This window comes from Apodemus sylvaticus, chromosome 1, assembly GCF_947179515.1.
Source record: "Apodemus sylvaticus chromosome 1, mApoSyl1.1, whole genome shotgun sequence".
Classification (NCBI taxonomy): Eukaryota; Metazoa; Chordata; class Mammalia; order Rodentia; family Muridae; genus Apodemus; species Apodemus sylvaticus.
In genome coordinates, this window is record NC_067472.1 from 65,287,480 (window position 1) to 65,345,947 (window position 58,468).

The 58,468-nt window shown below is 46.6% G+C and overlaps 4 protein-coding genes across 4 annotated transcripts; 2 read left to right on the forward strand and 2 right to left on the reverse strand.

Annotated features, from left to right (window-relative positions):
- The first annotated feature begins 15,065 nt into the window (after positions 1-15,065).
- LOC127678869 (olfactory receptor 226-like) lies at positions 15,066-16,004 on the forward strand. Its single transcript, XM_052174183.1, has one exon. The coding sequence runs from the start codon at positions 15,066-15,068 to the stop codon at positions 16,002-16,004; it is 939 nt and encodes a 312-aa protein (XP_052030143.1).
- An 8,886-nt stretch (positions 16,005-24,890) lies between these two features.
- Positions 24,891-26,579, forward strand: Sprn (shadow of prion protein). Its single transcript, XM_052196079.1, has one exon. The coding sequence runs from the start codon at positions 24,900-24,902 to the stop codon at positions 25,341-25,343; it is 444 nt and encodes a 147-aa protein (XP_052052039.1). The 5' UTR covers positions 24,891-24,899; the 3' UTR covers positions 25,344-26,579.
- A 391-nt stretch (positions 26,580-26,970) lies between these two features.
- Mtg1 (mitochondrial ribosome associated GTPase 1) lies at positions 26,971-40,205 on the reverse strand. The gene is made up of 11 exons (XM_052196067.1): positions 40,034-40,205; positions 39,442-39,508; positions 38,201-38,303; positions 34,394-34,474; positions 33,797-33,853; positions 33,450-33,540; positions 32,156-32,217; positions 31,655-31,751; positions 31,232-31,313; positions 28,726-28,838; positions 26,971-28,412 (listed from the first exon to the last, which is right to left on the reverse strand). The coding sequence occupies exons 1-11, from the start codon at positions 40,140-40,142 to the stop codon at positions 28,294-28,296; spliced, it is 981 nt and encodes a 326-aa protein (XP_052052027.1). The 5' UTR covers positions 40,143-40,205; the 3' UTR covers positions 26,971-28,293.
- Positions 40,206-43,444: 3,239 nt separating this feature from the next.
- Positions 43,445-52,179, reverse strand: Paox (polyamine oxidase). Its single transcript, XM_052196090.1, has 7 exons — positions 51,966-52,179; positions 51,042-51,528; positions 50,157-50,356; positions 48,570-48,822; positions 45,872-45,984; positions 45,121-45,278; positions 43,445-43,762 (listed from the first exon to the last, which is right to left on the reverse strand). Exons 1-7 carry the CDS (start codon positions 52,120-52,122, stop codon positions 43,619-43,621), a joined length of 1,512 nt encoding a protein of 503 aa, XP_052052050.1. The 5' UTR covers positions 52,123-52,179; the 3' UTR covers positions 43,445-43,618.
- Between the last annotated feature and the right edge of the window lie 6,289 nt (positions 52,180-58,468).

Consider the following 58,468-nt stretch of genomic DNA (forward strand, 5'->3'; position numbering starts at 1 on the left):
TACTTAACAGTACAGATAAATGCCCTTTAAGGGTGTGTGTGAGAGAAATGGTGGGGGAGGGGGAAGGAGCTAGGGAACAAATACATCTGCTGCATGCATTAGAACAAGGCCCGTTCTGAACCCATCCCAACTTCTACAATAAGGTGGCAGAAATACATCCATGTTAGAGTTAAGAACCGTGTCTGTGAGCCATAGGCCTACCACCCAGCTGCCAATGGCTCCTGAGTGATAGCCTCAGGGGAGGAGTCAGCCAGCTTGCAAAATTTCATGTAATGGTTGGGGATCACCACAGCCGGAGGAACTGTATCAAAGGTTCACAGCATTAGGAACATTGAGAACCACTGCCCTGCAGGAAGAGCCTCACTTCTGATCTGACATCCAGACTACATAAAACCCAGTGACACAAATAGGAACAACTCATCCTAAAAATGAGCGAAAGACTTAAAAGCAGGCACCCCTCCTGAAGGAGGACACAGTGGGAGGGAGGCCGTTCAGCTCTGTGGAAGGAAGGGCAGGGCCTGGCCAGCCTCTCTCTGGCACTGTACCCTGTGTCCCACTCTGCTTCCTAATGATAAACAGCATGACCGTAAGCAGCTTGGGGAAGAAAGGCTTTATTTGACTCAGAGGCCACAGTTCATCACCCAGGGAAGCTAAGGCAGAAACCTGCAGGCCGGAACTGAAGCAGAAGCCATGGAGGAACCCTGCTTACTGGCTTCCTTTTGGGCCCACCTCCAGCTAGCTTACCTTTTTCTTATATTTTTATTTGTTCTTTGACAGTTCCATATATATGTACATGAGGATGTGTATTATAAAAATATTAATATGTATGAATATGTGCATATATATAGGTATATGTTGTATATGTATATGTGTATTATATATGATGTATATGTATAATGTATCTTGATCATATCCATCTTCAAGTCACTCTCCCAGCATGCACTTCTTCCACCTTTATTGCCTTTTCCGTTTCTCACTCCTTATTGGTCCTTTGAGAATCTCAAACACTATATTTTAGTCATATTTACTTCCTGCCTCTTCTTTTCCAGAGTCATCCTCCCTTCCCTCTCCACCTACTTATATGCCCTCTTTTATTCCTTTTCAGCCCTTCATGTAGAGCTGGTGCTACCCATATGCTCTTCTCTGTGCGGGCTTCCACTGGTCAACCGTTCAGAGGCCACATCCTTAAAGAAAGCTGATTCTTCCTCTCCCGGCAGAAGCCAAATGCCAATAGCTTCTTAGCTAGGGGTGGCATTTCATGTTCACCTCCTTTTTTCATGCTGAGGTTTGACCTGGTTTGAGCTTCCTGAGTCTTGCACATCCTGTCACCACTACTATGAATTCGTATGTGCAACGACCCTGATATGTCTTGAAGACACTGCTTCCTTGTAGCTTTCTACCACCTCTGATTCTTATAATAGCTCTTTCTCTTCTGAAATGATGACTAAACTTTTGGAGGAAGGGGTGTGTGGTGATTTAAATGAGAATGGCCTCATAGACTTCTGTGTTTGAAGCCTTGATCTTCAGTTGATGGAACTGTTTGGCCAGGATTAAGAAGTGTGGCTTTAGCCGGGTGGTGGTGGCGCACGCCTGTAATCCTAGCACTCTGGGAGGCAGAGGCAGGCAGATTTCTGAGTTGGAGGCCAGCCTGGTCTACAGAGTGAGTTCCAGGACAGCCAGGGCTACACAGAGAAACCCAGTCTCGATAAAACCAAATCCAAAAATGAAGTGTGGCTTTGGTCCCAACACCGGGAGTTACTGGGACCAGCGGGACCTAGGCAAGCAGGAATTCCACCAGAGCAGTGGCATGGGTTCCTTCCAGTCTGTCTGGGCTGGTGCCCTGAGCAGACCTTGGACACAAACTCCACAGCCAATCTGGAATCTTTACAAGCCCAGGATCACAGGGTCACAGGATCACAGGATCACAGGAACTTGGTCACACTAGTATCTCAATGTCCCAGAGGCAGCTTGACTCCCAGGAGCTCAGACACACCCAGGATCTCAGGATCACAGGATCACAGAATCACAGGATTACAGAGACAGCTTGACTCTGAGGAGTTCTGAGACAACCAGGATAACAGGAAGGACAGGCTCCAGTCAGATATAGTGAGGGCAGGTAGCACTAGAGACAACCAGATGGTGGGAGGCAAGTGTAAGAACATAAGTAACAGTTTGACTTCTTCCTTTCCAATTTGTATCCCTTTGACCTCCTTATGCTATCTAATTGCTCTAGCTAGAACTTCAAGTACTATATTGAAAAGATATGGAGAGAGGGGGCAGCCTTGTCTAGTCCCTGATTTTAGTGGGATTACTTCAATACTCTCTCCATTTAGTTTGATGTTGGCTACCGGTTTACTGTATATTGCTTTTACTATGTTTAGGTATGGGTCTTGAATTCCTGTTCTTTCCAGGACTTTTAGCATGAAAAGATGCTGAATTTTGTCAAATGCTTTTTCAGCATCTAATGAAATGACCATGATTTTTTCCCTTTGAATTTGTTTATGTCATAGATTGCATTGATGGATTTCCATATACTGAACCATCTCTGCATTCCTGGGCTGAAACCTACTTGATCATGGTGAATGATCATTTTGATGTGTTCTTGGATTTATTTGGCAAGAATTTTATTGAGTATTTTTGCATCAATATTCATAGGGGAAATTGGTCTGAAGTTCTCTTTCTTTGTTGGATCTTGGTGTAGTTTTGGTATCAGTGTAATTGTGGCTTCAGAGAATGAGTTGGGTAGTGTTCCTTCTGTTTCTATTTTGTGGAATAGTTTGAAGAATATTGGTGTTAAGTCTTCTTTGAAGATCTGATAGAATTCTGCACTAAAACCATCTGGTCCTGTGCTTTTTTTTGTTTGTTTGTTTTTTGTTTTTTGTTTTTTGTTTTGGTTGAAAGACTTTAGCAGCCTTATTTATAATAGCCAGAAGCTGGAAAGAACCCAGATGTCCCTCAATGAAGGAATGGATACAGAAAATGTGGTATATTTACACAATGGAATACTACTCAGCAATTAAAAACAATGAATTCATGAAATAAGTAAATGGTTGGAACTGGAAAATATCATCCTAAGTGAGATAACGCATTCACAAAAGAACATACATGGAATGCAGTCACTGATAAGTAGATATTAGCCCAGAAGCTCTGAATACCCAAGACACAACTCACATATCAAATCATTCCCAAGAAGAAGGAAGGACCCTGGTCCTGGAAAGGCTTGATGCAGCATTGTAGGGGATTACAAGGACAGAGAAGTGGGAGGGGGTTCATTGAGGAACAGGCGGAGGGAAGAAGGCTTATGGAACTTATGGGGAGAGGGGGACCGGGAAAGGGGAAATCATTTGGAATGTAAACAAAGAATATAGAAAATAAAAAAGATTTTTAAAAAGAGCATAAGTAACAGAAACCAAGGTCACTTGTCATCATCAGAACCCAATTCTTCCACCATAGCAAGTCCTGGATACACCATCACACCAGAAAAGCAAGATTCAGATCTAAAATCACTTCTCATTATGATGATGGAGGACTTTAAGAAGCACAAAAATAACTCCCTTAAACAAATACAAGAGAACACAGGTAAACATCTGTAAGCCCTTAAAGAGGAAACACAAAACTCCCTTAAAGAATTATAGGAAAACTCAATCAAACAGGCAAAGGGAATGAACAAAACCATCCAAGATCTAAAAATGGAACTAGAAACAATAAAGAAATCACAAAGGGAGACAACCCTGGGGCTACAAAACCTCGGAAAGAGTTCAGAAATCATAGATGCAAGCATCAGCAACAGAATACAAGAGATAGAAGAATCTCAGGTGCAGAAGATACCATAGGAAACATTGACACACTAGTTAAATAAAACACAAAAAGCAAAAAGTTCCTAACTCAAAACAACCAGGAAATCCAGGACACAATGAGAAGACTAAACCTAAGGATAATAGGTATAGAAGAGAGTGAAGATTCCCAACTTAAAGGGCCAGTAAATATCTTCAACAAAATTATAGAAGAAAACTTCCATAACCTAAAGAAAGAGATGCCCATGAATATACAAGAAGCCTGCAGAACTCCAAATAGACTGGACCAAAAAAAAAAAAAAATTCCTCCCATCACATAATAGTCAAAACACCAAATGCACTAAACGAAGAAAGAATATTCAAAGCAGCAAGAAAAAAAGGTAAAGTAACATGTAAAGGCAGGCCTCTCAGAATTACACTAGACTTCTCACCAGAGACTATGAAAGCCAGAAGAGCCTGAGCAGCCCTCATATAGACTTTAAGAGAACACAATTGCAAATCTCTCAATTACAATAGATGGAGAAAACAATATATTCCATGACAAAACCAAATTTATACAGTATCTTTCCACAAATCCAGCCCTACAAAGGATAATAGATGGAAAACACCAACACAAGGATGGAAACTACACCCTAGAAAAAGCAAGAAAGTACTCTTTCAACAAACCCACACAAACATAACTCCACTTCTAACAACAGAAATAACAAGAAGTAACAATCACTTTTCCTTAATATCTCTTAATATGAAAATTAGTATTACCAACATATCCTAATCGATGGGAATTTAAAAATATGAGGAATCAGAAATTTGTTGGCTCTCACCCAGTAGTCTCTCTAATCTGGTAATTGGAGAGATATGTCCAATATCGTGCAATCCACATTGACTTTCTGCTTGTTTGTATGTGACAATGTCTTTCTGTGTACCACATAATGGTCTTGAAATCATGCTTTTATCTCAGCCTTTCTATTAGTAGGATTGTTTATTTGATGTTTTTACACTATCCTTTGGTTTTCAGAACAGCTTATATATTTCAAAATTATTTATACAGCCAAAAGAAACTTACACAATTTGGAAGGTGGCTTGTAAGATAACAACAAAGAGTGAGACTGAATGTTTTGCTTGATACTTACAATTATTGTATCAGTTTTGAAGAATATGACCTTATAAGTTACTCTTTTTCTGAGATGACTGCTTTTCAAAACCATCGCAGCCAATGAACCAGAATCTTACCCTCACCTAATGTCTGTGCCACCCTCCAAGCAGAACCATTGTTCATTGAAACGATTGATGAGTTCATGGATAGACCATCTTAATACACACAACATTTCGTATATGAATGTAACCTGTTCCCTGTGGGCTAAGAATGATGATAATCACTCAAGTGGAATAGCTTTAACAATAGCAGGAAACCTGTGTCCAAATAATTGTGCCTACAATTCATTCCTTGGCACAGCAGAACTGTCGACCCTTAGCTTAGCTATATGAAGGTAAAATCCTTTGGTGATATGAGGGACATTGAATTACAGCCTTACTGCAATGAACTCCAGTGTCTAAACATTTTTCTTATTTTGGGTTTCTGCCACAGTAAGAACCAAGATTTTAAGTTCTACTAAAAATAAAATGAACAAACAAACAAAAAGACTTTATTTTTTTGTTTGTTTGTTTGTTTGTTTTTTGTTCTTTGGTTTTTTTTTTTTTTTTTTCGAGACAGGGTTTCTCTGTGTAGCCCTGGCTGTCCTGGAACTCATTCTGTAGACCAGGCTGGCCTCGAACTCAGAAATCTGCCTGCCTCTGCCTCCCAAGTGCTGGGATTACAGGCATGTGCCACCACTGCCCGCCTTCAAGACTTTATCTTTTTATGTTCACTTAATAACTTGTCCATTATTTTTATGATTGATATAAAAAATATATATTGTGTTGAATATAATAAAAATTAAATTTAAAATTAAAGGTAAAAAAAGAGGTATGGACTTGTTAGAGGGGATGAGTCGCTAGGTTGGGCTTTGAAGTTTCAAAGGCCCACACCATTCCCAGTTAACGCTCTCTGACTCTTACTTACTTACTTACTTACTTACTTCTCCAGCACTGTGTCTGCCTGCCTGCCGCCATGGTGCCATCCATGATGGGCAAAACCCCTCTGAACAGCAAATCCCCATCAAACTCTTTCAGTTGCCTTGGTCATGATGCCTCTTTACAGCAACAGGAAAGTAAGACAGGGTATGTATGATGTAGATGCTCATTTAGGGCTGAACATTCCACAGTCTCATTATTCTCTGAACCTTAACAGTGATGGGTCTCTGTGTGTTATCTATTTCAAAAAGAAGCTTCCCTCATGAATGCTGAAAGATGCATTAATGTATGGGTATAAAGATAAATCATCAGGAGTCAGTTTAATACTATGCACATTTACCAGAATAAAGCAGTAGGTTCTCCACAAGGCCCACAACTTGTTTACCCAAAGGTTCTTGGATACAGACCAGACCCACAGGGAGCTGGGCCATCCTACATCAATCATACCACATCAATCATTAATCAGGAAAATGCTCCCACAGGCCATCTAACTTAGGCAATTCTTCAGTTGACAAGGTTGTCAAGGTGACAAGTAAAGCTTTTACCCCTTGTGAGTGGCAATTCTCCAGGCAGAGTGTGTGTATAGAAAGCATCCAGACGGCTTGAATTCCACTGAAATTGTAGACAAATGGCATGTCACGGTTAAAAAAAAAAAAAAACCACTGTGACACTGGTCATTCTTTGTCCTTTTTGACAGACACTTATTACTGGCCTCTGTCTGGTAAGTATTCTTTGTATTCTTTTAACTACTATATAAGGAGCTAAAAGGAATCTAAGGTTGATGGTTAACTCTGGCAGTGGCTAGTTCAGTGACCTATAAGAAGATGAAGAAAGAAATGAAGTTGGTACAGAATGTGAATGAGAAAGTCACATGGATGAGAATTGCAGCAAGGAAAGGAAGAATCTGAAAAACAGCAACAAAAAAATCAGGTTCCGAATGGCACTACACGCTTGGATCCCAGCACTCGGGAGGCAGAGGCAAGTGAGTCTCTGTGATTTCAGTCCAGATTGGTCTACACAACAAGTTCCAGGACAGACAGGGTTCTGGAATCTAACAAATGTCAGAATGATGAAAAGCCCCAGTAAGTCAGTGTGGAAAGCAACACCAGTAGACCATATCAAGCAAAATAACAAGCATTGGAGACTGAGAGGAAAGGCAAAGATATATTATACTCAGATGAATGACAAAGAAAAGCATGCATCAGTGAAATGGCTCAGAAGTTAAGGGTGTTTATCACCAAGCCAGAATACCTGAGTTCAATTCCAGGAGAAGAACAGACTCCCACAAGTCGTCCTCTGACCTCCACAAGTGCTGTGATACACGCACACACACACACACAATTAAAATGCAATCTACTTTTTTGAAGAGATAAATAAGCATAACCCTAACTTTCAGGAGCTTTAAGACATGCTCAAGAGACCAAACCTAAAACTTCATGGCTCTTGAGGAAGTAAAATAAAAACTGTGACCTGGGAATGTAACTCAGTGATCAGAGTGCTTTCCTAGCGTGTACAAAGCCCGGGTCCACCCTCCAGCCCCACATGAAGCAGACCTAATGACCCTTGCCTGTAACACCTGGCTCGGGAGATAGAAGCAGGAGGAAAAGTTCAAGGTCATTTTTCACAAATAGTGAGAGTTCAAGACCAGTGTGGGAATCATGAGACCATGTCGAGAAGAAGGAGGAGAAAGAAAAAGGAAGAAGAGGAAGAAGAGGAGGAAGAAAAAGTAATAGAAAGGGAAGGAAGAAAGAAAAGGAAAAGAGGAAGAGGAAGAAAAAGAAGGAGCAGCAGCAGCAGCAGCAGCAGCAGCAGCCAGGTGGTGTTGGCACACACCTTCACTCCCAGCACTCAGAAGGTAGAGGCAAGAGGATCTTTGTGAGTTCAAGCCCAGCCTGGTCTACAAAGTGAGTTCTAAGACAGCCGAGGCAGTTACACAGAGAAACTCTGTCTTGAAAAAACTATAATAATAATAATAATAATAATAATAATAATAATAGGCATAGAAACTTAGTGAAATTATAGGAGAAATTTTCCAAAATTAAGGGTACAATACAGATATTCAAATATAGGAGCCATTTTGAACCCCAAATAAATATGACTAAGAGCTCTCTATGTCATAGTTAAAATGCTGACTACTAAACAAAGAAACAGTATGAAAAACTTCAAGAAAATGCCAACTCACAAAGGCAAGCCTATCAGAAAGATATCAGACCCTGCAACAGAAGTTCTAAAAGTCAAGGGAGATTGGATAGATAAAACTCAAGCCCTGAGTGTTAGTGCCTGCTAACACGAACTACACTGTTCAGCAACGTTAGTGGTTTGTTTGTTTGTTTGTTTGTTGAGACAGGGTCTCACTTTGTACGTCTGGCTGTCCTAGAACTCTGTAGATCAGGATGACCTTGAACTCACAGAGATCTGACTGCCTCTGCCTGTCAAATGCTGGGATTAAAGGTGTGCCCCACCTCCACCCAGTAAATGATCATTTTTAAGAAATGTAGAAGTAAAGACTTTCTAATAAAAGCATGGGCTAAAACAATTCATGACCAATATGTTGCTGAGAAGAATGAATATTCATAGCTGATGGGTGGAATATTCTCTAGATGTCTGTTATGGCCTTCTATTCTGTGGTGCAGTTTAATTATGTGTTTTCTTTCTTTATTGATATTTTCCCCAAGAGATTATCAATTGATCGTGGACTATTTTGTCCCTTTAGGTACAATAAGACTCATTTTATAAAACTATGAGCACTGGGTGTTCCAATTGTTCAGGGAGCAATATTTGCTTTATCTTCTTGAAGGATTTCTCCATTTATTAATATGTAGTAGTGTTCTTTATCTCTGAGCTTTCCCTGAATTCTATTTTTACAGGCTTGAACACAGCTGCTTCAGCTTATTTTGGGCTCTTGGTTTCTTGGCAGATAATTCTCCATCCCTTCGTATTCATTCTATGATCTTTGCCAATGAGAATGAAATCTACCCCACTTCCTCCCCATTTCCTCTCCTATTCCCCCACCACTTTTCCCTCCCTACTTCATGTGCTTTTTTAATGCCCACTGAGTCCATCTGATGCTATCTGTGTGCACATGGCTGAAGGACAGTCACTGGAGCATAGGTAGTCCTTCCAAGCCTGCAGCACAGAAGAAAATTGACTCTCTTTCCCCCAGCAGCAATCAACTGCCAGTAGTTCCTGAGATAGGGGTGAACTTCATGAGCCTCTCCCCCATCTTTGCTGAGATTTTTATGAGGATATTGTGTGAAAAACTTTTCCTTGGGAGACACAACACCTATGTCTACTTTCTTGAGAAAGTGAACCCAGTAGAGACCAAAGTCTAACTTGGTGAGCCAATGGATTTTATTGAAATAACTTATAGGAATATGGGTGAATAGTTACTTACAGGAACAGAAATTACTCAAGGACAGGTACGTCACCTAAGTTCATCACAGCATTGGTGACAGTTCACAAAATACTGGGAGTGTGGATCACACTGTACAAGCAGCTCAACAGGCTGGAAAATGTCCTTTTCAAGTAGCCCACTTGGTCTGAACCTCTTCCAGGCAGACTGGCTAGTTTTTCTTTCTTTTAGGCAGTTCAGCTGGTCTCTGCTGCTTTCATATTGTTCTACTGGTTTCTACTTCTAGGCTGCCTGGCTTGTCTAACAATCTTCAGTTTGGTTTGTCTGAATCTCTCAGCAGTCTTTTCTCTTTCTATAATCTTGGGGAAGGAGGGCAATAGAAAAATCTGGTCAGTTTCAGGGACTTCCTGAGGCTACTTGAGTTATTCACTTCCTGTCTTAATGAGTTTGATTGTAGGTGAAATGTAGGTTTCAACAGACCCTTCCTCAACTATGCTGTGATTTTTGGCTGGCTTGATCTTATGCAGGTCTTATGCATACAGTCCCAGACACTGTAAATCTATGCATACAACCACACTGTCATGTCTAGCAAATACTGTTCCCCTACAGTGATCTACTATCGCTAGCTTTTGCAATGTTTTCTACTTCCTCTTCCTGCATGATCCTTGAGATTGGGAGGAAGGGTATGATATAGATATTCCATTTACAGCTAAGCATGCCAGTCTCTTGTTCTCTGAACAACAACCAATCATGAGTCTCCTCAGTGTTTGCCATCATGGCAAACCCCTCTTTTGGCTGGCTGCTCTCCCTCCCCTTAGAGACAACCTGGTAGTTCATACCCTAAATAAGTAAAGCTTTGCCTTTTTGGCCTCAGCTCAGCTCACATGATCTTGGCCTCTTGTTAGGCTTCACCCTGTGCATATACACACCCAAAAGTGCATACACCAATAATAACAATGGTAACAATAAAGTAAATCACAATGAACAGAAGACTGGGTAGTTCTGTTCTCATCACTTGCCAGAGTAAACATAACTGAAGCCCAAGGCAGAAGCAGTGTCCTGGAAGTAAAGAGTCAAGGCCTAACTGGGAAAGGGTGTGTAGGACACGTCTGCAGTGAAGGAGCTTGGTTGTGAATTCCATCATATACCTCTTTATCAATACTCAATTCCAAGGCAATGTTAATCTCCCTTGTCATAAACATTATGGCTGTTTTCAATGTGAGCTTGACACAAATTAGAATCATCTGAGTACGGAGCATTGCTTCAGAAGGTGTCCACTCCAAAGGTGAGTGCCACATTCTGGCAGCAGCCCAGATAAAAAGGGTGGGGGTAGAAGAAGATCACCCTGTCTGTCACTTGCTCCTTCTTCCCTCTTGTCACAAGTTGATTTGCCCTGTTGCTGCTACTGCAGATTCCTTGAGTGAGAGCAGAGCCAGTGTGTCCAATCTGTCATCATGAGTAAGGACCATGGGCTCTGTGGGAAACTTTTGAGCTTCCAGCACCAAATTAAGACTACTAAGGCACCCTGCCTTGTAGTACAACTAACTATTGGTTTACACACACACACACACACACACACACACACACACACGAGTGTGCACACACGAGTGTGCACACACGCATGCTCGCACATATGCACACACACACATGCGCACACAAACACGAACACAGTGAGAGACAGCTAATGCAGGACTACTCTGAGTGCTGAGGACTACCAGCCTCAAGGATTGAGAAACCAATTTCTCAGCTTTCAAGTGTGATTCAATTATTGTCACTATTTTTAAGTTGATTTATTGAGTTCTGACATATAAATATATGTGCATTCACTCTTTAGTTCTGTTTCTCTAGAGAACTTTGACTAAGCAGTCAACTTTGTTTAGAATCACCTAGAAGACAAGCCTCTAAGTGTGTTTTCGTCTTTCCAAGGAGGTTTAACTGAGATGGGAAGACCCACCCCCCCACCCCCAGTGTAGGCAGTGCCATTCCATGGGCTCTGGCCACAAACAGGAGAAAGCCAGAGAACTTCCTTGCCCACGCCAATGTCCAAGCTGTTTCTGCCTTCGCAACCCTCCCTCCCTAACAGACTACATCCCCATGAACAGCCAGAATAAACTCTTCCCTCCTTAAGTTTTGTTTTGCCAGATATTTGGTCACGGAGACAAGAAAACTAAACTAATACACTTTAAAGAGGAACTTTGAAAGCATGAAAAGCACGCTTACAAGTTAGTGACTAATGGATGACACACAGCATTGGAGCAAAGATAAGATGGAGCATCCTATAGACGCCAAAAACATGATGTTTTACAGATCACCGCAATGAGACACGTTTTAAAAAACATTTGGTGGAGCCGGGCGGTGGTGACACACACCTGTAATCCCAGCACTCTGGGAGGCAGAGGCAGGTGGATCTCTGAGTTTGAGGCCAGCCTGGTCTACAGAGTGAGTTCCAGGACAGCCAGGGCTACACAGAGAAACCCTGTCTCAAAAAAAAACAAAAACAAAAACAAAAACAAAAACAAAAAAAAAACATTTGGTGGGGCGTGTGGGGATAATCCTGGTGGAGGAAAAGGGACGGAGAGCAATGCACCACAGGCTCCTCGGACTCCTCGGAGAGTCCACTGTACACGGAGTATGATCTGGCGTGGCTCCTTGCATGCCTGTGAGACAATACAAAGAACTGAAGGCCAGGGTGGTGGCTGCTTCCTCTGTCTTCACGGAAATCTCCCCAGGGTATTGGACCCTCCCCTGCAGCTTCATAGACAGGCTCATGGACAGGAGAGTCAGATTCTGCTAAACAATGCGAGTTGTACCCTGATTTGCCTTTGGATGCATAAAGAAATCCTAATTGACTAAAAAACTTATAAAATAAACAATAATGTTAGATCTGCACTCTGATGTTGGTCTCTGGAGTCTAAATCCCTGACATTTTCTTGGGCTCTATCTCCAATCCCCCCCCCCCCCACTTTCCGGTTTCTGTTCCCACAACATTTTTTAGATTTATTGCGTATATTTTACATATAGGAGCCTATTTTCTGCAAGTATGTATATACACCACATGTTAGCCTGGTGCCTGGGAGAGTGGGTCAGTTATGGCATTTGATCTCCTGGAACTGGAGTTACAGTTGTCAGTCACTATATGGGTGCTAGGAACAAAACCCAGGTCCTCTACAAGAGTAACAAGTGCTCTTAACCATTGAGCCAGCTCTCCAGCCCCAAAAACAATGCGATACTTGACACCCACTGACTTGGCAAAGATTCGGAATTTGGCCATGCCATGTGGGCAAAGACCAATAGTAGATGTGTAATTGATGTGATCATTCTGAGAAAAGACTCTAATATCTTCTTGCAAAACTTCGAAGTCCAACTCCAATATCCTCTTTCTCAGGTCTGGATCCAAGAGCAACATTCAGACTGCAAACAGGATCTATGGGCTAAAATGTCACCTAGCACTCTCCCCAATGGTCAAAAGTTGGAAACAGCCCAAGTGTGCTATGGTCACGCCTGGGACAGCACACAAGGTCAAGTGGAGTGAGTGGCCCAGAAGGAGAGGTATCTTGGTAACAAAAAGCAAGAACTGAAGGACAACACAGTAACACCCTCTGCCCTAACCTTCAGTGCACACAAAGCTAAGCCAAGTGCTTGGGGGCAGGTCAATCATGCCAATCAGTGAGCGCACCTCTGAGAGGAAGGGGACTAGGGTGGGGAGCTGGGGTCACTTTGCATTTTTCTCCTCTTGTGTTGATTGTTCTTCCTGGGAGAAAAGTGAAAGGGGCTCTGAAATCTGATGGAAGTGCTTCCTGATTCTCAGCCAACTCTGGAATTGAGGACGCTGTGGGAAGCCTGGGGCTGAGGGGAAGAAAGGAGGCTCCCCAGCTGAGCACAATTCCCCTTGGGCCTGCAGGAACCTCCACAGAACTCCACAAATTGTCCTGAGAACAATCGAGGTCCTCAGGACTGGGAAGAGCTAGGCCGCTAAGGAGCCCATAAAGACCATGGAGGCCCAGAGCAACAAACAGGTCCTGAGAGATGAGGAGCCCTCCCCCAGACCTGCAGTTGGAGACAGACAGAGACCTGCAGGGACACTGCCTGGCTTGCTGAGAACTTGAAACAAAGGATTCAGGGAAAGCAATACCTTCCAGGGACCCTGCTGCTGCCACAAGCCTGGACAGACCTGGGGACCGAAGACCCAGCCCCGAGGCAGGGGGTGGCTTCCATCCTCTGCTCGGCTGGCTGCCTGCCTTTAACGGTCCTGGGGTACTCTGACTCCAGCATGTGGGGGATCAGACTGACAGACTTCCACCTACAGCTTGCAAGTGGTACCCCTTCTTGTTTTGGTGACCTACTCCCTTTTCAGGGTGCTGGAAGGAGACTGGAGACAGCCCTCAGGCTCCTCTCCAACTCAGCGCAGACCACCAGCTGGGATCACCAAAGACCCTGAGCAGCGGAGGTTAGCTCAGCATGAGTCCAGGCTCCAGTGCAGGCTGACACCTGCACCCGCCTGGGGCCACTCTCTGCTCTTAGTGAATTCACCGTACCAGAAGAGCCGACTGCCCAAGCCAGGGAATAAGAACCAGTTGTGGCAAGAACTGCTCAGTTTGTCAAAAACTACATGCATTCAGCAATCGCCTTATCCTGTCCAGGAACAGAAGCCTGGTGATAGATGTGATCAAGGGACTGGGGCTGCACCCCTTCCATAATGGGCCAAGGAAACCGTGAAGCACTACCACTTCTGTTCCAAGTCGTTCCCTCAGACACCTAGCTACAGAGATGTCCCCACAGGAAATTCCCAAACTGCACATATCACTTGAGAATTGGTGACAATACTTTCCACTCATTCTCCAACAGTAAGTTTGCTCCTTGGAAAACACAGGGTAAAAAAAAAAATGAATTCTGGCTCCCCAGTGTCTGGGACATGTTAGGATATCAAATGTGGAGGGGAAGTCAGAAGGAATTTACATACCTATACCCCCGGTTCTCAGAAGGCTGATGCCGGAAGATACTGAGTTTGCTGTCCACTTCAGCTACAGAGACTGTCTCAGGGAGAAGAGAAAGGGAGAGGAGGAGAAAGGAAAGAAGACAGCATTAAAAAATAGAGTGAATCATCTCTCCTCCACCACCCTCTGCTCAGTTCCCCTCTCCATTTGGTGGCTCTGTAAACTAGGGGAGGCATGCTCTTTCATGCTGACCTTCCCGGGGCATGAGGGGTCCCCTGGCCACAGGAAAAAGCATGAACCCACCAAGGTACCTGAGTCTTCAGACAGGATAGCAGACAAAGCCAGGCCCTATGACCTCTGAGCAGCACATGAGACCAAGCAAGTTTTTCTGGAATTGTATTTGTGCATGACACATGGTATGAGCATATGTGTACATGTATGTGTATGCATGTATGCTTATACCTGGCACGTGTGTGCACACCGCTGGAAAGCATATACCTGTGTATTGGCTCAAGGAGAGTTACACATATTGGCAAATATGTAAGAGGGGTGTTGCCACTCATGCTGGTGTTCAGAGGCCTCGGGGCCGTTGCTCAGGTGTTAGTTCTTAGTAGATGTGGAAGTGAGTTTCAAGATAGAAATGAAGAGCAAATACTGTAGCAGATCCTGAAAGTGCAGTGAGAATTCTCTCTGACTGATCCCTGCAAAAGAGGCTAATCAGCCCTGAGAGCCCCAGCAGAGAAGACCATTGTCCTGAGACAATGTGGCAACCCTTGCCTTTGAGACCCCAGCAGGGCTTACAGAGCCTCCCACAGTGACCAACAAAACAGTGACCTGGGCCCATCACACGGGGCCCTTGAGGGCATTTGTTCCAGAGTACTCACTGAGAAGGGGCCTCACCAGCTAGAAAGGGCCATGAGCGCCCACAGCAACACCACTGTGGTCACAGAGTTCATTCTTCTGGGTTTCCCAGAGCTGTGCCACCTACAAGGACTGCTATTTGGTTTATTCCTAATCATCTATGCGACCACTGTCCTAGAGAACCTGGTCATTGTGGGCACCATCAGTGCTAGTCGGCAGCTACACACACCCATGTACTTCTTCCTGGCCAATCTGTCTGTGCTGGAGACCCTCTACACCACAGTCACAGTGCCCAAGCTGCTCGCTGGCCTCCTAGCAGGGGCAAAAGCCATCTCCTTCTCAGGGTGCCTCACCCAGCTATTCCTCTTCCTTTCACTGGGCTCCTCTGAGTGTTTCTTGCTATCCACTATGGCCTGTGACCGGTACCTGGCCATCTGCCGCCCACTGCACTACCCGGCCATCATGGATTCAAAGCTGTGCCTGCATCTTGCTCTTAGTGCCTGGCTTGGAGGCTTCTTGGCCTCCTTTGTATCCACAGCTCTCATCTCCCGCCTCAGGTTCTGTGGCCCCAACGCCCTCAACCACTTCTTCTGTGATGTCTCACCCCTGTTGCAACTGTCCTGCACAGACACCACCGCCATTGAAATGCTGGACTTTGTGGCAGCTCTAGCAGTACTTGCAACCTCTCTGATGGTGACCTCAGTCTCCTATGCCCATATCATTGCCACTGTCCTGAGGATCCCAGGAGGGGCAGGCCGCAGGAAGGCCTTCTCCACCTGTGCCTCTCACTTGGTAGTGGTCTTGATCTTCTACACCACCACCACTTTCATGTATGCCCGGCCTCATGCCATAAGCTCCTTCGACCTCAACAAGCTGGTATCTGTGATTTACTCAGTAGTGACCCCCCTGCTGAACCCTATAATCTACTGCCTGAGGAACCGTGACATCAGAGAGGCACTCACCAAGCTCCTGCAGTCCCTCAGGTCCCCCTGAATCCCAGTTGCTGGATCCTGCTGGAACTCCCTGTTCAGCTCACAGAGATGACCCACCAGCCAATAGAGGCTGTGCTCTTCCTCGTCCATGCAGACAAGTCCCTCCTTTCCCCACAAGTTAGAATATCCAAAGGCACATGTGACTATTAGCCAGCATCAAACAAGCTGAAGAGGTGACCAAGACCTAAAGACTCTTAAACTCTACCAGAAAACTCAGGCCCCAACCCAGGGACAGCTGCTCATGTTAGCAGCCCAGGCAGGCCCTTTGTCCTGACGGTTTCAGTGGAGATTCCCCAGAAAGCTCCCGGGTCTACCACCACGTCCCTCATCACTGAGGTTCTGCACTCTATGCCCTTTCCCTGACCAGCTGTGCATGCCCCACTTCTGAGCCTTCTTCCCATGAAATCCCAGCTCCTGAGCTTAGACCCTCAGACGGTCAGTTCAGAGCAGAGATCAAGAGCTCTCGAGCCAGGTGAAGGATTCCTGCAAGTCCAGGCAGCACCATTAAGCATGCTCCCATCTCATAAACCCAAGGACAGCTTACTACATCCTCCTGCGTGAAGCTCGGTGGGTCTGATGAGTGAAGGACATGTGTGTACGTGCCTTTGCTTTCTTCTGTGTGCCATCAGGACAGAAACAGTAATGCAAGCGTCTCCCTGCCTGGTGTCCTGGGGTCTGTCACTGTTACCCAGGCCAAGTTCTTTCTTGGTTTTGTGGTTGTCCTTTTCTTCATGACAGCCACCCAGAATGGTGAGTTTCACTTGTGTCTTTGGAAGCATTTAACAGATACTTCAAATCTGTGCAAACATTTTGTGTTGCTTTTACAGCCGGTGTCTTAATGTTTTGCCTTGTACTTGTGAAGCTGCATCAAGGTGCATGCATATTTAGGATTGTCTTGTTGTTCATAAATGTAACCATTAAAAAGCACCCCCTCCGTCTCTGGTACTGATGTCTGCCTCAACACTGAAAGCTAGAATTCTGTGTGGTTTAATACAGCCAAGTCATCTTCCTTCACGTGTCTGTGTGGTACATACTTTGTTTCTGTACGGCTTTTTTATCTACTGACTATAAGAGTATAGGGACTTTTCTACACCCTCCCTTGTTCCTGAAAAATGACACAGAGACTTCATATTTATGAACAAGCTTCAGGCACGATAGCTGGGAGGATTCTGATCTAACCTGACTCTGCTGTCCTTAGACTACTTCCCAGACAGGTGGCCATCTTGGCCATCTTGGTTTTACCCTGGCCTCCTTCTTCATCTGTGTCCCTAATGGCTAGTCCATCTATCCCAATGGCCACCTGAGACCCTCTCTCTGTGGCTTTCTCTGGACTCAGAAGTTCTGCCTTTTCCTTCCCTGCCAAGCTATAGGCAGATCAGCTCTTTCTTGACCAATCAGAAGATGATGGAAGACAATGTTTTAAAAAATACTGAGTCTGGAAATGCTTCATAATAATAATAATAATACCAAAATCTGGACTGCACCCTGATCTCTGGGTACAGAAGTCAGTCATTAAATACACAGTGCCCAAAACCATCCCACAACCATGGTCTCTCTGCTCCTGGCCTGTGATCCAGACAGGGACTGCACAAAACATGCTTCTGCCACACCAGCAGCTCTGTTGAGAACTCAGCAATCAACCGTTTTTACACTTTGTAGTTTATTTGTGTGTTCTCCACTTCCGTAAGCTTTGAGCTTTTCCTGCCTGGTTTGCAACTGTCTTCTGTGTGCTTCTCTTTGTATCTGCTGCCTTTAGTGTCTGCAATGCTTCCACAACCCGTGGCTCACACTGCCATCAGTTTGTGAAACATCAGCCATGGCTTTCTCAATACTGCTTCTGCCTTAGTCTCCTCTTTGTTTGCTCCAAAACTACCTGTGTGTCAGATCTTCTTACTGTAGCCCCTGTTGCCCCATGATCTGAACTATAGACTCCCTTTTCTGGACTCCCTACCCCGCTAGTCTTCCAGGTTCCCAAGTCTCTCTCCAACTATGTCTGGGTTTGGGGGGTATTTGGTTTTATTCTGTTCATTCTACAATTTTGTTCTTTTTCTAGGGAAAGAAAGAAAGAAAGAAAGAAAGAAAGAAAGAAAGAAAGAAAGAAAGAAAGAAAGAAAGAAAGAAAGAAAGAAAGAAAGAAAGAAAGAAAGAAAGAAAAAGAAAAGACTCATTTTCTCATAATGATCACTCATCACGGGACACAGCGGTGACCAAATGTGTAGGGTAGTCACCAATCAAGCAATTCTGCACCTAATACAAGGTGAGGCTCTTCTAACTCAGCTCAACTGTCACTGACTGCTTGGAGTTAGCTCCATTCCCACTGTTTAGCTGAGTGCCTGACAGCCCTACCCAGTTCAGAGGCCAGCTCCAAGCCCTGGGAGTTGATCTGCATTACAAACCCGGCTTCAACTGATCCCTTACTTAGGGTCTCCTAATTGGCTGGAGGAGCCGCTAAACTCTGGGGAACATTTGTTTACATTCGCCACCTTAATTGCTAGAACCACAATGGGACTGGTTAGTCTGCTTAGTCAGGAAGGTTCTTGCCTTGAAAACACATACATTTAATCCCCAAAACCCACATTAAAAAGGCAAAGCCAAGCATGGTAATACACACTGTAATCTCAGTGCCTGGGAGGCAGAGATGGCTCACTACTCAGCCAGCCCAGCCTGCTTGGCTAGCTCTAGGACAGTGAAAGACTGTCTCAGAAACATAACTATGACTCCCAAAGAACACCTGAGGTTTTTGTCTGACCTACACACACACACACACACACACACACACACATACACACACACACCTGCATACACACACCTGCACATGCATACACACACACACCTGCATACACACACCTGCACATGCATACACACACACCTGCATACACACACACCTGCATACACACACACCTGCACATGCACACACACACACACACACACCTGCATACACACACACATGTGCATGCATACACATATGTACCTGCACACTCATGAACACATGCACACAAAGCATAAAAGAATCATAGGAGATACAGATGAAGAAGCACAGTGGGCAAGGAGTCTTGAGTTGGGTCCTGGGTCTCTCATCTATCCCTTACCCAGATGGACTGTGTCCTTTCTACTGCCATTTGCAGATCCCTAATATCTTTAAGATTCATTTACTTTTATGTGTGTGAGTATTTTGCCTGTATATATGTATATCCACAGAGGTGAAAAGAAGAAGCCAAGAGCTGGAGTTATAGATGATTGTGAGCTGCCACGTGGGTGCTGGAAACTAAAGCAAGGTCCTCTGCAAGAGCAGCAGAAGCTCTTGGCTTCTGAGCCATCACTTCATCCAGAGCCTTAGCATCTTCCTTGGCTTTCTGAAAGTTTTCTTGTCATCTTCGGAATCACTTGGATTCTTTATTAGCTTGATAATACCATTTTAAATGCCATTTAAACAAGGTCATTTAAACAACAGAAATTAATGTTTCACGTTAATTTGCCAGGTTGGGGTCCTCCAAGGCCCCCTTTCTTGCCTTCAAGATATCATACTCTTACATGTTGGTTCTTCTCTCTGTATAATCTGTCACGCAGTCTTCTTGGATCATGGTTCTTATGACCCTGTTGTTTCCTTAAAGATGTTATTATGAAATACAGCCACATTCTGAGGTGTTTGGGATTAGGATACATATAAATGTGGGTAACTCAGCTTCTAACCAGTGCCTCTAAAAGACATCCTGGGAAGGCTGATGAAGGCAGAACAGATATTACTCTTGAGGTGGTATTAAAATTCATAGGACAAACTGGGCATGGTGGCACACACCTTTAATCCCAGCACTTGGGAGGCAGAAGCAAGTGGATCTCTTTAAATTCAAGGCTAGCCTGGTTTATATAATGAGTTCCATGAAAGAAATGGAACCTCCCAGGAACATGTGAGTCAAAGATGCATAAAGTTCTTATCAGTGTCCAGACAAGATGGACCAACAGCAACCCACACCCATGCCTGGCATCTCTAAGAAGCTGAAAAACAGCCACCATACCCTTGGTAGAGGTTGGCAGGCAAGCACTGGAGTTTCAGTATGAAGGAGTCATCTAAGAATAAATAATTTAGGCACCAAAGCATGGAGAAAGACCATCTCCACACGGGGAATGTTTGGTTTCAGACTCAGAACAAGGGACTGAGGTGCATATTTTACAAACCAAAGCAGACCTGGCCTCCAGGTTCTTCCAGCATCTCTCAAATCCTGTCTGGCATACCCTTGCCCCCAACCTTGACCTTTCTAGCCCAAGAGCTGGGCTGCCCTTCCCCTAGAGGCTCCTCTCTATATAATCCAAACATTTTGAGCTCTCTCTGTCTCTCCACTCTCCCCTCCTCTCTCCTCTCTCTCTTTCTCTCTCCTCTTCTCTCTCCTCTCTCCTCTCTCTGACCATGCCCTTTCTCTTTCTCTCCCCCCCCCACCCTACCTCTCTCCATGGTGACCCCCCCTGGTCTCATCAGTAAGACCAGTGAACTCGCCCAAGAGCAGTTGCCCAATAAACCTGCCTTTAATACAATCTCATCTGCCTTAAATTGGCTCATTTCACCGACATCGAAGAAATAACCTATCAGATCATACTCCCAGAAGCAGAAGTAGGGAGGGTGGAGGAAAAAAAAAAAAGAGTCCAAAAGTGATTAACACTGATCAGTGCTGAGCTGAACTGCAGTCTAACTCAAAGCAGGGACTGCTGAGTCTGGACAGCTGTGGTGCAGTGGTGAGGAGCCATCTGGGGCGGGACTGAGTCTGCCACTTTAGCAATCAAAAGTCCTTGGCATTATCCCATCTCCACGAACTCCAAAAAAGGTTGCATTGGACATAGAGTGCCAATCTGGATGGTTGGTTCAGCTCCAGAGGAAAGGCTGAATTACAAACAGAGGTAGGGAGCCACTTGAAGTTAAAGAGAGAAATGGCGGTCGCTTCTGGGTTGAAGCTGTCAATCAGAGAAGCTACTAAAGGAGCTCCCAGGGCAGCAGAGGCCCTTTCCTGTCATTCGAGCTGAGGTGTGGGAAGCTGGAGGCCTTGAACAGTGGGACATGTTCAGAAGCCTGCATGCCCATCCGGCTTCCCCACCCCACAGCCAGGCATTTGAAGATGCAGAAAACTGGGACCATCTGGTGCAAAGTCTGTAGTCTGCCCTATCTTGGGATAGAGGGCAGCTGACAGAAGCTCCAGTTAGTAAGCAAACACAACCAAGGTCATACAGTTAAGACATACAGCACCCAGCCCATGCAACCTCCATTCTCACCGGATGATATGAGCCCAAGTGGCCTCAGAAGAGCAGGTCAGCCCAGGTCAGTGCCTTCCACTGATCTCCACATGACTGACCCCTGAAGGGACGAGAACCCTGTCTTAAAAAAAAAAAAAAAAAAAAAAAACTCTTAAAAAAAAAATCAGAACATTCCCCCTCTCCTTTCTTTAATTTATTTATGGTGTGTGTGTGTCTGTGTCTGTGTGTGTGTCTGTGTGTGTGTGTGTCTGTGTGTATGCACAGGTATATGTGTACATATGTGTATAAATGCCCATGGAGGCCAGGAGAGGGTGTTAGACCCCTTAGAGCTGAAGTTATAGGAGACTGTGAATTGCCTGGTGTGGATCCTGGAGGCTAAACTCTGGTCCTCATGATTGAGCAGGAAGTGTTTCTAACCACTAAACCATCTCTCCAGTCCCCATAGTGATATGTTTTTCAATTTTTTCTTTAATGTATGTGTGCCTATGTAAGTTTATGTGTGCCTCTCCACCTGGAACAAGATTCGCAGGCAGTTGTGAACCCCTAAGGTGGGTGCTGGAAGCCAACCCTGGGTTTTCTTCCAGAGCATGACTCTTAACCGCTGAGTCATCTCTCCAGCACCTGTATTCTTTGTTTGTTTGTTTGTTTGTTTAGCTTTTCTATTCTTTTTTGATCAGCACAACCAGTTTAGGGCTAGGGATGCAGCTCTTTGTAAAGTGCTTGCCTCGCTTGTACAAAGCTCTGGATTCTAACCACAGTACCACATAGCCAAGCAGTGGTGGATCTTGCTAAAAGGTTCTACATGAGGCCTGTTTGTTGCAGGGCTTAAGACAGTCTATCTCAAATAAATAATTCACTTCCAAGGCTAGTTTTCTAGGCTTCCCCCCACCCCCACCCAATCCCTATAAATAGAGGTCGGATCAAATGTGATCCTCTTCTGAGAGAGTTATGGCTATTTTTTCTCCCTTAGTCCTTCAAGCAGGAGCATGTGCTGGCAGGTTTTGACTCTGTGATAACACTTTCTATGCCCGAAAAGCATTTTTTTTTTTTTGCTACTATTTTAAGAGCTTCTGTGTCTATTCAAATATCAAGCCCTAAAAGCTATTTTTGCCTCCGTGCACACCTTGCCGCCTGGCCGGGAGGAAAGCCGCCCCTCCTTGGTGTCTCCTACTGTGTCTCTGATCCTCTTCTTCTCTGCTCTCTTTAGAATAACCCTCAGGTGTTAGAACCGCTGTGTTGACGACCTCTCCTTTCACAGTCTTGTCTCTTGCAGGATATGGCCTTGGCTTTGTAACTCAAAGCATCTCCTCTTTTCTTCCGGGAACAAAAATGTTTTGATCAGAAAATTCCTTTCTAATTGCCTGTATTCCTTTTTTACAGCATCCTCTTATTAGTTATCAACATAGTGTCTGCTCTGCTCTGGACATTCGGAGTGTGTGTGTGTGTGTGTGTGTGTGTGTGTGTGTGTGTGTGTGTGTCACTGTTTTAAGTTTCCCTCTGAGTCCTCAAACCTCTTGAGTTAGGTTTTTATACCTTGTTACTGTTTTAATTTTCCCTCTGGGTCCTCAAACCTCTTGAGTTAGGTGTTTATACCTTGTTACTAAGTTTCCCTCTGGGTCCTCAAACCTCTTGGGTTAGGTTCTTAGCCTTGGCCTTGGCCTTGTGTTTTGCAGTGGGCCTTGAATGTCTAAGACACCATGTTTGTCCTTCACATTCTAACAGGAAGAAGGGAAGTGAAGGAGCACCTAGGAGCTCTCCCTGCCTAAACTAAATGGGGGCATCCGCCAGCCTTTGTGCTGGGGATGGGGGCAGGGCCTTCAACTTCACAATAAAAGAAAGCTCAAAACCACGGCGGCTTCAAAGAGAAGGGCTTCCATAGAGTAACTCCCCTTCCTCTCCAGGTCCTGCCCCCACCCAAGGCGCCATACCAGGCCTCACTCAGTCAGGACAGGGCCGCTCCCAACGGCTGTGATCTTGGACCTTGGAAAGCAAGGCTAGTGCAGATGAAAACCCTCGTGGCTGTCTGGAGCTGAGGTTACACTGACCCTACAAAGGCAGGGAAGCACTGCATCCTGTCAGCTTGAAAATAGGGGGGGGGGGTGTCTCCTGGGGCCTATTTTCAGAATGTTCACGAAGGTCAGATCAACAAAGGTCTAATGCTATCGGGATCCTCATGGCTGTAGATCAAACTGCCCAAAGGGCCATCTGGCAGGTGTTGGATGCCCTACACGCCTAGAAAGGCAGCCCAGTGGTCCTCAAGGCGGGCGCATAGGAGTAAGTGGAGCTGAGGCTCCATCAGGAGAATGGGAAGGAGGTAGATAATTCATAAGAACCTGAGAATCGATGCAGTGGGCAGGTAGGGAGACCAGAGAGGAAGAGGCCATGAACAAAAGGGGGGACCTACAGGAACAAGAACACACACACTGTATGTCCTGGGTGTTGGGGTTAGTGGACATAGGAAAAAAAGATTGGTTAGGGCTGGAGGGGGGGGGATGGGATGGGAGGATGGTGTATGCGGTGCAGCGAGGATGGGGGCCGGGCAACGAGAAGGCTGGGGCTGTGTTTTTCTGAGCTTTCAGTATCTCCTCCCTTTGCGTCTCCCGGGGCTGAGCCTCGGCGGCTGCCCGCCCCTAATCTTCAAGCGGAGGCTTCAGCAAAATCCAGTCGTGAGCTCTGCCTAAGAAAAAGGGTCCTCACGCCGCATCTTTCCGCTTGGCCGGCCACGGCCCCTAAATCGCTCGTCCGACCTAGGCTTGTGAACAGTAAGTAGGGGACGTGGATGAACCCAGTGATGCTGGGAAGGAGGGGTGCGGGGAGAGAGGACCTGAGGATGGAGCCACCACCCAGACCGCTGGTCTGCAGCCAGCCGGAACCCATCCTGATCGGTTTACCTGCCCAGGCTACTGGCCTGGACAAACCCAAAAAGGGTGGAACGGGGGGGGGGGGAGGGGGGAAGAGAAGTAATTACCTAGGGTCTGGGCCTGCCGGCCATTTCACCGCATCGTTAGTTGTTTGCATTGCAAGGAATCGATGGTGTCGATTCTGACCGCCCCCCCCCCCCGCCCCCACCCTTGCCCGGTGCATTCAGCTGCAGCCTCTTGCTGAAAGTAAGGCATCAAGGAGATCCAGATGCCAGAGCAAAAGTCACAAGGCAAGGCCGTCCATTCTAACCATAATAATATTGAGGGCTCTCGATTCCAAACTAGAGTCCTCCACACACTAACCCATCCCCTTCCAGAGACTCGTGTGCAGAGCGGGGGATTTGTGCCCCCCCCCAAGGCCTGAGCCCCACCGCAGGAGCTCCGCAAACCCCATTCTGGGACCAATCTTCACCCTACCACAATAGTAAAACGGCCACCCTTTCCCCACCACCCCATCTCCGCCCAGTTGGTTACACAGCAGGAACCCAAAACCAAAGTCCTGGTGATGGAGGTTAAAGAATCCCTTCCCCAACCCTAAACCCACTATCTTCCAAGATGCTGGGAGCCTTCAGTTAGATTACCACAAAACCAGAGGCTGATTGATGTAGGTGTCCCCAGGTCCGGATGAGCTATACCCAGGCCCTGATACCCTCTTGCCCTGGTCCTAAGCCAAGCTCCACCCCTGCACAGAAGCTGAAGCCCCTTCCACCCTCTTCTCGCAGATTCTGCCCAGTAGGATGAACTGGACTGCTGCCACGTGCTGGGCTCTGCTGCTGGCCGCCGCCTTCCTCTGTGACAGCTGTTCGGCCAAGGGTGGCCGCGGAGGTGCTCGAGGCAGTGCCCGGGGAGTGCGCGGAGGTGCGCGCGGGGCATCAAGAGTGCGTGTAAGGCCGGCACCCCGCTACGGCTCCTCCCTGCGCGTGGCGGCTGCAGGGGCAGCAGCAGGGGCTGCAGCGGGTGTGGCTGCCGGGCTTGCCACTGGCTCTGGCTGGAAAAGGACCTCAGGGCCTGGAGAGCTAGGCCTGGAGGACGATGAGAACGGGGCAATGGGGGGCAACGGGACCGACCGAGGAGTCTACAGCTATTGGGCCTGGACTTCTGGCTCGGGGTCCGTGCACAGTCCACGTATTTGTCTGCTTCTGGGCGGCACCCTTGGTGCCCTAGAACTGCTTCGGCCCTAGACCAGGCTAAACTCCATCCCAGGTCCAGCTCCTAGTCCGTCTTAAGGCCCCTAGGGCCCACCCTAATGGCCTCCAGCACAGGGGTCACTTCATTTTGCTGACTATGATTTCCCAGCCCAGACAAGAGTCTGGCCACTCTGGACCCACAAGACCTCTGGCAATTTGTGGGTGCAGTTTATTCTCTTGCCCATCATCCCAGTGTCCCAGCCTTCCACCCTGGCAGGAACTAACAGCTCTACTACCAGAGTGGCAGGCTGCCCTCAACTCTCCTGAGCTGCCCAAGCAGGCATGCCTGTCTGCTTGCCCATCCCGACACGGGAATATGAACAATGCTGACCACCAAGAAGAGGCCACCCTTGGTGGGCATGTCTGATCCTGCCACTGAAGCCCCCATGGGCTTGAGCCTCCCGTGGAAGCAGAGGGAGTAGAGCACTTCCCTCTGACGTAGGATCTGATGAAGAGAGCATCCACTTGGACTGCAGTGTGAGAAATGCCAGGTGCTAATCACCTGCCCAGAGCAGGTCCTAATGATGTCATAGCTCAGAAACACCCAGAGCAGGAAAATATCCATCCCAGGACACTCACTGTGGCCCTCCTACAACATGCTACCAAAGTCAAGGTAGTATATTTCTTCCTGGCAGACTGCCTAAGGGACCTTGTGTCAGAAGGGTTTTCCACTTGAAGCTACCTGGCCATAGGGTCCACTTAACTGTTTCTAAAATCCACTGAGGGTAGGAGTTTTTAAACCACTTTCAAAAACATTCCATTCCATTTGAACTTTAGGTTCACCAGTGAGGGTCACTTGGGTATAATACCAATCCTGCTGGGGGGCTTGTATATAACCCAAAGTGCAAGATATCCATAGTCCCAGTGGATAGCGGCATTTCATGTTGGGAGACCCCTCCCTTGGAAACGGATGGCCCCGGGAGGTGAGACAGAGAATGGCACAATTGACAGCTGGCAGTCTGCACAGTGGAGGGGGCAGCAGTTCTCCAGGTCCTCTGCTGCCAGAAGAAAGCTGGCAGACACAGAAGAACCAGCCTCAGCAGGTTGTGAGCGTGGGCTAATGCTCCTAGCTTTCTGACCATCCATAGCCATCCTGAGAACAGAGCTAATGTGTGCTGAGTAGCCTCAAAGATACACTATAATCCTCACAAGAATCTACCTTTAAGCAGATTCTTGCTGTTTCAGGGCCCACTAGCGCATCTTTGCCACATGGAGTGATGGGTCTTGGGACTCGGTCAATATATACAATGCTAGCTCGGCATACCTCTAGTTAGTGTACAGGTTTCAAGGCTATTAGCAGGGCCCTAGCCAAGCATTTTCTTGACCAACAAGTTGCAGGATGCATCTCCCTGCAACTTCTATTGACACTGCCAGTGCTCTTAGGCACAGTCAGCCCAGATGTTCCTCTGTCCCTAACAGACCAAGCTCAAAACCACCAAGACCAGCAAGCTAAGAGCCAAGCCCACTAGAGTCTTCAAAGGCAGGCGCTGATGCATCAAGTCCGGTATAGGGAGAACCACCAGAGCCCCTTCAGCTTGTCAAACCCCATGAGGATGGACATTATTGACCAAACCTTCATGTACCACTGAGTACCAAGTGTTAGTTCTGGGAGCTAATGGCATTATGAACATATCACCTTTTAATGATTATTTCATATTCACCACTCTGACTTCTCCAGAGTGTTTAGCATTTGACACAGCCACACATCTTTGAATACCTTCTCCACTAGCAGGAACTATAGATGCTGAGGGAGACTCTCAGAAGATACTTAGCATACTGCAGCCACAGCAAGAGGCAACAGTGGAAGGCTACTCCTGCTACCAGCCATCCACAAGAAGCAGGGAGCCTGCCGAGCATACAAGCACTGGTTCAAGCAACTATGGACATCCCAGGTCAATACTGAACAGAAGAGACTAGAACTACTGAGCAGGGATAGACCAGCTGGCCCAACAGTACTTCCTATCTTTATCAACCAACCCCTTGCCTTTTCTTTTAAGAGAGCAAGCTGCGAGCAGCAACATCTTCTAGGTGCCTACAGGTACATGAAGGTCAACCATGCTGGCACACGCCCTCCGCAGCACTCCTGCAGCCACCATGGTTTCAATGGCTAGATGTGATTCGCTTCCAGTGCTCTTCTGTCCTGGACAAAGTTGAGCCTACAGCAGGTAGCCTCCTAAGGTACAGGCCCTGAAGTACGGGGAGAGGGCACTCCTGAACTTCACTGCGGCAAACCTCCTGTCTGTGTCTGTGCACTTTATCTGTGAGGAGTGCGTCATGAAATAAAGCCCTCTGCTGGTAACAGGCTTCTCCCTCATTGCAGAACTTTGAGACACTTGGGAATCTGACTTAGGAACCCCAGTCCCCTAATCATTCATTGGTGGAAGGGAATTGAACTTATGGGCTCAACACACTAAGTGCATAGTGAAAAAGCCATTGGAAAATAGGTCTTTCAATTGGGTGTCATGGCACACACCTGTATAATCCCAGCACTCAAGAGGCTAAGGCAGAAGGAATGTGTTTGAGACCAGCCCAAGCCACATGATGAAACTTTGTCTGAAAATGACAAAAAATAAATAAAGTAAAATAAGATAAGTCAGAGAGAAATTGTTTTTTTAAAGTGGGCCTTTTAACCCACTTTTTTAAAATTACAGATTATAACTCAGACTCCTCTGAGATACCATTAATCTCTTCCTGAGACTGAGAAAACCTCCTGACCAAGCCCCATATGCAGAACTCCTGAGGCCTGAGAGTAGTAACCAGGACTGACCAGGCTCTGGTAGACACGAGAATTTAGTGCCCTTTAGAGCTGGGGCCTGAGTCTCGAGTACCAGCTCAGAGAGCTTCTGAATTGGAGGAATAGTTCTAAGCATTAAACACTCCCCTGCAGCCACACAGAGTATGCAGGAGCCCATGCTGCAGCCAGCCAGTCCAGGGGATGATGTCATCAGCAAGCAGGTATAATGTCTCGGTCCAGCATCACCTGGCCCAACAGCCCACTGCGGAAGGTCCGGAGGAAGTCTCGAGCTGCCATGGCATAATCAGGCTGGATAACATTGACATCACCTGAGGACAGAGGATCTGATGAGAAAGGGGCCCCTAAGACAGCTCAGCCCTGAGAGACCACTAGGGGCATCATCTGAAATCTAGGGAACCTGGCATGTTCAGAAAGAACACAGGCATCATACCCACCCAGCACTGTCCAGAGCTAGGACCACCCTCTGAAGCCTATACTACAAAGTCGTTCCGCCCTATTAATTTCCATAGTGCCCTGCCCACAGGTTTCCTTCTGCGTCACACTCCTGTCCCCACTAGGGACCAAGAGTCCCAACAGAAGACAGTGTAAGGGCTGCATACTATACTGTGCAGCCACACTCACCTGTGCCTGTGAGAACCTTCACTTTCCGTGTCTTCCCCAGCTTGATAGCCACGTTCTTCAGCACCCACTCTATTTGGTCACATGCATTGGCCAGGGCGTAGTGCTGCACATACCTGGAAGCCCACAGCTCAGGTCAGACCTCTGAGGCTCCAAGCCTGAGAACTTATACTCACCCACACCTCAGATGAGACAGCTCCTGGGTTCCTGGGAGGACCAGATTCCTTCCAGGCACTTTAGTGCTCCAGAGCAAGCCTCACAGATTCTTACAGAAAAGTAAGGACTTATCACCTATCGTGTAAAACTCAAATGCCTGGCACCCAGTTCAAAGTGACCAGTCGTCCCTCACCAAGACAGTACAGAAGTGTCCACAGACAGACAGACAGACAGACAGACAACATGGATTCCTAGCAAAGGCAGAAGGACAATTTAGTGAGAAAAAGTCTTCAATAAAGTTTTCTGGACAACCAGTCATCCATGTATAAAATTAACTTCATAGTGGCACCGTACACTAAGCATATATTAATACATAGCAGAAGAGGGTCATGGACCTAAACGTGAAACCTAAGCTGCCACTCTCCAAGAAGAAAACAAAATTCTATGGCCTCAGGCTAGGCATATTTCTGGATATGAAGCAGCACCGTTATGAAGTATACAGTTACTAAATCAGACTTCTAAAACGCAGAACATAGTGCTAACAGAGAAGTAAAGCCAAGGCCTGGACTCCTGAAAACCGTGTTGACCTTGTCCCTATGAACAGGTAGCATGGTGCAACTAAAAATAAGAAAATGGTTTGGGAGGTAGCTTAGCAGCAGGACATATGCTCACTGTACTCAGTCCAGGTTCAATCCCCTGCATCAAGAGAGGCAGTGTGTGTGTGTGTGTGTGTGTGTGTGTAATGATGGTGCATGCCTTTAATCTCACATGCAGGAGGCAGAGGCTGACAGATCTTTGTGAGCAGCCTGGGCCATATAGAGAAACCCTGTCTCAAAAAACAAAAATAAAACCAAAAAGGGATGGTGGTCTGGAGAGATGGCTCAGTGGTTAAGAGTACTTATTGTTCTTCCAGAGAACTTGGGTTCAATTCCCAGTGCCCATATGATGGCTCACAACCATCAGTAATACCAGTTTCAGGGGACTGGACACCCTTTTCTGGCCTCCATGGGCACCAGGTAAAACACCCACACACACTTTTTATAATAACAATTTATTTGTAATAATTTTTATTATAAAAATAAATTTTTATTTCATTTTTTAAAAGATTTATTTATTTAATGTATCTGAGTGCAGTGTCGCTCTCTTCAGACACACCAGAAGAGGGCATCAGACCCCATTTCAGATGGTTGAGAGCCACCGTGAGGTTGCTGGACCTCTGGAAGAGCAGTTAGTGTTCTTAACTGCTGAGCCATTTCTCCAGCCCCAAAATAAAATTTTCAAATAAGAAAAATATTTACAGACATTTTCCCAAAGAAGATACATTGATGGCCAAATAGACAAGATAGAACAGATGTTCAGCATCATACTAGTAGGAATATATGCCAAACATTGCAAACTGTGTGGCTCAAGTTTAGACTGGCCAGGGCCGAGAGATGGCTTGGAGGCTAAGAGCACTCAAGGCTCTTGTAGAGGACCTGGGTTAGAGTCTCAGCATCCACATGACTGCTCACAACTGTCTATAATGCAGGTCTAGGAAATGTGGTGTCCTCCTCTACAGGAGCTGCGTGTATATGGTATAAAGACACACAGGCAGGCAAAATTCACATACATTAAATAAAATAATTAAACCCAAAAGTATAAAAGACTAGCCACAAGTATAAAAAGGATTCAGAAAAGCATGGCCCCCAATTCTCTGCTCGGTGGTGATGGCGCAGTACAACTGCTCTGGAGAACAGCTCAGCAGTTCTGTAGGAAGCTAAAGCTCACCATTACCGAGTGGCTCAGACATTCTCCTGCATTTTACCCAAGACAGTAGAAACTCGCATCGAGTTAAGAGTACACATGAACATTTCCAGAAGCTTTGTATTTAGCAGCCAGTAACTGCACACACCCCTGTCCACCGGGGTGAGCAGGTAGACCAAGTGCAGGATGCCTGGGTGACAGGCAAGCTGAGCCGACAGAAGGCATGCAGAGCACGGGAGACTCAGCACACTCGCACTGCCTGCCCAGGAGGGGAAGCCGGGTGATGGGGGCATCCTGTACGTCACTGGCAGGATGTTCCTCTTCTTCACTTGCCACAGCGGCTTAGGGAAATGACAAAGTGAACACGGGTCTGCCCAGGGGTATGAGCCCCGCTCTCAACATCCCAGGACTAGGATATGGGGCATGGACCACCACACCCAGCAGAATGTTCCCTGATGTGGGTGACAATATGATATTGCCAAAACCTACCAAACCATACACTTGTAATAATATACAAATTATATAATACCTTCATGGTGTATTTCTAAAACCATACCTAGATAGAATGAGCAAGCAGGAAGCCGCAGCCCCCACACCTACTGCCACTCACCCAAACAGCCCATGCCTGTTGAGGGTGTAAAGAAGATAATCAGCCATGGTCTCTTCCCCAACAAGGTGGTCCAACACAGTTCCTGCAAGACAAGCAGCTAATGCAAGCCCATGGTACAATGGGCATCTATGCCCCACCAAGCCTGAATGCCTCCCAGTAAAGGCAGAAGGCCTCAAGCTAAGGAACTTCCCTGCAGGTTAGCTCACAGTTGTTGGCCTTCTAATATGGCATGTGACTTGCTTGCCGAGCATGGCCTCTCTGTCTTCCCCTACTACAGGGCAGACTGGAAATCAGAATACACATGCTGTGCGCTAGTCTCCCTCTCAAAACTCTGAAAAGCATCTGGTATCAGGAAGGGTGGGGGGAGTAACAAGTCCACCTGCCTAGGGGACGGTCGAGGTCAGCAGTGGAGCAGAGGCTTACCACACAGGGCCAGCTTCAGGCCTGTCTCCACGCTTTCAATCCGAGGAGACAGCACCCCAGGAGTATCCAGCAAGAACATCAGTGGACGCTCACATACCTGTGCAGCAGATGGTGAATCAAGTCAGGCAGCCTGTGCCCAACAGCCAAAGCACTGCCAGAGACTCGGGCAGGCCTCTGGATAAACCCACTGCATAGGCTGTCTTTTGCACTGAGGTTTAGAATCCCCCTAGGGTATAATATCTGCTTAGTTTAAAGAACAACTAAAAGCCCAAGGTCCATGGAAAACAAAAGGGAATATATAAGTGTGGCTCTGGGAAGACAGCTGCCTTTCTGACAGATTTCCACAGGGATAGAGCAGCACTGGCAGGACCATGAAGGGAGGGAAAGGAAGGTGGTCAGAGGCAGGGTCAATGCCAACGCAGGGCCACTCAGTGGAGCCAGACTCAGCAGAGCCTCCAAAGCTCTGGACAGAGCTCTGGGCTCAGCTACCAGGGACCCCACCTGGATTCTGGTTGTCACAGCTCTTGTGATGCCTGGCTCACCACCCACTCTGGCAGCTTTTCCTGAAAAGACACAAGAAGTCCACAAGGAATGCAAGGTATTTCACTAACATATCCAACAAGCATATTAGAAACCCAGACGTCAGTAACTTTGTCAAATTATAATTTGTTCCTTACTCAGTCTCGAACACATGGCAAAGGTCTTCAAAAGCTAGGTATGGTGGCCCAGGGCAGACAAACTCCCAGAGCTCACTTCCCAGTGTAGAAAGGTACACCCTAATGCAAAGGTCATACCAGAGCTATGCCTGCACCTCAGAGCCTCTCCTGGACTCCCCCACACTACCCACACTACCCACAGCAGGCAGGCACCATCCTTGATCCCAACACTGTGGTTGCCTGGCATGGACCAGCCCAGGGTACCCCTGGGAAGCTAACACTGTCAAACCACCACAGAAGTAAAAGGATAAAAGTGTCCATCACAGAGAACCAGAGGAATAAGAACACAGTAGACTGAGGAATAACTTGGACCTAAGGAGGAAGGAACTACTGATAAAATCCCAACATAACCAAAGCTAGAATATTCTACTGAGACAAGCCAATCCCAGCACTCTATTGACACAGTTGGACAAACAGAACAGGGCTGCCAGGCACTGGGGCAAAGAACAACATGATATGCTTGAAGCTTCAGTCTCAGGTAACTGGAAGTTTGGATAGTGGGTGCCAACACAACCCTATAAACAAACTTAATTTGAAGATGAGCACTTAAAGGAAAAGAAGCTTAAAAAATTAAATGATTGTGACAGCTCTCCAATTAACACCCAAAACAGCCCCTTTCTAAAAATGATACAATATGATTTTAAACTCTTGGCCTTTACACTATAAATGGATTTTGTTGTTGTAGTCTTGTATTTTGGAGACAGGGCTTCTGCCTCTCTGCCTCTGCCTCCCAAGAGCTGGGATTAAAGGCATGTGTCACCACATATGGCCTTGTTTTAAAAAAAAAAGTTAAGAAAGACTATACTGTCAGTGCAAAAAAAGAAAAAATGAAGCCAATATAAATTTGTCCTTAAGTCTAAAATACATACAATGTCAAGGGCATAAGAAAGTACGGTAAGTATACACTGTGTGGCCAGTGGCTGTCACCACAGAGACCACCATCAGACCATGAACTGTCCTTTTAGCAAGCAGGACAGGCCACAAGATATGGAAGGAAAGCCACAAAGCAACATAGGGCTGATCACACTCTTCCACAGTGCCCTCTAGGAGGGGAAGTCAGCACAGCAGAGGTTGCCTACCTGTCCTGAGGTGCTGCCTCCTCAGGGCGTTGATAAGGGAGGATTTGCCTACATTGGGGACACCAACCACCATGATGCAGTATTCTGGGTTCTGTAGAAGCAGAAGAGTTTCAACTTTATCCCATTCAGGTTGTAAAATCACAGCCCAAGGGAAAGGGACATCAACACAAGGACCTTGGGCTGACCAGCAGGGTTGGCCCAGCATTTCCCACTAAAGAACAGTAAAAACAGGCGGGTCCTGGCTGGAACGTGGCCCAGTCTTCTGTATTAAAGAAAGCTCAGAATGGACAGGCTAGAAGGGACTGGGGAACTCCTCATCCCCACCGCCAGCTCTGTACCCGACCAACCTCTGCTCGGTGGTAGCGGTAGCTGCACCTGATCAGTTCCATGACTTTTGGGATGATCTGCAAAAAACAGGCCACTTCTGTTCATACATCCCTCACCAACCCACTTACAAGTAACAGGTCAATGAGCCTGTCCTTATACTGACCCCTTGCTTAGGAGGGTAGAGACCTCACATGCACCTCACTACGCCTCCAGATCGTGGGCATCCAACTGTCTTAACAGACACAGCTAAATGGAATTCATCCATCTACTCCCAACCCACCACACACACACACACACACACACACACACACACACACACACACACAAGACACAGGAGTGTGGCTACCTCAAGAGGGCTTTTCTACAGCAAGATAACTACCTACTAGACATTCCGCACACCAACTCATGGGGTTCTCTCAAAACAATTGGGAAAATAAGCTACTGGATTCTGCAAGAGGCTCTCATTACCTAGGACCCCAGCAGACTCCCTCAAAGTTCACTCAGGCTGTAAGCACACACAGGACCATGCAGCCCTGGAAATCCTGCATCCCTGGGCAGCTAAAGCCAAGTCCAGGATCTTACCCCAAATGTTTAGCAGCTAACATGCAGAGGCTTACCTGCTTGACGTTTTCATCCTTTACACAGTTGGTAAAAATGACATCTTTCAGGCCTTTTTTCTCTAAGCACTGGACAATTTTCTGAAAGACACATTTCTATTTTAAACACTAAATTAAATTTAAATACTAAATTAAATATTAATGGTATGCCAAGCATGGTGGTATATGCCTTTAATCCCAGTACTACACAGAAAGACCCCATTTAAAATAAATTAAAAATTAAAATGTGTGTGTGTGTGTGAGAGAGAGAGAGGGGGGGGGGTCAGGGCAGGAGAGATGGCTCAGCAGTTAAGAGCACTGGCTGCTCTTCCAGAGGACCAGGTTTGATTCCCAGCACCCTCCTGGCAGCTAACAATAGTCTGTAATTCCAGTCCCAGGGGATTCAGTACCTTCTTCTGGCCTCCATAGGCACTGCATAGGTGTGGTGAATAAACACAGAAACAGGCAAAATGCCCATTTACAAAATTAAAAACAAAGATTAACAAACAATAGCAAATAAACATTCAAACATATACACACACATATACATACATTACATATATATATACATACACATATATATATATTTTTTTCTATGCACATATATATATATATGATATGACATATAAAACTCAAGATTCTGAGCTTGGGGCCAGTGAGATGCTTGTAGAGATGCTTGATGCTAAGCCTGACGACCTGAGTTCAATCCCCAGGCCTATACAGTAGCAGAAAACAACTGATGCCTCTAAGTTGTCCTCTGACCTCCAAACATACATCATGGCACATACGTACCCCACACACAACATAAATGAATAATAAATGTAAAAAAAATGCTTTTTAAAAAGGAATCTGGTCGGACTGGTGGCACCTGCCTTTAATCCCAGCACTCAGAAGGCATGCACATGTGGATCTCTGCGAGTCTGAGGTCACCCTTGTCCCGACACAACACAACATGTTCCAGGCCAGCAAGGATTACAGGGTGAGCCCCTGTCTCAAAAACAGATAAAAAATTAAGTCAGGACCTAACCTTGAAAGGATGCTGCAGGAGCACAGGGTACTGAATCCCCAGCGAACACAGGGAAGAGCCCCAGGGCAGACATAGCTGCGCTGTGTGTGTGTGTGTGTGTGTGTGTGCCTCAGGCTCTGCCAGGTGAGCACCAGGGGCCTGGCCTGCTCACAGGGACTTCAGTGCTTCTGGGGATAAAGTGGGGCTGAACCAGGACACTTGGAAGCCTCTTCAGCACCAAGCTCACAGGTGCTGGCTTCTCTGAGGACTCCGTCACTTTCATGTGCTCTATCATGTAAGAGTTCCTTGGGGAAACTGAAACAGGCTTTCACTATGTAGCCTTGGCTGGCCTGGAATTCACTATGTAGCCCAAGCTGTCCCCAAACTCTTAGAGATCTGCCTGCCTCTGCCTCCCATGTTTTAATGTAAAAACGGTGCCACCACATCCAGCATGGGACTTCACTGTAAACTGAAATGGTATTGAACTCAGTCTGATCATAGAGAAAAAGTAGTGCCATAGGCCCAAAAGTACATTAGAGCTGGCATAAAGTCATCAGGTTTAATATCAGTATAATCAGTATACATACTTTATTTATATTCATATCTATCAATATGTGTTGAAAGTCACAACTGTGTTTGGTCATTACTAACCAAAAAACATAGTAAATGCTTAAATAAACAAAAAGTAATTTATTAATGTTGTCAGTTTAGTTATTTTCAGTTATTCATCACATATGATCTAATTAAGATACTTGGGGGGTGGTATTGAAAAGATGGTTGGAAGGTTAAGAGCACCTGCTGCTCTTGCAACTTTGGTTCTCAGAACCTATCCAAGTCACAATTCCAATTCCAGGGAATCCAGCCCCCTCTTCTGGCCCCTAAGAGCACCGGGCACACATGTATATTGCACATACATACAGACATAGAGGTAAACCATTCATACACACACAAAAAATAAATCTTTGAGGGAAATAAAAATGGTACTAGCCATGACAGAGACATATGTCCTCTGTTCCCCATGAAACTTTACTCAAACGTCCCTCTAGTACAGCCATGGGGGTGGAGCCTAAGGTCCTCTGGAAGCCTGGTACTCTTCTCACCTCCTATGTCTGCCTAGTAGAGGGCAGTACTGACCGGCTGTAAAGACCGGGGAAGGCACTTACCGATAGAAAAACAAAACACAAAAAACAAAAACAAAAACCAACAACAACAACAACAACAATGATGCAAAACCGAGAAGCTTCCACAAGCGGTGCTGTCGATCTGCTCTCTAAGCCTGGAGAAAGGTGCTGCCCTGGGAACCGCCCTGAATAGCCCTGGATAGCCTCCTGACCTTTCTTCAGTAAAGGAAAAATTTCTGCATCATTAACAATTTCCTAAAATCTGGCCTGAATTCGAGACCCTGACATCCCTCTTTCCAAAGAATCTGACAACACAGTGAGAAAAAGTAAAGTCAGCAGGGCGGTGGTGGCACACGCCTTTAATACCAGCACTTGGGAGGCAGAGGCAGGCAGATTTCTGAGTTCGAGGCCAGCCTGGTCGAGAGAGTGAGTTCCAGGGCAGCCAGGGCTACAAAGAGAAACCCTGTCTCCAAAACAAAAAAGTAAAGTCAAGACTTCAATAACATTCTCTACCATCACGTTTCACTTCCAGGCCGTGTTGTAGAAAATACACTGCCCTGGGAGCCAATCCTGCTGGGATTTAGAGCAGTGGTTCTCAACTTGTGAATCATGACCCCCTTAAGGTTTGAAAGACCACAGGTGTCGCCTAAGACTGTCAGAAAACACAGATATTTACAATTCATAACAGTAGCAAAATTACAGTTATGAAGTACCAACAAAAACACTTTTATGGTTGAGAGTCACCACAACATGCAGAACTGTACTAAAAGGTCACAGCATTGGGAAGTTAAGAACCACTGTGCCGGGGCTGGAGAGATGGCTCAGTGGTTAGGAGCACTGACTGCTCCTCCGAAGGTCCTGACTTCAAAACCCAGCAACTACATGGTGGCTCACAACCATCCATTATGAGATCTGACGCCCTCTTCTGGAGTGTCTGAAGACAGCTACAGTGTAATTACATATGGTAAATAAATACATCTTTATTTAAAAAAAAAAAAAAAAAAAAGAACCACTGGCCTTTAATCCCAGCATTTGGGAGGCAGAGGCAGGCGGATTTCTGAGTTCGAGGCCAGCCTGGTCTACAGAGAAACCCTGTCTAGAAAAAAACAAAGCAAAAAAATAAAACCACTGCGCTAAACACTGTTAGGTACTTTGAGGGGCTTTTCATATCCCAGTTCCACACCCAGCCCTTCCAGTTTCTGGATCACAGGTGTGCAGAAAGCAACCAGCAGCAGAAAACCTGAGATCAGGCTGGGTGCAAGGTCAGCTAGCGACACTGCAGCTACAAGTGAATTCCAGGCTGTGCCAGCAGTGACAGGGCTACATACATCAGCCCTGTGAATCTCCCAATTAGTTAGAGCTCAATAATCAGTCCCTTTGCTTCAGTGGTCACATGTGACCACATGGGCCATGGTGGGCAGAGCATCCATCAGGAAGGCTGTGGGCACAAGGTGGCTATAGTGTCACAAGGGGTCACCCAGCACACCAACCCACCTCCCTCAGGAGGGAGGCATGCCCATCTTGAGCATTTGGGTGATACTTTCCTATTGAGGGAAACAACTGTTCCTAGAAAGCCAGGCCAGAAGCCCCCATCAAAGCCAGGAGTTGTTTTAAAGTATAGCCCACCTGAGGGCATAACAGAACTCCTCTGTGTCTGTGGCTCTGTCACATTGTTGCTGGCATCTGTGAGAAGGTGCTCACCTGCTGCTCTGTAAGATCCGCCAAGTCCATTTTGTTAAGGACAAGCAAATGCGGCTTCAGACCAAGTAGCTCTTGGAACAGAGGGTTTCGGCCTGAAAATGGGATGTGCCGGTGATGTTAAGGCATAATCCCTGCAGAGCTTTACCAGTGATCATTCAACCAGGAGCTAAAGCCAAAGGAAGAAGCCCATCCCAGAGCCAATGCGACCTGGTCTACATAGTGAGCTCCAGGCCTGTCAAGACTGCATTGTGAGACACTATCTCAATAATGATGATGATGGTGGTGGTGGTGGTGGTGGTGGTGATGTCACATCTGGCATTAGATGAGTAGACACGTATAGCCTAAAACAAACACCCCAGATGCATTATTGCTAAAGTTCCTACAGTTCTCTAAAGGCTGAAATAGTTCCTATTCTCCATTACTATTTCTAAAGACTCCCACCAGCGGCAGCAGGTCCCCACGCCCACCACCAGCTGCTGTGCCAGGGGCCTGGTGGTCTGGCATCCCCACTCTCTTCTAAGGCTAAGTAAGCAGGATGAAGAACTCACATGCCAACAGAAAACAAACATGGCTTAAACGCAACAAAATGGTCTGAGAAGCATGTGTCAACAACGGACATGATTATGACTTGCTAATTCTTCATTTAAGGACAAGAGGAAAACCCAGGTTGGCAGGATCATTTAATCTCAAGTTTCATAATTTACCCCTAAAAATATCGAAGTAAACAGAGGCTGAGACAAATAATGTTATCAGATGGGAGCTTAAAAATAAAAATGCCAGCCGGGCGGTGGTGGCGGCGCACGCCTTTAATCCCAGCACTTGAGAGGCAGAGGCAGGCAGATTTGAGTTCAAGGCCAGCCTGGTCTACAGAGTGAGTTCCAGGACAGCCAGGACTATACAGAGAAACCCTGTCTCAAAAAACCAAAAAACCAAAAACCAAAACCAAAAACAAAACAAAACAAAAAAAAAGCCAGCCTATACCCCACCCCAGAGATTCTGATCTAAGGGGGGGACTAGCTATTGATGCAAAAGCCTCCCAGGAACTACAATGTGTAATGAGAATTGGAAAACACTGCTTTATGTAGAAGCGTTTACAAAAGAAGCTGTCACAGATGGGGACATATGACTGGACCTGAGGCAGCGCAGACTAGGCTATCCAAAGGAGATGGAGAGGAACCAGGAAAGCATCCGGCTGCTGCCTACACTGTCAAGCAGAGATGCTCCCCACAGCGTCAAAGGATATCCGGGCATCATGAACCTCGATAACACAATCCACCAACTTCAGACTGCTCTGCATCTTCTTTAGTCCTAGAAGATAAAGGGCACTAAGGGAACAGCCGAAAACGGCAAATTTAAGTTCTCCTAAGGGAATACATCTGAGAACCCATCAGCGCACACAGGGATAAACAAGGCAGCATTCTGAGCCAAGTCCAGGGTGCCCCGGATAGTTCTGGGAGGAACACTTCACATATGATGGTCTTGATCAGGAAGTTCCTGATAGTGTGCTGGCTTAATAGCCTCAACGCACAAAAACATTGAGGTTCCTGCCCACTGCAAGTGCTCACTCTACCGGCGGCTTTTGCCACACACTATAACCTCGCACGAGAGCGGTAGCCAAGACCACACCAACCAGCAACCCACATACTACGTCAATGGCGTGGCCAAGTTGTGACCTATAAACTCAGACATCGGTTTGCATGTGACTTCAAGGGACCACTCAGAGCGACTCAAAGTATCAAGCACAAAACAGCTCTCCAACCCGATGCCAAGAAGGCGAACAAAAGGACCCCCAGGACTGGCGCCCGTGCTGCCTGCAGCCCCCGCTGGTCTCACCCTTGGCCATGTGGCCGGGGAACCAGCGTGCTACATCGTGACCTTGCAGAGGGAAGTACTCGCGCCAAACGCCCCGGACGACACCCCATGCCTGCGGCCACAGCCTCATGTCGCTGGTGACGGAGGAGCTCGCAGACGGACCGCCTCCGCCGGGTCCTGGATCTGCTCATTGGGTTCCGGTGCGCCTGGGTTCCGCGTGCGACTGCGCATGCGCCTGACTTGGACCGCTCAGTGGCGAATAGTAGTATGTGTTGGGGTTGGCTGTGTGCTGCCCTGTATCAAGATTCCTGAGCTTATGTGAGGTTCTTTTGAGTAATTTGAAGATGTTTTCCGGATTTTTTTTTGTTTTGTTTTGGTTTTTTTTTGAAAGATGTTTTTTGTTTTGGGTTTTTTGTTTTGGTGTTTTGGGTTTGTTTTTTGTTTTGGGTTTTTTGCTTTTGAGACAGTGTTTCTCTGTGTAGCCCTTGTTGTCCTGGATCTCACTCTGTAGACCAGACTGGCCTCGAATTCAGAAATCCGCCTGCCTCTGCCTCCCAAGTGCAGGGATTAAAGGCGTGCACCACCACCGCCCGTTTTTTTTTTTTTTTTTTTTTAAGATTTATTTTGTTTATGTAAGTACACTGTAGCTGTCTTCAGACACACCAGAAGAGGGCGTCAAATCCCATTACAGATGATTGTGAGCCACCATGTGGTTGCTAGGAATTGAACTCAGAACCTTCAGAAGAGCAGTCAGTGCTCTTAACCGCTGAGCCATCTCTCCAACTTTTTTTTTTTTTGCTCTTATGTTGTGGTGGCGCACATTTTTTGGATTTGTTTTTTTTTTTTTTTTTTTTTTGGATTTTTGGATTTGGTTTTTTCGAGACAGAGTTTCTCTGTGTAGTCCTGGAGCTCACTCTGTAGACCAGGCTGGCCTCGCCTGCCTCTGCCTCCCAGAGTACTGTGATTACAGGTGTGCGCCACCACCACCCGGGTGGCACACACTTTTTATCCCAGCACCAGTGGCAGAGAGTGGCAAGTGGTACTCAAGTGTGTTTGAGAACAGCCTGGTGGATTCCAGAGCCAGGGCTACATGGTAAGACAGGGGGTGGGGACAACAAAAAGGCTCCATTTATTTATAGTTTTTATTTGAAGTGTCTGTGTATGCCACGTGCTAGCGGATACCCCCCCAGAGGCCAGTGGATCCTCCCAGAGGCCAGTGGATCCTCTGGCCCTGGAATTACAGGTGCTTGGGTGCTGAGAACTGACCTTCAGTCCTGTGCAGTAGCAGCAATCATTCTTAACCTCCAAGCCAATCTCTCCAGTCCCAATCTGTAGATCTTTCACTACATGCCAAATATTTCAGCTTTCAGGATATATAGCATGGATATACAAACTTGCCTAGAATGCCCAAAATTCTAGGGTTTTGTAGAGAAGCCAGAAGGATTTGGGCTGCTGGCAGGGAGGACGGCACTTCTTCATGGTGGGAAATTGGCCGAGAAATTTAAACTTAAAAATCTAGGCACATTTTTTTTCTTCCTTTTGAGACAATATCTCACTTTGTAGCTTGCTCTACAAAAACTAAAAGAGAAAACTTTAAAATTAGAAGTCTCAGGTAAAGTCTTCTTTCTCCCTCGTATACTCATATAAATCAATGTAATAAATGTAGCTGTCCCCTATCAGTTCTTGGGCCTTTCTTAGAACTTTCAAGTGTTTTGCGCGCGCGCACACACACACACACACACACACACAGCCTTCATTTCCTTTTCAAATGTGACATTTTAATGTAACTGTTCTAAGTGTGTTCCCATTAGTACAATGAACGTGAAGTGTTCTTCATAACTGTAAGACTAAATGTAAATCCAGTCACTCCTGGTGGAAAAGGCCTGTGTTACCAGCTAAGGATGGTGGAGGCCAGGGAAAGCCAAGCATTAGAAACTACCCTGAGATGCTATCTCAAATACAAGGGGCTGACATGTAACTCAATGTTGTAATGGTTGCCTTGGATGCAGGAAGCCTTGGGTTTGATCCCAGTACCACTACCACCCCCAGACCCTCAGACCCCCAGACAAACACACACTTAAGTCCAGCCTTTGTGAGAGACTGAGGCAGAATATAAAGTTCAAAGCCAGCCTGGGCCAGAGTGAGATGTCTCAAAAGAAAATTGGGGGAGTCCGGTGAGGGGATGTACCCAGATTTTTAAGGTTAAAGTCCTAGGTATGTCAGGCCAGTTCTCCACTATGGAAGTGCCCTGCCCCACCCCTAGCAGCTCAGATCCTCCTGGCCTCCCTCCCTGGCAAGCCTCTTGCCCCCACAAAGTCACTCCTCTGGAAACTGAAATGTGTCCCTAAGTGTCAACAGCAGAGCCTTTTGCCTTTGGAAGATCGGTGTTTTCTCAGTCCTCAAGCTATGAACTGCAGTAAACCCCTGCTGGAGTTTGGCTTTCTCCCATGGTGCTGCATGGGCAGTCTGGTGACATTAAAGCAGTATGTGTTCTTCTAACATGCTTCATGACAAACTGCGGGGATGGGGCTAGAGCAAGCCTTGAAGACCTGAAGGGCGAGGAGCCAGGCAGAGAGCTGGCCTGGACTGTGAAGAAGCCTAGAGCTCTTTCGGAAGCAAGATACGCCTAACAGATGCAAGCAGGGGGGCTGGCCTTCCAACCCGGGGCCAGGAACAGGACCATGTTGTGCAAGGATGGGACAGGGTCTCTGCAAATTCCTCTAGCTCCCTCTGGAGCTCCACCCTTTTGAGACAATTATCTCACTAGATAGGTTGGCTGCACCAACCTCTCCAGCCTCAACCATCTCCAGAGATGTGCCAAGCCCTCGTGTCACCTGCAACATGAGGAAGTTGATATGTCTAAGTGTCCTGTCTCGTCTGTAACCAGGAACAATGGACCTGTCCTCTGCAGCTGCTGTGAAGACCAGACTGCAAAATATCCAAGAGACCTGAACTACCCAGCACACTCCTCACAACTACCGCACACACCTGGCTCCCCAGCACCCTTAGTCCATATTCTCTCGTTCCCCACACCCTCCCTGTGTTTGGCAAACCTACCCCCAACAGTCTATTTAAGCCTTCTTTTTATTCTTCACCTTCTTCCAAATCCCCGAGCCAGGTCAGGATAGGAGGTGTGGTCTCCTTGCCTCACCCAGGCTTCTCACTTCTACATGCTCATTTTGCCTACCAGTCCAGGGCACCTGACATGGAGCCCTTCATGATCAAAGGAGGATTCATTAGCCCTGGTCCTGGACAACAGCTGTGGGAACACCTTCACTAACAGGACAAAGGGCAATCATGGGCCCTAAGGTGCAAAGAACCCAGAGAGGAAAGTCACAGACTACTAGGGATGGAAGGGGCAGAGACAGGACCTGGACCAGGTGGGGACAGATTGAGAACTGGATGCAGTATGAGAAGTTCTCTACACACAGACAATGTTAACTGCTTTATGTGTACGACACTTAGCGGGGCATCCATGACAGACCAAGCCAGACTCCAACAGAGATGAGAAACAAGACCACGTTCCCAAAATTAAAGCTGCCAGTAAGATCCCCAAACCTCAAACTTGGTCAGCCCCGTGGCAGAGCAGAGCAGAGCAGCAGGCACTCACAGCCTGGGCCGGGACTGCTCCCCCTGTGAGTCCCAAAGGCCAATGAGGCGATCAGCTTCTCTCCAGCCAGACAGGAGGGCCCCGTGTGTGGTAGAATAAAATGTCCGATGTGTGGCTTCCCCAGCAAAGAGTACCTGGAGCTGCAGGAAAAGGCCAAGTTAGAACAGGGATGCAAGTGGGACCACTGTGGGGAGATACACGGAAAACAGAGCCCCTGCCCGTCTATGGGCATCTACAGATGGGCAGAAACCATCGCTGCTTGTGGCGGGCAGGTGCGGACACTAAACAGCACCCAGGTGGTAGGTCCCTGAACTGTGATCAGAAGGGCTGCTGGACTACCATGGGAGAGTGCAGTTAAGCCTAACACACCACAGATGGGTTTGAAATCCCTACCTACAGTTAAAAGTGGCCCGACAATAATGAGCAAGCTGACAGGCACTAGGAGACACCTGGCAAACGGAGCAGTGAATAGCAGGTGATAGTGAGTAGCTGTCTTAGAGATACGCACTGAAATATCCACAGGGATAACTACTCAACAAGTTAAGGGAGAGTGGGAAGATTCTGCCCACTGCGGTAGAAGGTGGAGAAAGGGGACAGGACCCCCTGCTCTACCTGCTTCTCTACAGTTGATGGTTTCCATAACTCAATTGTTTTGAAACGGTCTCACTATGTGCTTCTGGCTAGACTGACTCATTTCGTATCCCACACTAGCCTAAAATCTGTAGTGATCATTTTAGCTGGGAGTACACAGAGGCATGAACCACTGGGCCCACCTAAAGATTTATTTATTATATGTAAGTGCACTGTAGCTGTCTTCGGACACCCCAGAAGAGGGCGTCAGATCTCATTACAGATTGGTTACAGGTGGTTGTGAGCCACCCTGTGGATGCTGGGATTTGAACTCAGACCTTCGGAAGAGCAGTCAGTGCTCTTAACCGGCTGAGCCATCTCTCCAGCCCCCACCTAAACTTTTAATATTAGAATCAGGTGGAGAGTTGGGGGAGTGTCAGTCAGTGGTGGAGTGCTTGCCTGGTGTGCTCAGGGCTTCAGCCCCAATGCAAAAGGAAACAGCAGGAAGCATAGTCTGAGGAGAGCACGGGCCTCCCTACCGGCTACTTTTGTTTCATTTTATTTCTGTAGACAACACTGTACAATTCCTTAAGCCATGGGTATATGTAATTCTGATACAAATAACACATTTGAAGTTCTTGGTTTGGGTCTGAGTTTGTTGAGACATAGTCTTGTTAGCCTTGGCTGGCCCCCTGTAACTTGTTCAATAGACCAGGCTGGCTGTAGACTCTAAACAGTCCTCCTGCCTCTGCCTCCTGAGTGCTGAGACTGTGATGCATGCCAACACATTTGACTTGAAGTTACTCCTATTTTCAAAAGAAGCTGGCTCTGTGTCTGTGAGATCCAGGCCCCACCCACTCATATCATCTTTAGGCCTTAGTTAGCAGCAGGATCCCCCAGTGCCCCACACCAAGGCAGGCCACTATACCTGAGTGCCAGTTCCATCTGTGGGGAGGGGCTGAGCCATCAGATCTAGGTCGTCACCAGTGCTGCCCACAGCCACGTAGCTATAGGAACCCCGGGTGTATGGGGCACTGTGCCATCGAGACCGCAGCACGCTCTTGGCTGCTGGCAACTGTGGGTTTCCTGAAACACAGAGATGGTTAGCTCAGCATTCTCACTCACCTGGAAGAAATGAAGCCAGTGCATGTTTTCCTAAGAGGCATCCATCCTGTCTTAGCTGCTCTCCAGCACTACACAGGGACAGCTGGTGCCAATAAGCCACACCGTGAGATGCCTCCTGTAAGTTTCCTTACCTGAAAGCACCTGACTAGGGACAACCGTATTTATTTTGGATGGAAGATTTTAGAAAGTAAAACTTGGAAGTGTTTGCAGTCCATGACTTGCCCACTGCCCAGGACAAAAGTTGTCTTAGAGATGTGCAGAGCAGAATTCCTTCTTCTCGGTTACAAGCTTATTTCCTCTTAGAGATTGGGAGCTGGAGAGATGGCTCAGTGGTTAAGAGCACTGACTGTTCTTCCAGAAGTCCTGAGTTCAAGTCCCACTGACCATATGGTGGCTCACAACCATCTATATAATATGATCTGATTCCCTTTTATGGCATGGAGGTGTACATGCAGATAGAGTACTTGTATACATAAAATAAATAGTATATAAAAATTAAAAATGAGTAAGGAATACAGAATATATATATTCTGATATATATAAATGAAGAGTACCTGTCATTCTCCGGAGTACTTGGGTTAGAGACAGAAGCACTTCTTCATCTGACAGAGTCTCCATAAATTCTGACTCCAGCCCAGCAATAAACCCACAGAGCACATGTGAAGACCTATATAAACAGAGAGATAGGAGACAGGTCTGATGGACACACACACACACACACACACACACACGATGCCAGGGCCACCACCACATAGGATAGTTCCCAGAGCTCTCCTAGGATCTTAGCTCTCAAAGTATCCCGCTATTTTCCCAACCCTAAAGCAGCATGTGCCATTTCCGCCTTGTCACTTGTACCAAATGTGCAAGAGCAAAGCAGGAATCTGTCCTCAGAAGATGGAGGTGCCAACCAGCCAGGCCAGCAGGCTCTGTGTTCTCCACCACCCTGCACGTGGGGGTGGGGATGGGGGTGGATGCTGATTTCACTTGAGAAGATCCTTAATGAAATAGTAAGAGTTACTGTTTAGGGGGGCTAGAGAGATGGCTCAGTGGTGAAGAGCACTGACTGATCTTCCAGAGGTCCTGAGTTCAATTCCCAGCAACCACATGGTGGCTCACAACCATCTGTAATGGGGTCTAATGCCCTCTTCTGGTGTGTCTGAAGATAGCTACAGTGTACTCACATACATAAATAAAATCGTTTTTTTTAGAAAATCTGATTTTATTAAATTTTGGCCATTGGGTGCATTTTTCTATGTCTGAAAAAAATGGGAAGAAGTGTAAAGGATTTTTGGTGTGCTGTCGTTGAGTGTGGAGCTGCTCCTGTCACACACACCTTCCTTACCTACAAGGACACCTGGCCAACCATGATACTGAGCAGATATTTTCTCAGGGGAAAAAATGCATAGTATGTGTTGATAACAATGAAATTTAAGCTCTCAGGCAAAAACCAGAATTTCAGCAAAATTGTCTATGTTGCCATCAGTGTGACAGCTTCACAATACTGTCAGTTTTCTGATGTCAGTGGTGATATTAACTTTTGACATTACTGCGTGAATTTTGACATTTTCTGAATGACCTCAATTATGGAGAGGCAAAAGTCAGTGAATGAGCTACAGGTTCAGTGAGAGACCCTGTCTCAAAACTAGGGTGCAGAGCAATAAAGGAAGATCCCCGAGGTCCACCTCTGGCCTCGACAGTGTCAGTAAGCATGCATAAACACACACATGCATACACAGAGACGGGAGGGGGCAAGCAAATTTTCTCAAACAAATTGAATTTTAAAGGTGGCAGGGTTTTGTTTATTCACAATCCTCACTGATAATTGGCTGAGGAGAAGACACAGGAGTCTTTCTTATTTCTGCTCTCATTTATACTGATCTTTATCCACAGAGACACAGGATTAGGAAAAAAAAAATAAGGGAGCAGAAGCAAAAGCTCAATGGTAAAGAAATACTGGCTTCTCTTCCAGAGGACAGGGGTTTAATTCCCAGCACCTACATGGTACCCAACAGACATCCCTAACTGGAGTTCCAATGCATCTGACACCTGCTGTTGGCTTCTGGAGCTCTGTAGGCATGTGGCGACAGACACACAGAGAAAACAGCCACATAACAAACCTTTTGAAGGAGGATGAGGAAGGGGAGGAAGAGAAGTAACAGTAGTAGTAACAAAAAAGGGAATAAAATCGATGTAATTTTTCAGAAAATGTAGTTTTTCAATGCTAGTAGGACAGAGAATCTAAATCCCTATTGAAGAACAGATAACTGCAGATGGTCTGTTTCCATCTTGAAAGTCAGGTGACTCCTGTGAAAATAACTCACTCTCTCCTCTCCTCCCCTGGAGCCCTCCAGTGGAAGGCTGCTCTGCAGCTGTGGGTTCCTGCTGCCACCGACCCGAGTCTTCACATCGAAGAGCATGGCCCTTCCTCGCCAGATCTCTAAGTGGACAGTGGACTCCTTCTCTCACATGACAACAGTTCAGTGTCTTCTGATATTATCAAGCCTCAGTCCTCATCCTAAACTATGCTTGGGGACACATACCTAGAATTAGTACCTAGAAAAAGTACACTCCTTTATAGGATGGCTACTGTTGAGCCATCCTATAAAATAGTTGAGACCTTCACCTGTAGATCTATCTGTCTGTCCTTTTTAGATAAGAGTCTGACATATTCAAACTCGTGTTCTTCCTGCCTTAGCTTACCTAGTATTAGGATTACAGGGGTGTATCACTATACCTGGCTAACTGTGGGTCTCTGCTTCTATTATGTAGGAGGCGTCTTACCTTCCATCTAAGTACTATTTCTACAGGTATAGTAGACAGTTTCATACTTCAAATATTGAGTTTCAATATATTATATATATAATTTATAGTTATAAATATATATTTTATTTATAATATTGTTACACTTTTATTTTAATATATTATATTAATATATTATATTTAATATGTGATTATATTTCATTTATATATATATATGTATATATGTATATATGTGTGTGTCTATATATATATATATATATATAGACACACACATATATATATGACATCCCTGGAGTCTAAAAGTACATTCTGGGCCTCCATTTGTCTCTCAGGGCGCCAGAGTATCTGTAACCAACACTTCAGGAGCACATGCCCCTCCTCCAATTAAACAGGCAGAAATACCTGGCAGTGAACTATACTCAGCCGGGTCCTCCAATAGTCTAAGACTAGAGGTAGCAAGTGCTTCCCTAGAGGTCCTGGATGCATACGTACTCAAAAGAAGGCAGGACCAAAAATCCAATGAGCTTCTTGAACCAGGCGTCTTGGGGCGGGAGGGCTGTGTCCTGTAGGGGTGATGAATCTTCCCACACCACCTGGATGAACTGGCAGTCGGGCTCCCAGAAGGGCTCCTCAAACTCCAAGAAGATTTTGTTGTTGGTACCAAAGCCTAATTTTCTGATGGCTTCTGCCTTTTTGTCAGGCAGTGGTGGCTCAAAGAAGGTATCTTGATGTTCTTTAAGAAAACCTGCAATTCAGAACGGGATATAGTTTAAGACAGGTTTTTGTGATGCATGTCTTCAATCTTAACACTCAGGAGGCAGTGACAGGCATGGTTCTCTGAGTTCAAAGCCAGCCTGGTCTACATAGTGAGTCCAGGATAGCAGGAGCTACATGGTAAGACCCTGCTTTAAAAAAAATAAATAAATAAAAAATAATAAATAAGTGAATAAATAAGTTAGATTTTGACTAGAATCTACATCAACAGGAATCTGTCCTGATTGCATAGAGAAAAGTGCTTCTAAACATCTCGTACATTCTTTCAGGTACCTGGAGACACATTCCAAAGGCTGGACCTGGCCATCAGGACTCGAGGTTGACTGCTACCATGCTGGAGGGAAACTACAGACTGCCTGATCACAGCAGGACAGCTAAGTAGGGCACTATCAGAACAGTTCCCTCCTGAGTTTTATCTCTAACTGCCAGTCGCACTACTCAGGGGCAGTCTGTGGTAGTCACCACACAGATTTCACCAAGAAGCTTGTTTTGCTCTTTACTTTGCTAGAAATTGAACCCAGGGCCTCATCCATGCAAACACTCTGCCACTGAATACACTTAGAGGAATATAAGTAGGAAAAAAAAAAAAAGAAAAATAACCCACAGTCAGACAAACAACAAAGACAAACCAGAGGAGAAAACATTTGCTTGAAGCCAACAGGAAAGCAAGAAGGCCTTTAATCTCAGCCCTTAGGAGGATAAGCAGGTGGATCTCTGAGTTTGACACAAGCTTGGTTTACATTGTGACTTCCAAGCCAGCCAGGTGTACATGGTGAGACCCTGTCTCAAAATAAAATTTAAAGTTTAAAAAAGGAAGAAAGAAAATCAGTCCAACGGGAAGCCTGCAAGGCCATACCTAGGCACATGACAGAAACAGTTTCCCCACTACAGGAGGGCATGGGAAGAAAAGTCATTCTAATTCTTCAGGAACAAACCACTCCTGCAGTCTACAAAAATGTAGCCACATAAGCACTTTGAAATTGTAGTGTAAGACCACGTGAAACAGGGAAGTAAGAACTACTGAGTTCCCACCAGCATTTATTAATAATGACATCTCTGAACAAGAAACTGTCAGCCAGGCATGGCAGCACGGTGACCGCAGCACTCAGGAGGCTGAGACAGGACGGCTACAACTGCTACAAATTATGGATGTAGTTTCATCCACCTGGAGAGCCTTAGCATGAAAACATGGCCTCAGCAGCTCAGTAAATACCCAGAGCCAAGGAAGGAGAGCCACCACCAGAGGTCTGTGATGCCTGGGACAGGGATACACACAGCAGCTTAATCTGAAAAAGTGAGTTCTACCTAATGGCACCGTGACGATGACGTGATGTGCAGGCAGGCAGGCGCCATCTTCACACTCCACCAACACAGGGAAGGTCTCCCCTGGAAAAGCGGCTTCCTGGAAGGACCCATTCCAGTGAATGGTCTTCACCGGCTTGTCAAAAACCATCGTATCCTTGGGCAAAGAGGCCAGTATGCCATTGGTGAGTCCTTGGTACCCCCTAGGAGACACAGAAGTTGATGTGTAGTGAAGCAGGCTCTGGAAGGGTAACTGGCAGAAATAAGCCACCCAAGAAGCCACCAGCATCTAAAGGAGCATCGCTCATTGTCAGAAAGAGGCATGGGCCGAGTGCCGGGAAATGAGGCAGCCCCTTAAAACACAAAGCCATTAACATCTACCACCTGGCTAAGTCAATGAACGCAACACTGACTAGTTCCCATGAGAGCCCGAGCCCCCCACCACCACCACACCAGCCCCAGATTTGTGTGCTTCCTGCATCACAGATCCTATCTCCTAGACAGAAGCCTTGGGCCTGGTGGTGGGGGTGGGGTATGGGGGAGCAGCCCCGCCCGCCCGATGCCTTTGTTCCTAGAAGCATGCACAAGCCTGCCTGCCATAGGGAAGGAACCTGCTTGGCTTCCCTGCACCTGAAGGCCCTTGAGTGACACCTGGCACATGAGCTACCCTAGGATATGCGAAGAAATAAGCATTCATGGTATTTCCTCCTCAATTCCTTAGACACATCTTTGCTTAAACAAATTAGGAGAAAGAGAAACCAGTCTCTCTGAGTGGGGAGGGCAGTGCCCTCACCTGCCCGCTCCAGGCCTCTCCCCTTTCTCCCTTTCTCCAGTCTAGTGCCTCTGCCTGGACAGGATGGGCAGAGCTGGCAGGGCTACGGCCCATACCCAGCCAAGGTGCAATCCAGCCCAGGCAGCACTGTATACTCCCCGAACGGTGCAAGGGCCACCAGGTCCATGCTGTGGGTGCCGCTCACACAGCACTCTATGTTGAAGAAGGAATTCAGGAGAGCCAGCTTGAGCTTTTTGGTGTCCTCATCCTCAGTCCAGTTAGCCACCTGCTGACTTATCTCCTTCTTCAGGAACTCTCCAACACTGGCCATCGGGGTCCCAGATTTATTCAGGAATTCTCGGGTCTGGTCTATCAGTTCATGGAACAGAGAGGCCATCTCTGTCACCAGCTCCAGGCTCAGACTTGTTCCAGAGCTGGTACGGCTCATGGAGGGCAAGGCCACGTGCCCTCCTGTCTCCACCAGCTGGTTCTCTTCCGATAATTCTTTCTCCCCCAGGAGCCCGAACTCCACAGCCAGCTGGAAGACAGGATTGCCCTGGGAGGGCCCATGGATCCAGTGTGCACCCAGCTCCACTACTCCACCTAGGAGGGTATAGGAAATGCTACCCGGAAGCCCTCTCCCCAGAAAAATCAGCCCCACCTTTTCGCAAGCAGACTCTAGAATGAGAGTCACATGGTCCCCTTGTATACCAGACCAAGGGTCCTGTCCCTCAGGGTCAAGTGGTTCCCAAAGGCATGGCTTAGTCAGACCAGATTTAAGGAACTTCTGGGGGTTGGGGCGATACAGCCTGTACAGGCTTCCTTCACTTGAGGACAAACCCGAGGAATCCCCAAAACTGAGCAAAGCAACTGCGGGACCCTAGGTTGCCTTCCCTGGAAAGTACTCTAACTTTGGGCAGTTGACTTCCCAGGCTCAGGGAACGTGGGTGTGTGTTCCTTTACTCTAGGAGCCAAAAAAGGAAGTCTTCCTAGCTCAGTAGAAACCGGATGGGGTCTGGGGTCGACCAAGGAGCGGTTACCGAAGCAGCGTTCCGAGCGGATGCGGCCCCCGGCGCCGGCGGTGGCCTCCAGGACCCGCAGGTGTGGAGCAGCCCGGTGGCGGCAGAGCCTCTGCGCAGCGCCCAGCCCCGCGATGCCGCCGCCTACCACCAGCACCCGCGGGCTGCGGGACGCCATGGCTTGCTCAGGGTCCTCCAGCGATCGATGGCTTTAAGCGTCCCAGCAGAGGCGGGCGGGGCGGGGCGGGGCCAGAGGCGGGGAAGAAGGCCGAGTTGTGTAGAAAGGAGCTAATGAGTGTGCGTGGGACTGGAGGTGGGACGAGGGGCGGGGCCTATGGGGTGGCCGGCATGGCGGAAGGAAGGCAAGGTCTGGACAGCCTTGGTGAACATTCGGAACTGGGCCGGAGAAGGGGAGATGGATGTCCTTTGGCCTTCATTGTATCATCCAAGTATGCTTGCGGCTCCCGGAAGCGCTCAAGCTCCAGGTGCTCTGAGCAGCGCTCCTCCTGTTTGGATCCGCCCATAGTCTTCCTTAAGAGGGGTGTGGCTGTATCTGCTACCCGGCGTGTCAGCCAAGAACCCCACTGAGATGCCTAGTCTTCCAGAAGCAGCCTTCCTGGTTCTTATAAGCCTAGAGTGCGCCATAGCTCTAGGCTCCTTTCCACTGGTTTTTGGGCTCACAGTGGAACAACCTACTTAGAAGATAAGTTCTGTCCTGGACCCCCATGCTGACCCAAAGCACGAAGACGGGGATCTTGAAAGCTGAAAACACTGTTTTGGCCAACCACTCTGCACTTGCAGGCTGAGGGGCAAAAATGTACTTGAGGGCCTAACATACTTGATCTCCTCACTCACTCAGAGGTAGTAGAGGTGATATTGGGAAATAAAACTCACTGGTTGTATGCTTTGGGTAGGGGACAATGGCTCTGACACAGATGGGAACTATGAATAAATCTGTGTCTGTAGAGGGTATATTGTAAAGGGCAGGAGGCACATGCCCTCCCCTCAGCTACTAGAACATCACTCTTGTGCCCTTTCTAAGTTAGTGTGTTTAATTGGAACTTGAGAGTTGGGAGCTGAAGCTGCCCTCCAGAGCAAAGATACCAAAGACATCCCACCCTATATCAAGGAAACTGACCTGGAGACAAAGAACTACCCAGTCTGGTTCATTCAAAATGCCAATCTTTAATACTCACCATTTTCCTCTACCCAGTCTTAAAACTTCTAACAAGTTGCTTTCACAAGACATAGAAAATCAAGTTGGAACTGACATGAAAACTTCCCTCCTGCTGACTAGTTAAAAGTTGCTATGCAGGCTGCTGGAGGAGAAAAGTTATCAGTGGCATTGTTCCGTGTCAATTCCCACATGCTGCAGTTACCTGGCCTGCCAAGTAAGGCATAATAGTAGCACAAAGGTTATGGGGATAACAATCTGCTTTTGGATTAGACTTGAGCCCTGCTCTGAAGGACAGAATCCCTGCCTGTTACCTTAAACTAGATCTAAATCAGAGGAGCTCTTAGGCCCTGGAGGGAAGCACGGACCTTCTGCTGTTTTGCTAAATTGTCCTGTTGTCAGACTGCCTTTTAAACGTTGCCCACTGATTCATGCTGCTCTCGACGTTGGCCCGAGGTGCTTCTGCAGTGGGCAGCAATTAGTACAGCGACTCATAGCTAGTCCACGAGCTGAGAATAAGTGACCTTTGAGTGTACAGCATCTGTCTCAGCCTCCCCACCCCCACCCTGTGCTTGGGGAACATCAAGGAGAGGGAAGGAAAAGAGTGTAAGATCCGTGGAGTGGGGAGATCCCACATTGCTCGTTCAGGAGACTGGAGTTCAGTTCCCAGTCGAGCAGCCACATCAGGTGGGTCCCACAAGCACCGGGACTCTAGCTCCAGGAATCCAACTCCCCCTTCCAGCCTCTATGGGCATCGATGCATACATGATATAGACACATAAATTAAAAACTAATAAATATTTTTACAGTTTTTTTTTTTAATGTAACAACCAGAGGATCAAGGAGAGTGCTAGGAAATGCTGACTTCTGGCCATGACATGGTCACCATACTCCAGAACATGCTGCAGCAAAGAGGACCTTACCCAACCAAGATCTATCAGCATTCTAACAAGCGCTAATTGGATTCAGCGGATTACAAAAAGGAGGTGGCGTCATGAAGGAGGAGGGGATATGTTGAAGGTGCCTGGGAGAGTGGGAAAGAGAGGGATCAACAGCATGGAGATACCTCATTTAAAATGTATGAAAATGTTACAAGGTAAATAAAAGATCTTTTAAAATTCTGTTAATGGAGAACAGCCTGGGACCCAAGTACCCTTCCCCTCAAGAACAGACTGGATAAGTCACCCTATCTCAGTTGACGTGTGTATTTCCAGGCTTCTCTTTCATCCTTTCTATGTACTTGGTTTTATGTTTGAAGGGATCCTGATTATGAAAAATGGGGCTCTCAGTTAGCCCAGGCTGGCCTGAAACTTGCTATGTCGTGAAGATGGATCTTGAACTCCTGATCCTTCTGTTCTGCATTTCCCTACTGGGATTGCCATGTACCCCACCATACCTGGCCTTTCCTGTACAATTGTGACCCTGCTAGAGGAAAGGCAGCGTCTGCGGTCAAACCGTAAGTACATTTCATTTACCAATTCCTACTTTAATTTCTGTGGGGTACAGGAAAGTTGAGGTGGAAACTTTTAACAAAGCAGCTGGTGGTAACACCTTGGGCCTCCAGCGGTATAGGGCAGGGACAGTTTGAACAGCCATATCCCCTAAACCGGCCAAAGTCATGAGGCCAGCACAGCTATTTGGCCCGGTTCCAGGAAAGCTGAGGGGATGCTAAGATTGCTGTTATCCTGTGTCTCGCTTTTAGGCTTTGGTCTATGTGTGCTGTATTCTTGGGGGCTTTCTGCATTATGACTCATTTCACGTCTTTTCCCAAGAAAATTACATTTGAGTCTTTTTCTGCTTTTATGGAACTAACTTTATCTAACCACTATTTGGAAGTCTTCCTTATGCCCTGGAGATTGTGATAAGCTCAGTATACTGGCTGGGTTTGTGTGTCAGCTTGACACAGCTGGCATTATCACAGAGAAAAGAACCTCTCATGAGGAAATGCCTCCATGAGATCCAGCTGTAATGCATTTTCTCAATTAGTGAACAAGTGGGGAGGGCCCAGCTCATTGTGGGTGATGCCATCCCTGGGCTGGTGGTCCTGGGTTCTATAAGCAAGCAAGCTGAGCAAGCCAGGGGAAGCAAGCCAGTAAGCAGCACTCCTCCATGGCTTCTGCATCAGCTCCTGCCTCCCAGTTCCTACCCTGTGTGAGTTCCTGTCCTGGCATCCTTTGATAATGAACAGCAATGTGGAAGTGTAAGCTGAATAAACCCTTTCTTCCCCAACTTGCTTCTTGGTCATGATGTTTTATGCAGGAATAGAAACCCTGACTAAGACACTCAGATAAGCAAAAGCTAGGAATTTGTAATGAGGCTGTGATTTCAGGAATCTTCTTGGGGTATCTGCTGCTAAGCAAACTCAAACAGTATGATTGGCACAGGGTAAACAAAGATAGTTGACAACTCTGACCAAGAGAATTAGTAACAGATGTTGTTCCCAGGTTTCGGCACCAAATGTTGGGTTTATAAAGAAAGAAAGGGGTTTAAAGAATGGTATAAGGCACTGTGGGGCAGAAGGTGCCTAGGCGGGCCCATGCCCAGTCACCCTTTCCCCCTGAGGGACCAGACACACACAGACATGGTATAGAATAGATTTTATTCAGGGCAGAGGATGGGAGTTAATGGGGTAGTGGAGGCAGAGAGAGGGAGAGAGGGAGAGAGGGAGAGAGGGAGAGAGGGAGAGACGAGAGAGGAGAGAGGAGAGAGGAGAGAGGAGAGAGGAGAGAGGAGAGAGGAGAGAAGTGGAGGAGTGGAGGAGTGGAGGCCGGCCATGACCACATGGAAGGGGGGGAGGGGAGGAGAGCCCAAGAGGGGCAGAGAAGTAAGAGTGCCAAGCAAGAGCAATGAGAGAAGCAGGGCAGTAGTGGCACATGCCTTTAATCCCAGCCTTGGGAGGCAGACGCAGTTGGGTTTCTGAGTTCGAGACCAGCCTGATCTACAGAGTGAGTTCCAGGACAGCCAGGGCTACACAGAGAAACCCTGTCTGGAAAAAACAAAAACAAAAAAAAAAGAGCAATGAGAGAGAGAGAGAGAGGGAGGGAGAGGGAGGAGGGGTAAACAGCCCCTTTTATAGTGGGCCAGGTCTACCTGGCTATTGCCAGGCAACTATGGAAGGGACATACCTGGCTGTTGCCAGATAATTGTGGGGTGGAGCTTAGACAGAATACTAACAACAGATCCTTGCTTCTTTTTATGAAATGCTTAGAGCTCCCTGAAAATGTAGTTTTAAAGAAAGGGGGTGATACAGAGTATACCCCAGGAGAAATGGAAGTCAATAAATAAGATAGATTGACTAAAATAACCTTTTCCGACTTTAGAGAGTAGATGTGCAATGATTCATAAAAGGAGTTAGCTGTTAGTATTTGCTGTTCATAAAAAGACCAGCTCAGATGTTTTCTGTTTGGCTGGATGCTTTAAGAACTGCAAATATTAGGCTGGAGAGATGGCTCAGAGGTTAGAAGCACTGGCTGCTCTTCCAGAGAGTTCAATCCCCAGCAACCACATGGTGGCTCACAACCATCTGAATTGAGATCTGGTGCCCTCTTCTGGCCTGGAGGCGTATATAGCATGCAGAACACTGTATCCATGATAAAGTAATCAATCTAAACAAACAAACCTGCAAATGCTGCCAACATAAGAGCAGGCTGCATATAATAAATGTGTTTGCTTTAGCGGAGACATTCTGTAGATTCTTTGAACTAGAGTTATAGAGATAATAATAATAATAATAATAATAATAATAATAATAATAATAAACTCTTCGATTTGTACTTTCTAATTGTGACTGAACTTGTAACCCTAAACATGTAATTTAAAAAAATCAGAGAAAACTAATTTATTCTGTGCTTCTTGGATGATCATTAGTCCGGTTTTGTTCTGTGAAACCTGTATAAATAAAGAAGCAACCTGATTGTTAGTCAGAGCTGCCAAGATTCCCCTGACCACCGCACCTGACTCACTCCTCCCTCTCCAACTTCTTATCTCCTCCTGGGCCACCCTGTCAATGGGCCAGGGCTGGCCCCAAGCAGACAATAGTGCTTCTTGTCCCCTACATATAGAGCACCAGTCTGAATCAAAGGCTGCCCTGTGGCTGGGGTAGTCATATGCTCATAAACAGGCCACTGGAGACTATGCAAATACGCTGGCATGCTTGTCCAAAGGCAGGAGGACTGTGTCTGACACCACAGATGATATCTCCCATGTGACTAAACCAAATTGGGCTTATTTTAAAAAATAGCCTCATCAATATGGAATTTGTATACACTTCACCCACAAGCCAAAAGCAAGCCAGTGGCTTTCAGCGTATTGGCAGAGTTGTACAGCCATCATTACAACTGACTTCAAAACCTCTCATCACCTGTTCTGGATGGTTCATATACAGAGTTAGGATAAGGCATGCTCTCAAGGTTTTCCACACACAGCGTGTGTCAGTACTTATACCATTTCATCATATATATGGTGGACTTCAAGGCTTTGTACATGTTAAGCAAGAATGTTACCACTGAGCTACACCTTCAGTCTCCATGGTACATTCTTACATATCCAAAGGTATCTATTTGAATATGTTCATACCTAAGAAGCCAGGTATGGTATCGCTTGCCTTTAATACCAGCATCTGTGAGGCAACGATTAGGCAGATTCCAGGCCAGCAGGAGTTATATAGAAGACCCCATCTTAAAAAAACAAAAACAAAAACGAAGACAAACAAAAACCCAAGGTGTCTGTGATGATTTGTATATTCTTGACCCGGGAATGGCACTATTAGGAAGTGTGGCCTTGTTGGAGGAAGTGTGTCACTGTGGGTGTAGGCTTAAGACCCTCACCCTGGATGCCTGGAAGTCAGTATTCTGCTAGTAATGTTCAGATGAAGATGTAGAACTCTCAGTTCCTCCTACACCATGCCTGCCTGGACACTACCATGTTCCCACTTTGATGATAATGGACTGAACCTGTAAGTCAGCCCCAATTAAATGTTGTCCTATATAAGACTTTCCTTGGTTATGGTGTCTGCTCACAGCCTAACTAAGACAGTGTCCATTATACAATATAGAATGTTTGATGGACATTTAAGCTATTTCTACTTTTTTCATCCTTGTGATTATTGCTGCTCTGTACCTAGGAGCTGCTGTGGGGCCATGTTTTCATTTCTCTTGAGTATGCACCTAGGCGTTGGTTTGATATTTTAACTTTTGAGACAAGGGCAGGCTATGACAAGGTAATGTAAGACCAGAGTTCAATCTCCAGGAACATGAACATACACCTCACAAAGGCCAAGTGGCCACATCAATTTGTACTCCCATCACTGAGTAAGGCAGGAAAGACCAATTGTTAGGTACTGACTTATTGA

Coding starts and splice junctions, on each gene's coding strand:
- LOC127678869 (XM_052174183.1), top strand. CDS start 15,066: ATGAGCGCCCACAGCAACACCACTGTGGTCACAGAGTTCATTCTTCTG.
- Sprn (XM_052196079.1), top strand. CDS start 24,900: ATGAACTGGACTGCTGCCACGTGCTGGGCTCTGCTGCTGGCCGCCGCC.
- Mtg1 (XM_052196067.1), bottom strand. CDS start 40,142: ATGAGGCTGTGGCCGCAGGCATGGGGTGTCGTCCGGGGCGTTTGGCGC. Junction 39,509..40,033: donor CCCCGGCCACATGGCCAAGG/GTGAGACCAGCG, acceptor TTTATCTTCTAG/GACTAAAGAAGATGCAGAGC. Junction 38,304..39,441: donor GAGGTTCATGATGCCCGGAT/ATCCTTTGACGC, acceptor TCACCGGCACAT/CCCATTTTCAGGCCGAAACC.
- Paox (XM_052196090.1), bottom strand. CDS start 52,122: ATGGCGTCCCGCAGCCCGCGGGTGCTGGTGGTAGGCGGCGGCATCGCG. Junction 45,985..48,569: donor TTGGTCCTGCCTTCTTTTGA/GTACGTATGCAT, acceptor CTGTTTATATAG/GTCTTCACATGTGCTCTGTG. Junction 45,279..45,871: donor AGTACTCCGGAGAATGACAG/GTACTCTTCATT, acceptor TCTGTGTTTCAG/GAAACCCACAGTTGCCAGCA.